Below are 72089 nucleotides of genomic sequence, written 5' to 3'. Positions count from 1 at the left end.
GCACAGATTGATCATTTCCAAGCCAGACTGGCTCATTTAAGGTCCTTCCTGAGATGTATTGTGAAAATCTTTCCCAAGGGTTCTTTCTGAGTCTTCTTTGTCTTAGACTCCCCTCTCTAAAGCAATTGCTGAAATGAGAATGTTCTTCTCTAAGAAAGATTCACTGGTGCTTGGAAAATGATGTGAGCTTTTACAGAGAAGGAAATAAATCACCAAAGAATGAAGTACCAGGATTTATTTATAGCTACATCAAAGACAGGTATTGGGTTTTATTGTGTATTGTGATATGCAACAGTTTGGCTTTTAGGAAAACTAGTTTTTCTGATGTTTCCATTTCAGATGTTGTTTTTCCCAAAAACAAAAACTGGTATTTGAGTGGAATCTATAGTTCAATGGAGAAATCTACCATAAAAATCTTTTTGGACACTTAGCTCTTAGCATAGGTGCTGATCAGGCTTTCAAATAGGTTCCTACAGTTCAGTCAGTCTTGCACAGCCTCTTTTCAGAATAGAAGAGACAATTTCCCACTTACAGACTTTGCATACTCAGGTATGGGGCTTCTCAGGTGCTGCCAGTGGTAAAGAACACTACTTCCAATGCAAGAGATGTAAGAGGCATGGGTTCTATCTCTGGGTTGGAAAGATCCCCTGGAGGAGAGCTTGGCAATCCCATGGACAGAGGAGCCTGATGTGCCATGGTCTATAGGTTCGCAAAGAGTCAGACATGACTGAAGTGAATTAGCACAAATGCATCTCCACCTTTATGCTGTTATACTTTCCTCCGGGTGAACCCAACCAAAAAAGAGAAAGACTATGGTACAATGGCCTACAGGGGCTTCCCTGGGGACTCAGTGGTAAAGAATCTGCCTGCCAGTACAGGAGACATGAATTTGATCCCTAGGTCAGGAAGATCCCCTTAAAAAAGGAAATGACAACCCACTCCAGTGTTCTTGCTTAAGAAATCCCAAAGTCAGAGAAGCCCAGTGGGATACAGTCCATGGAGTCACAAAAGAGTTAGATACGACTTAGCGACTAAAAAACAACAGTACTTCTATAGACAACACATTGCATTCAGGGACAAAGTAAATTTCTGCTTGCAGCTTTTCCCAGCATAAGCTTCACATCACATCATCAAAATCTATCCAGTTTCAATAACTAGAGGTGGTGCACAGCATACAATTGTGGCAGGTATAGAGATACTGGGCTCATATTCTCCTTCATAAAAGCACTTCTCGACCAGCCATGAGGAGTAAGGTTGGTTAGCTGACAGTCTTCAGGTGTTTGATCCTTCACATCTCCACTTTGGGGCTTCTCAGGTGGCGCCAGTGGTAAAGAACCCTACTGCCAATGCAGGAGATGTAAGAGGCATGGGTTCTATCCCTGGGTTGGGAAGAAGAAATTAAACAGGACACTTCTGAATGGCCAATGGTTGAAGAAGAAATCAAAGGAAAAAATTTAAAACTCTTAAACGAAAATGGAACCACAACATATCAAAACTAATAAGATGCAGCAAAAGCAGTCTAATATCAAAGTTTATTATAATAAATGCCTACATTAAGAATATAGATCTCAAATGATAACTTTATACCTCAAAGAAATAGAAAAACCAAAACCAAAGTTAGTAGAACAAAGGAAATAACTAAGATTAAAGAAATACATAAAATGCAGATTAGAAGAATAAAAAGGATCAACAGAAGAAAGAGTTGGGATGTTTTTTGGAAAAGATAAACAAAATTGACAAATCCAAATCCTTTGCTAGAATGAGAATAAAGAGAAGACTCAAATATCAGAAATTAAAGAGACGATATTGCAACTAATACTACAGAAATGCTAAGGACCATAAGAGACCACTCACCATAAACAATTACATTTCAACAGATTGGACAACACAGAAGAAATGGAAAAATCCCTATACATATACAACCTACCAAGAGTGAATCATAAAGAAATAGAATATCTGAACAGACCAACGATGAGTAAACAGATTGAATCAGTAATCAAAAATCAACCCTCCCCGAAAAAAGCCAAAGACCACTGGTGAATTTTACCAAGCACTGAATGAAGAATTAATATTAATTATTTTCAAACTCTACCCCAGAAATTAAAGAAGCAAGAACACTTGCAAATGTATTTTATGAGGTTATAATTACCCTAATACCAAAGTCAGACAAGAACACTATGAGATATATGCCACTATCCCTGATGAATACGGATACAACAATCTTCATCAAAATACTAGCAAACTGAAATCAAAAATACATTAAAGGGTATAACTGAATCACTTTGCTGTACACCTGAAACTATCACAGCACTGTAATCAACTACATTTCAATATAAAATAAAAAGTTAAAAACATAATACAACAAGGGATCATACCTCACTTTTAGGAGAATTTTATCCCAGGGATTCAAAGACGGTTCTGTATCAGCAAAGCAATCAACATGATATTCCATATTAACAAGATAAATGACAGAACTCATATGAACATTTTAACAGATGCAGAAAAAAAGCATTTGACAAAATTCAATGTCCATGCATGTTAAAAAAAAAAACTGTCACCAAAGTGGTTATGAAAGAAACATATATCAACACAATAAAAACCATTTATGACAAGCCCAGGGTTTCCCTGGTGGCTCAGCAGTAAAGAATCTGCCTGCAATACAGGAGACTCAGGAGATGCAGATTCGATCCCTGGGTCAGGAAGATCCTAGATCCCTGAATCCATGGAGAAGGATGTGGCAACCCACTCCAGTATTCTTGCTTGGAGAATCCCATGGACAGATGAGCCTGGCAGGTTACAATTCATAGGGTAGCACAGAGTCAGACACAACTGAAGCGACTTACCACAGCACAGGACAAGCCTATAACTAATATCATACTCGATAGTGAAAAACTGAAAGCACTTCCTCAAAAATTAGGAATAAGACAAGAATGCCCATTATTATTACTTTTATTCAACACAGTCTTAACATTTCTGACCAAAACAAATAGGCAAGAAAAAGAAATACAAGCCATCCAAATGAGAAAGAAAGAGATCAACTGTGTTTATCTGCAAATATTATATATAGAATACCCTTAAGACTCTACTGAGACAGGATATAAAATAAACACTCAAAAATCTATTCCCTTTCCATATACTAATAATGAAGTATCAAAGAAAAATTAAGAAAACAATCCTATTTATAATTTCAAAAAAAAGAATAAAACATCTGGAAGTAAATTTAACCAAGGAGGTAAAAGACCTGTAAACAATGTGGTAAGACATTGATAAACGAAACTGAAGTGATACAAATTAAATGGAAAGATATTCATGCACATGAATGGAAATAATTAATATTGTTTAAATTTAACTCAGATGACCATTATATCTACTACTGTGGGCAGGAATCCCTTAGAAGAAATGGAGTAGCCATCATGGTCAACAAAAGAGTCCGAAATGCAGTACTTGGATGCAATCTTTTTTTTTTTTTCTTTTTTTTTAATTTATTTATTTATTTTTTTTAATATTTTATTTTATTTTAAATGAGGCTTTTAATTAATGTTTGACAGAGCTGATTCAAGTTGAACAGACTAAATTTCTTTAAACAAACTTACTTATACTCCAGAGTCCTTTAAAAACTTAATAGCATTTATACATTGAAGGTATTTGATTTTCTTGTAACTAGCACTTCAAATGCAACAAGCATTTGAAGCAACAAGCATTTGACCCAACAAGTAAAACTTTCTACAGTTCATAACTTTTATAAATAAAATAAATTAAATGTACAGTGAATAAGTTCTCTGAAATATTTCAATATTTCTGCAGGTTTAGTAACATCGTAAAATACATTTCAACTAAAATTCACAAATCTAAAAACCTGTTAGGCACTTTTAGACGTTTTAAGTTGGAAATGAAGACCAATGTTACATCGTAATATGCCAATTACAAATAGTACTTCAAATAGCAAATATTACAGTTTGTCCCAAACTTTAAAAACTATTCATGAACTCAACACTGAACTATTGATGGCTATGAGAATTGTTTCCTAGCCTTTTTGAAAATTTCAACCCATTTACGTTTAAGGTAATTATTGATAGGTACGATCCCGTAGCCATTTTCTTTATTGCTTTGGGTTCAAGTTTATACACTCTTTCTGTGTTTCCTGTCTATAGAAGATCCTTTAGCATTTGTTGGAGAGCTGGTTTGGTGATGCTGAATTCCCTCAGCTTTTGCTTGTCTGTAAAGCTTTTGATTTCTCCTTCATATTTGAATGAGATCCTTGCTGGGTATAGTAATCTGGGCTGTAGGGTATTTTCTTTCATCACTTTAAGTATGTCTTGCCACTCCCTTCTGGCCTGAAGAGTTTCTGTTGAAAGATCAGCTGTTATCCTTATGGGGATCCCCTTGTGTGTTATTTGCTGCTTTTCCCTTGCTGCTTTTAATATTTGTTCTTTGTGTCTGATCTTTGTTAATTTGATTAATATGTGTCTTGGAGTATTTCACCTTGGGTCTATCCTGTTGGGGACTCTCTGGGTTTCTTGGACTTGGGTGATTATTTCTTTCCCTATTTTAGGGAAGTTTTCAACTATTATCTCCTCAAGTATTCTCTCATGGTCTTTCTTTTTGTCTTCTTCTTCTGGGACTCCTATGATTCGAATGTTGGAGCGTTTAACATTGTCCCAGAGGTCTCTAATATTGTCCTCATTTCTTTTAATTCGTTTTTCTTTTTTCCTCTCTGTTTCATTTATTTCTACAATTCTATCTTCTAGCTCGCTTATCCTGTCTTCTGCCTCTGTTATTCTACTGTTTGTTCCCTCCAGAGTGTTTCTGATCTCATCTATTGCATTATTCATTGTATACTGACTCTTTTTTATTTCTTCTAAGTCCTTATTAAATCTTTCTTCCATCTTCTCAATCCTTTTCTCCAGTTTATTTATCTGTAACTCCATTTTGCTTTCAAGATTTTGAATCATTTTCATCATCAAAATTTGAAGTTCTTTATCAGGTAAATTCCCTATATCTTCTTCTTTTGTTTGTGTTGGTGGGCAATTATCTTGTTCCTTTACTTGCTGGGTATTTCTCTGCCTCTTCATCTTGCTTATATTGCTTTGCTTGGGGTGGCCTTTCCCTCTTCTTGCAGTTTGTGGAGTTCTCTTTATTATGTAGTTTCTTCGCTGTGTGTGGGGTTGGACGGGTGACTTGTCCGGGTTCCCTGGTTAGGGAAGCATGTGTCGGTGTTCTGGTGGGTGGAGCTGGATTTCTTCTCTCTCCTTTAGAAGACAATGGGCTGCTTTTCTGGGAGCCTGATGTCCTCTGCCAGTATTCAGAAGTTGTTTTGTGGACTTTACTCCGCGTTCAAATGTTCTTTTGATGAATTTGTGGGGGAGAAAGTGGTCTTGCCATCTTATCCCTCCGCCATCTTGTTCCTTCCTCCCCAGAACACTGGATTCTTATATTCCACTTGGTCATGGAGTATCTCTTCCCAGCTGCTCCAGCAAGGTGCAGCCGCTGTACCTTACCTTGGACGAGGGGTATCTCCTCAAGGCCGCCCCTCCTGCTTTGAATGTGGATCAGCTCCTCTCGGCCCTCCGGTGCCCAAGCAGCCACTGCATCCTGGACATGGTACAGCTCCTCTCAGCCACCGCCCTAAACCTGGGCGCGGGGTAGCTCCTCTCAGCCACGATTCTGCACGTGGTCGGTTGCACCGGAGCCGGGCGTCTCTCGCGTCTGCGCCGCCGGAGCTGAGCGTCTCTCGCCTGGATGCAATCTTAAAAACGACAGAATGATTTCTGTTCGTTTAGAAGGCAAACCATTCAATATTACAGTAATCCAGGCCTATGCCCCAACCAGTAACACTGAAGAAGCCGAAGTTGAAAGGTTCTATGAAGACCTACAAGACCTTTTAGAACTAACACCCAAAAAAGATGTCCTTTTCATTATAGGGGACTGGAATGCAAAAGTAGGAAGTCAAGAAACACCTGGAGTAACAGGCAAATTTGGCCTTGGAGCACGGAATGAAGCAGGGCAAAGGCTAATAGAGTTTTGTCAAGAGAACGCACAGGTCATAGCAAAAACCCTCTTCGAACAACACAAGAGAAGACTCTACACATGGACATCACCAGATGGTCAACACCGAAATCAGATTGATTATATTCTTTGCAGCCAAAGATGGAGAAGCTCTATACAATTAGCAAAAACAAGACCAGGAGCTGACTGTGGCTCAGATCATGAACTCCTTATTGCCAAATTCAGACTGAAATTGAAAAGTAGGGAAAATCACTACACCATTCAGATATGAACTAAATCAAATCCCTTATGATTATACAGTGGAAGTGAGAAATAGATTTAAGGGTCTAGATCTGATAGATAGAGTGCCTGATGAACTCTGGACAGAGGTTCGTGACATTGTACAGGAGACAGGGACCAAGACCATCCCCATGGAAAAGAAATGCAAAAAAGCAAAATGGCTGTTTGAGGAGGCCTTACAAATAGCTGTGAAAACAAGAGAAGCGAAAAGCAAAGGAGAAAAGAAAAGATATAAGCATCTGAATGCAGAGTTCCAAAGAAGAGCAAGGAGAGATAAGAAAGCCTTCCTCAGTGATCAATGCAAAGAAATAGAGGAAAAAAACAGAATAGGAAAAACAAGAGATCACCTCAAGAAAATTAGAGATTCCAAGGGAACATTTCATGCAAAGATGGGCTCGATAAAGGACAGAAATGGTATGGACCTAACAGAAGCAGAAGATATTAAGAAGAGGTGGCAAGAATACACAGAAGAACTGTACAAAAAAGATCTTCATGACCAAGATAGTCACGATAACATGATCACTGACCTAGAGCCAGACATCTTGGAATGTGAAGTCAAGTGGGCCTTAGAAAGCATCACTACGAACAAAGCTAGTGGACGTGATGGAATTCCAGTTGAGCTATTTCAGATCTTGAAAGATGATGCTGTGAAAGTGCTGCACTCTATATGCCAGCAAATTTGGAAAACTCAGCAGTGGCCACAGGACTGGAAAAGGTCAGTCTTCATCCAGTCCCAAAGAAAGGCAATGCCAAAAAATGCTCAAACTACCACACAATTGCACTCATCTCACATGCTAGTAAAGTCATGCTCAAAATTCTCCAAGCCAGGCTTCAGCAATATGTGAACCGTGAACTCCCAGATGTTCAAGCAGGTTTTAGAAAAGGCAGAGGCACCAGAGATCAAATTGCCAACATCTGCTGGATCATGGAGAAAGCAAGAGAGTTCCAGAAAAACATCTATTTCTGCTTCATTGACTATGCCAAAGCCTTTGACTGTGTGGATCACAATAAACTGTGGAAAATTCTGAAAGAGATGGGAATCACAGACCACCTAACCAGCCTCTTGAGAAAACTGTATGCAGGTCAGGAAGCAACAGTCAGAACTGTACATGGAACAACAGACTGGTTCCAAATAGGAAAAGGAGTGCATCAAGGCTGTATATTGTCACCTTGCTTATTTAACTTATATGCAGAGTACATCATGAGGAATGCTGGGCTGGAAGAAGCACAAGCTGGAATCAAGATTTCTGGGAGAAATATCAATAACCTCAGATATGCACATGATACCACCCTTATGGCAGAAAGTGAAGAGGAACTCAAAAGCCTCTTGATGAAAGTGAAAGAGGAGAGTGAAAAGGTTGGCTTGAAGCTCAACATTCAGAAAACAAAGATCGTGGCATCTGGTCCCATCACTTCATGGGAAATAGATGGAAAAACAGTGGAAACAGTGTCAGACTTTATTTTCTGGGGCTCCAAAATCACTGCGGATGCTGATTGCAGCCATGAAATTAAAAGACGCTTACTCCTTGGAAGGAAAGTTATGACCAACCTAGATAGTATATTAAAAAGCAGAGACATTACTTTGCCAACAAAGGTCCGTCTAGTCAAGGCTATGGTTTTTCCCATGGTCATGTATGGATGTGAGAGTTGGACTGTGAAGAAAGCTGACCGCTGAAGAATTGATGCTTTTGACTGTGGTGTTGGAGAGGACTCTTGAGTCCCTTGTACTGCCAGGAGATCCAACCAGTCCATTCTAAAGGAGATCAATCCTGGTTGTTCACTGGAAGGACTGATGCTAAAGCTGAAACTGCAATAATTTGGCCACCTCATGCAACGAGTTGACTCACTGGAAAAGACTCTGATGCTGGGCAAGTTTGGGGGCAGGAGGAGAAGGGGACGACAGAGAATGAGATGGCTGGATGGCATCACCGAGTCAATGGACATGAGTTTGAAGGAACTCCAGGAGTTAGTGATGGACAGGGAGGCCTGGCGTGCTGTGATTCATGGGGTCGCGGAGAGTCGGACACGACTGAGCGACTGAACTGAACTGAGGTGTCCATATTACCCAAAATAATCTATAGATTCAATGCAATCCCTATCAAACTCCCAATGGCATTTTTCACAGAAATAGAGAAAAACATCCCAAAATTTGTATGGATCCGCAAAAGACAACAAATACCAAAATGATCTTGAGAAAGAGGGACAAAACTAGAGTCATCATATTTCCTAATTTCATCCTATATTACAAAAACAGTGATGAAAACAGTATAGTATGGGCATAACAACACATAGATCGAAAGAAAAGAATCAGTTCAGTTCAGTTCAGTCGCTCAGTCGTGTCTGACTCTTTGCGACTCCATGAATCACAGCACGCCAGGCCTCCCTGTCCATCACCAACTCCCGGAGTTCACTCAAACTCATGTCCACAGAGTCGGTGATGCCATCCAGCCATCTCATTCTCTGTCGTCCCCTTCTCCTCCCGCCCCCAACCTTTCCCAGTATCAGAGTCTTTTCCAGTGAGTCAACTCGTCGCATGAGGTGGCCAAAGTATTGCAGTTTCAGCTTTAGCATCAGTCCTTCCAATGAACACCCAGGATCAATCTCCCTTAGAATAGACTGGTTGGATCTCCCTGCAGTCCAAGGGACTCTCAAGAGTCTTCTCCAGCACCACAGTTCAAAAGCATCAATTCTTCGGCGATCAGCTTTCTTCACAGTCCAACTCTCACATCCATACATGACCACGGGAAAAACCATTGCCTTGCTAGACGGACCTTGGTTGGCAAAGTAATGTCTCTGCTTTTTAATATGCTATCTAGGTTGGTCATAACTTTCCTTCCAAGGAGTAAGCGTCTTTTAATTTCATGGCTACAATCAGCATCTGCAGTGATTTTGGAGCCCAAAAAAATAAAGTCTGACACTGTTTCCACTGTTTCCCCATCTATTTCCCATGAAGTGATGGGATCAGATGCCATGATCTTCGTTTTCTGAATGTTGAGCTTCAAGCCAACCTTTTCACTCTCCTCTTTCACTTTCATCAAGAGGCCTTTGAGTTCCTCTTCACTTTCTGCCATAAGGGTGGTATCATGTGCATATCTGAGGTTATTGATATTTCTCCCAGAAATCTTGATTCCAGCTTGTGCTTCTTCCAGCCCAGCGTTATGAACAAAACTAGTGGATGTGATGGAATTCCAGTTGAGCTATTTCAAATCCTGAAAGATGATGCTGTGAAAGTGCTGCACTCTATATGCCAGCAAATTTGGAAAACTCAGCAGTGGCCACAGGACTGGAAAAGGTCAGTCTTCATTTCAATCCCAAAGAAAGGCAATGCCAAAGAATGTTCAAACTACCGCACAATTGCACTCATCTCACAGCTAGTAAAGTCATGCTCAAAATTCTCCAAGCCAGGCTTCAGCAATATGTGAACCGTGAACTTCCAGATGTTCAAGCAGGTTTTAGAAAAGGCAGAGGCACCAGAGATCAAATTGCCAACATCCTCTGGATCAACAAAAAAGCAAGAGAGTTCCAGAAAAACATCTATTTCTGCTTCATTGACTATGCCAAAGCCTTTGACTGTGTGGATCACAATCAACTGTGGAAAATTCTGAAAGAGATGGGAATCCCAGACCACCTGACCTGCCTCTTGAGAAACCTGTATGTAGGTCAGGAAGCAACAGTTAGAACTGGACATGGAACAACAGACGGGTTCCAAATAGGGAAAGGAGTACATCAAGGTTGTATATTGTAACCCTGCTTATTTAACTTATATGCAGAGTACATCATGAGGAACGCTGGGTTGGAAGAAGCACAAGAAAAGAATAGGAAGCCCAGAAATAAACCCACTCCTGTATGTTCCATTAATTTATGACACAGAAGCCAAGAAATAAAATGGAAAGAGAATAGTCTCTTCCATAAATGATGTTGGGAAAACAGGAAAGCCACATGCAAAAGAGTGAAACCAGACCACCGTCTTACATCGTGCACAAAAATTAACTCAAAAAGGATTAAAAACTTGGCTGAAATCTTAACACCTAAAAGAAAAGATGGAGAATAAGCTCCTTGACATCAATATTAGCAATGTTTTTTTTAATTTGTTTTTTGACAACATCAAAAATAGGTAACATAAACAGAAATTAGCAAGTGAGTCTCAGTTCAGTTCAGTTGCTCAGTTTTGTCCGACTCTTTGCAACCCCATGAATCGCAGCACACTAGGCCTCCCTGTCCATCACCAACTCCCAAAGTTCACCCAAACTCATTGCATCAAGTCGGTGATGCCATCCAGCTATCTCATCCTCTGTCGGCCCCTTCTCCTCCTGCCCCCAATCCCTCCCAGCATCAGGGTCTTTTCCAATGAGTTAGCTCTTCGCATGAGGTGGCCAAAGTATTGGAGTTTCAGCTTTAGCATCAGTCCTTCCAATGAACACCCAGGACTGGTCTCCTTTAGAATGGACTGGTTGGATCTCCTTGTAGTCCAAGGGACTCGCAAGAGTTTTCTCCAGCACCACAGTTCAAAAGCATCAATTCTTTGGTGCAAGTGAGACTACAACAAATTAATAGGTTTCTGCACAAAAATAAAATGAAATACAATCTACAGAGGAGAAAGTATATGCAAATCATGTATGTGATAAGGCACTAATGTCTAAAATATATAAAGAACACATACAGCTTGATAGCAAGAAAAGCTAATTTAAAAATGGAAAGAAGATTGAGAGAGTTAATTCCTAGGCAGCTTGATAAGAACTCCAGGGGACCCCAAAGAGAGAGGAGTCTAGAATTCTCAAGGAGGAGGAAAGGATAATTTTTTTTTCCTCTACATTCCTTAGGATTATATAACAATAATGTATCTTGCTTGAGGATAGTTTCTGGAAAAAATCTTCTGGCTAATCCTGTTATCATAAAAAGGAAATTATGGGAGTGGGTCTAGTAAGGTCTTTACAACCTCCAGACATTCTTTTGATTCACTGTAATAAGCAATTAAAAAGTATATAACTCCATTGCTAACACTAGCGAGGGGGACACTCTTTCTGCCCGTTTCTGATGTCTATGTCAGAAGTTTTCCTTATCTCTTTTATGCTTTGATAAAACTTTATTACACAAAAGCTCTGAGCAATCAAGCCTCGTCTCTGGACCTGAATTGAATTCTTTTCCTCCAGAGGCCAAGAATCCCAGCATCTTTCGTGGCTCAGCAACAACCTTTCAAGATCTGAGTAGACATTTTTCCAAAGACATTCTGATGGTCAACAGGGACACGAAAATGTGCTTATCATCACTAATCATCAGGAAATGCAAGTTAAAAACACAATCAGAAATGACTTCACACCTGTTAGAATGGTGGTGGTTTAGTTGCTAAGTCATGTCCAACATACTGATGGCCAACAGGGTCACAAAAATGTGTTTATCATCATCAATCTTCGGGAAATACAAATTAAAACCACAATGAGAAACAACCTCACACCTGTTAGAATGGTGGTGAGTTAGTTGCTAAGTCATGTCTGACTCTTGAGACCCCATGGAGTGTAGCCTAACAGGCTCCTCTGTCAATAGGATTCCCCAAGAAAGAATACTGGAGTGGGCTGCCATCTCCTTCTCCAGGGGATCTTCCTGACCTAGGGGTTGAACACTGGTCTTCTGTAGTGCAGGTGGTCTCATGCACTGCAGGCGGATTCTTTACCAACTGAACAACTTGGGAAGCTTCTCCTGTTGGAAAGGCTATTACTAAAAAGGCAAGAAATAACATGTGTTGGTATGGATTTGGAGAAAAGGGAATTTGCTTGGAATGGAAATTGGTGCAAACCACTATGGAAGATAGTACAGAGTTTCCTTAGAATATTTAAAATAGAATTACTATCAGTTCAGTTCAGTTGCTTAGGCATGTCTGACTCTTTGTGACCCCATGAACTGCAGCACACCAGGCCTCCCTGTCCATCACCAACTCCCAGAGCCTACCCAAACTCATGTGCACTGAGTCAGTGATACTATCCAAACATCTCATCCTCTGTCATCCCCTTTTCCTCCTGCCCTCAATCTTTTCCAGCATCAGGGTCTTTTCAAATGAGTCAGTTGTTCACATCAGGTGGCCAAAGTACTGGAGTTTCAGCTTCAACATCAGTCCTTACAATGAATAACCAGGACTGACCTTCTTTAGGACCACACCATTCAGCAATTCTGCTTCTGGATAATGATCATAAAAACAACAATCACGAAACTATATCTTCATACCTATGTTCATTTCAACATTATTTACAATATCCAAGACATGGAAATAAACTAAATGTCCAGTGACAAATGAATAAAGAAAATGTGCTGTATACACACATACATATCACATATAGTTTATCCAATCATTCATATACATGTGTGCATATATATATATATATATATGTGGTGAAATATTATTCAACCATATAAAAAGAATTCTACTATTTGTGACAACACGGATGGACCCTAAGGACATTATGCTATGTGAAACTATTAGTCAGAGAAAGATAAGGTGGGGAAAGTATTAGTTTCAGCTTCAACATCAGTAGTTCCAATGAACACCCAGGACTGATCTGCTTTAGAATGGACTGGTTGGCTCTCCTTGCTAGTCCAAGGGACCCTCAAGAGTCTTCTCCAACACCACAGTTCAAAAACATCAATTCTTTTACGCTCAGCTTTCTTTATAGTCCAACTCTCACATCCGTATATGACTACTGGAAAAACCATAGCCTTGACTAGACTGACCTTTGTTGGCAAAGTAATGCCTCTAATTTTAATATGCTGTCTAGATTGGTCATAACTTTCCTTCCAAGGACTAAGCATCTTTTAATTTCATGGCTGCATCTGCAGTGATTTTGGAGCCCAAAAAAAGAAAGTCTGCCACTATTTCCACTGTTTCCCCATCTATTTCCCATGAAGTAATGGGACCAGATGCCATGATCTTAGTTTTTTGAATGTTGAGCTTTAAGCCAACTTTTTCACTCTCCTCTTTCACTTTCATCAAGAGGCTCTTTAGTTCTTCTTCACTTTCTGCCATAAGGGTGGTGTCATCTGCATGTCTGAGGTTATTGATATTTCTCCCAGCAATCTTGATTCCAGTTTGTGCTTCTTCCAACCCAGCGTTTCTCATGATGTACTCTGCATATAAGTTAAATAAGCAGGGTGACAATACATGGACATCACCAGATGGCCAATATAAAAATCAGATTGTTTATATTCTTTGCAGCCAAAGATGGAGAAGCTCTAAACATCAGCAAAAACAAGACTGGGAGCTGACGGTGGCTCAGATCATGAACTTCTTATTGCCAAATTCGGATTTCAACTGAAGAAAGTAGGGAGAACCACTAGACCTTTCAAGTATGACCTAAATCAAATCCCTTACGATTACACAGTGAAAGTGACAAATAGATTCAAGGGATTAGATCTGATAGAGTGCCTGAAGAACTGTGGACAGAGATTCGTGGCATTGAACAGGAGACAGTGATCAAGACCATCCCCAAGAAAAAGAAATGCATAAAGGCAATATGGTTCTCTGAGGAGGCCTTACAAATAGCTGAATAAAGAAGAGAACCTAAAGGCAAAGAAAAAAAGGAAAGCTATAACCATCTGAATGAAGAGTTCTAAAGAATAACAAGGAGAGATAAGAAGAAAGCCTTCCTCAGTGATCAATGCAAAGAAATAGAGGAAAACAATAGAGTGGGAAGGACTAGAGATCTCTTCAAGAAAATTAGAGATACCAAGGGAACATTTCATGCAAAGATGGCACAATAAAGGACAGAAATGGTATGGACCTAACAGAAGCAGAAGATATTAAGAAGAGGTGGCAAGAATACACGGAAGAACTATACAAATATGATCTTAATGACCTAGGTAATCCTGATGATGTGATCACTAACCTAGAACCAGATATCCTGGAGTCCAAAGTCAACTGTGCCTTAAGAGGCATCAATACAAACAAAGCAAGTGGAGATGATAAAATCCCAGTTGAGCTATTTCAAATCCTAAAAGATAATGCTGTTAAAGTGCTGTACTCAATATGGCACAAAATTTGGAAAACTCAGCAGTGGCCATAGGACTGGAAAAGATCAGTTTTCATACTAATCCCAAAGAAAGAAATGCCAAAGAGTGTCCAAACTATCACACAATTGCACTCATCTCACACGCTAGTAAAGCAGTGTTCAAAATTCTCCAAGTCAGGCTTCAACAGTACATGAACTGAGAATTTCCAGATGTTCAAGCTGGATTTAGAAAAGGCAGAGGAACCAGAGATCAAATTGCCAACATCCGTTGGATCTTAGAAAAATCATGAGAGTTCCAGAAAAACATCTAATTCTGCACTATTGACTATGTCAAAGCCTTTGACTGTGTGGAATACAACAAACTGTGGAAAATTCTTCAAGAGATGGGAATACCAAATCACCTTACCTGCCTCATCAGAAGTGTGTATGCAGATTTCAAGAAGAAACAGAACTGGACATGGAACAACAGATTGGTTCCAAATTGGAAAACGAATATGTCAAGGCTGTATATTGTCACCCTGCTTATTCAACTTATATGCACAGTACATCATGAAAAATGCCAGGCTGGATGAACCATAAGCTGGAATCAAGATTGCCAGCAGAAATATCAATAACCTCAGATATGAACCTGTATGGCAGAAAGTGAAGAGTAACTGAAGAGCCTCTCAATGAAAGTGAAAGAGGAGAGTGAAAAAGTTGGCTTAAAGCTCAACATTCAAAAAACTAAGATCATGGCATCTGGTCCTATCACTTCATGGCAAATAGAGGGGGAAACAATGCAAAAACAGTGAGAGATTTTATTTTCTTAAACTCCAAAATCACTGCATATGGTGACTGCAGCCATGAAATTAAAAGACGCTTGTTCCTTGGAAGAAAAGCTATGACCAACCTAGATAGCATATTAAAAAGCAGAGACATTACTTTGCCAACAAACGTCCATCTAGTTAAAGCTATGGTTTTTCCAGTAGTCAAGTATGGATGTGAGAGTTGGAGAATAAAGAAAACTGAGGACCAAAGAATTGATGCTTTTGAAGAGTGGTGTTGGAGAAGACTCTTGAGAGTCCCTTGGACTGCAAGGAGATCCAACCAGTCCATCCTAAAGGAAATCAGTCCTGAATATTCATTGGAAGGATTTATGCTGAAGCTGAAACTCCAATACTTTGACCACCTGATGCAAAAAACTGACTCATTGGAAAAGACCCTGATGCTGAGAAAGATGGAAGGCAAGAGGAGAAGGGGATGACAGAGGACGAGATGGTTGGATAGCATCACCAACTCAATGGACATGAGTTTGAGAAGACTCCGGGAGTGATGATGGACAAGGAAGCCTGGCACGTTGCAGTTCATGGGGTTGCTAAGAGTCGGACAAAACTGCACGACTGAACTGACTGAAGAGACTAAATCTTATATATATATATATATATATATATATATATATATATATATATATATATATCAGTTCAGTTCAGTCACTAAGTCGTGTCTGACTCTCTACGACCCCATGAATCACAGCAGGCCAGGCCTCCCTATCTATCACCAACTCCCGGAGTTCACTCAAACTCATGTCCACAGAGTTGGTGATGCCATCCAGCCATCTCATTCTCTGTTGTCCCCTTCTCCCGCCCCCAACCTTTCCCAGCATCAGAGTCTTTTCCAGTGAGTCAACTCGTTGCATGAAGTGACCAAAGTATTGGAGTTTCAGCTTCAGCATCAGTCCTTCCAATGAACACCCAGGATTGATCTCCTTTAGAATGGACTGGTTGGATCTCCTTGCGGTACAAGGGACTCTCAAGAGTCTTCTCCAGCACCACAGTTCAAAAGCATCAATTCTTCGGCCATCAGTTTTCTTCACAGTCCAACTCTCACATCCATACATGACCATGGGAAAAACCATAGCTTTGACTAGACTGACCTTGGTTGGCAAAGTAATGTCTCTGCTTTTTAATATACTATCTAGGTTGGTCATAACTTTCCTTCCAAGGAGTAAGCGTCTTTTAATTTCATGGCTGCAATCAGCATCTGCAGTGATTTTTGAGACCAAAAAAATAAAGTCTGACACTGTTTTCACTGTTTTTCCATCTATTTCCCATGAAATGATGGGACCAGATGCCATGATCTTTGTTTTCTGAATGTTGAGTTTCAAGCCAACCTTTTCACTCTCCTCTTTCACTTTCATCAAGAGGCTTTTGAGTTCCTCTTCACTTTCTGCCATAAGGGTGGTGTCATCTGCATATCTGAGGTTATTGATATTTCTCCCAGCAATCTTGAGTCCAGTTTGTGCTTCTTCCAGCCCAGCACTCCTCATGATGTACTCTGCATAGAAGTTAAATAAGCAAGGTGACAATATACAGCCTTGACGCACTCCTTTTCCTATTTGGAATCAGTCTGTTGTTCCATGTACAGTTCTGACTGTTGCTTCCTGACCTGCATACAGGTTTCTCAAGAGGCAGCTCAGGTGGTCTGGGATTCCCATCTCTTTCAGAATTTTCCACAGTTTATTGTGATCCACACAGTCAAAGGCTTTGGCATAGTCAATGAAGCAGAAATCGATGTTTTTCTGGAACTCTCTTGCTTTCTCTATGATCCAGCGGATGTTGGCAATTTGATCTCTGGTGCCTCTGCCTTTTCTAAAACCTGCTTGAACATCTGGGAGTTCACGGTTCACATATTGCTGAAGCCTGGCTTGGAGAATTTTGAGCATGACTTTATGGATGTGAGAGTTGGACTGTGAAGAAAGCTGATCGCCGAAGAATTGATGCTTTTGAACTGTGGTGTTGGAGAAGACTCTTGAGAGTCCCTTGGACTGCAAGGAGATCCAACCAGTCCATTCTAAGGGAGATCAATCCTGGGTGTTCATTGGAAGGACTGATGCTAAAGCCAAAACTGCAGTACTTTGTCCACCTCATGCGACGAGTTGACTCACTGGAAAAGACTCTGATGCTGGGCAAGGTTGGGGGCAGGAGGAGACGGGGACGACAGAGAATGAGATGGCCGGATGGCATCACCAACTCGATGGACATGAGTTTGAGTGAACTCCAGGAGTTGGTGATGTACAGGGAGGCCTGGTGTGCTGTGGTTCATGGGGTCACAAAGAGTCGGACACGACTGAGCAACTGAACTGAACTGAACTGACTGAACTGAAAAGCTTCTGCATAGCACAGGAAGCAATAAACAGAGTGAAGAGAGATACCCAAAATGGGAGAAAAATTTGCAAACCATGTTTCTCATAAGAAGTTAATATCCAAAGAATATAGGAAATTCAAACAACTCAATAGTAAGAAAACAAATAACCCAGTTTTTTAAATGAGCAGAGGACCTGAATAGACATTTTTCTAAAGACATACAGATGTCCAACAGGTACATGAAAAGATGTTCAAAAGCACAAATCATCAGGCAAATGCAAATCAAAATCATGATGAGCTACCACCTCACACTTAGAACGGTTGTCATCAAAAAGTCAAAAAGCAACAAAGACTGGCAAAGATATGGAGGAAACTCTCACGAACTTTTGATGAGAATATAAACTTGTGCAGCCACAATGGAAAACAGTACGCAGTTTCCTCAAAAAACTAAAATAGAACTACCATATGATCCAGAAGTTCATTTCTGGGTATTTGCCTAAAGAAAAGGAAAACAGGATTTAACAATACAAGTCATAGAGCTTTAAGACTGACTGAATGGCCAAGAAGCAGGTCTATTGGGAAGGCCTGGGACACAGGTGATGAGGACAGTTAGATGCCTGTACCTGAAAATTTTGGCTCACCATACTTCTCGGTGCTCTCAGAACTTGCAGAGGTGTCCCTGCTTATCAAGAGCTAGTAATCCCTTCCTGAGTAAGGACACAACAGAGAGCTGTTACTGAGAGGGCAACAGATGACCTTCTCTGAGTCTTCACTTCCTGTCCTAGCAGTCAGATCAGTAACTCAGAGTAAGTTAACACCGCAGGAGATGGGCAGGACCTGATAAGGAAAGAAAGGACTGATATCTTCAAAGAACTGCAAGAACTAACCAAATTATACTGACAGGGGCCAAGGAAATAAGTCGGCTTGTATTTTAAGAAAGCTTGATCAAAGAGGCTGGAACATAAGCCTGAATAAGAAAGAGTTTATTGACTCAGGGACAACTCAGGATAGGAGATTTACACCTTGACAAGAACCCCAGGGGATTGTATAAATCACTGTTAGAGTGTCACCTTGGAGAATATGATGATTCATACCGACTCAAGTTGCAATGGCTGAGTTTCCAATGCAGATTGTGAAAAAAAGAAGAAAAAGGCACAGTTCTGCTGTACCATGTTGTGCCTATAGTTAACAATACAGTATGCACGTGTAAGAATTTGTTAAGAGGATAGATCTTCTTATCAAGTGTCCTTATCACAATAAAACTAAACATAAAATGAAGAAGTAGAAATCTCAGGTAAGCAGACAACACTGAAATGAACATATTATTTGAGGCCAAAAGCCATAGAAGAAAACTATGTTGCTTGAGAAGACTAAGAGAGCGTATCATTCACCAAGACCATCAGCAGTGGGCTAGCAGGAGACACCTGCATCACACAGAAGTCCAGCCAGGGATGACAGTTTGCGAGACTGTCACAGAGCTTGGCTTAGACTTAACAATGGGACAGAAGGGGCCCCAAAGCAGTGCAGGCTAATTGACAGCTCACTTAACCTCCAGAAGCCAGGGGGTTTCAATTATCACAACAATAAGCAATCTCATAGTGACAGCCAAGGGGGCTTGACCCGACCCGTAGAAAGCTGTGGAAATGGCTAATAAGATAAAGTTGCATAAAGGAAAAATGGATGGGTAGCTAATGAGAGTACTGCTTGAAAAAAATATATATTCAAAGAAAGAAAGAATGAGTGATTAGAAAGCTAAAAATGATCACCCCAATAGAAGTTTAAAGTCCCTTGCCAAATTCCCAGACTTAAGCAAGGATTTCAGACCCATATGCTAACAACTAAAGTAGTGGCCAGATCACCAGGACAATGGACCTGATAACCACTACAGGTATATACTGAAATAACTCCCCTAGTCTCTTCCTAAAGAGACCAATGTCATTAACTCAGGTAATTACACACTGTGGAAAAGAGAATACTCTGACAACTCAGACTCTGTGTCCTGTGGATGTCAAAATGTTTTTGATACCCAAAAACCTAAAGCACCGTCATGGTTCCCAGATAGAATGGGGACATTAAAGGAGAAAGACAATAAGTGGAGTTCTGGCCAAAATTCAGCTTATGATAAATCTACTGGACCCATGGACTTACTTGGTAGGCATTTCCCTAGTTACCTGCGGTATAACTGAAATTGATACACGTGGCAATTGAGGTAACCTTTACATTGGTCTTTGGTCTTTCCCACTATTATAGCTGTTCCCTACAAGCCAAATGGTAGCTTCTGAGCCTCCCAACTTCCTGGCCAATATCAAGAAAAATACCACATTTCATGGCAATAGGAGCATCCCAGGTGGTACACTGGTAAAGAATCTGCCTGCCAGTGCATCAGATGCAAGGGATGTGAGTTCAAACCCTGGGTCGGGAAGACCCCATGGAGTAGGAAATGGTGACCCACTCCAGTATTCTTGTCTGGGAAATTCCATGGACAGAGGAGCCTGATGGGCTACAGTCCCTGGGGTCACAAAGAGTCGGACACAATTGAGCACACACAGCACAGGGAATGATAAAGATTAGTGTCAGAATTTAAAAGGTAAAGCATGCATGGTTGTGGTTCTTGTCATATCTCCATTTTATTTCCTTATATGTCTCCTGAAGACACCAGTGGACACAGATGAATCCTAGATAATGACAGACTTCTGCCAATTCAATTAATATTTCCATGTTGGTCATGCAGTCACTGCTAGAGCAGCTACATGATGTTTAGTTACTTATTTAAAAACATTATTTTCTATCAGTTAAGAAAGAAGGCCAGACAGAGCTTGCATTTACATGGAATAGACACCATATACATTTGCAACAGAGGCCTGGAGGATTCTAGAGCAAAGATAAGCCATATGTAGCAGAGAATTACACATCTTTTGACAAACATCTCTTGACATACTCTCCAGATTTTATATAAATGAGTGCCTGACCGTGGGACACCAAGTGCGCACCAATCCAAAGTATTCATAAAGAACTGGAGCCTCCAAGTCATAAAAGCTAGTATCTTTAGTAGCAATACATAATAATGCAGAAATGGCACATTTTGGACCAAGCACACACAGAACTAGGGTACAGGCAACCACCATGAATAGATAGCCCAGATCTCCATGTCACCCACCACTATTGTACCAGTATTCCTCCAGCAGTTCTCAAACAGATGGCATCAAGTTAAAGAAGGAGGGAATATTCTAAACTTGACTCATGGATGGATTCATTCGTTTGTGAATACAATTCAAAAGAGATAGGTATTCACTCGGGATGACCTAGATAGTGGAAATAGAAAATCCTCCCAAACAGGAATGCTTTGAAGAGTACACATGGCATCTATTACATGTGTAAGAAATGGCCTAACATGATTATATATGTAGGAAAAAGAATAAGATCAAAGAAAAGTAAGACTAGAACAGACAAATGTAGATAGACCTGAAGGAATGGGCACAAAATGTAAAATTTCCATATAACATATTTATGACTCCCAAGAAGAATTCACCTTAGAAGAGACACTAAATAATCAGATAAAATAAAACAGAAAGTTGATATCAGTTAGCTTTTTCAACAGCTACCCAAGGCTAGAATAATGGGAATGTAAATGAAATGACCATGGTGGCAGAGAAAGAAGATATCTTGGACCCATTGCTTATCAAGGGTCATATCATCTCTAAATTCTGATGTTCAAACTGCCAGTAAAATAAAGCTGAGCCCTTAATATGACACCATTCCTTAAGGAGACCAGTTGGACACCTGCTAACGAGTTGACCACAGAGAGCCACTGCCATCCTAGAAAATGTTACTGATTCCTTCTCATAAGAAGAGATATTTATTCCTCATGAATCTGTCCTTCCAGTCCACAGAGCCTCAGCCAGCACCATGGATATACAGTGTACCTGATTCACAGTCATAGAATCTCACACAACAAAGCATCCAGGCAATAGGCACACTTCACAGCAGAAGTACCACAGTGGGCCCATGTTCATAGGATCCATTGATCATATCACTCCTGTATCAACCCAAATCTCCTGGCCTGACAAAATACTGAAATGGTCTGCTGAATGTGAAGCCCCAGGCTCAGAGGCACCCTTCAGAGAGAATGCCATGCCTCTTTTTGGCACTGTATCCCCAATTGAAAGCTTATATAAGTCTTTGGATCTAAAGGGTGAAAGAAGGAATGGCTCTACTTTTAATGATTCCAGTGCCCCACTAGAGGACTTTGTGCTTTTCATCCTCATAATTCCTAATTTGGCGAGACTAGAGTCTTTGTTCATCAAAGACAACGCACTCTTGCCACAGAGTTCAGCAAGAATCCCATCGCACTACAATATATAACTAATACCTGAACACTTTGGACTTTTTATGCTTGTGGATGAGCAGGTAAGAAGGGGTGTCTCCTTCTTGGTAGGATTAGATGATCCTGATCAACAGAATAAAATAATGTTGCTTTTATCTGCAAACTATAAATGCTGGAGAGGGTGTGGAGAAAAGGAAACCCGCCTACACTGTTGGTAGGAATGTAAATTGGTACAGCTACTATTGAGAACAGTATGGAAGTTCCTTGAAAAACTGAAAACAGAACTACCATGTGATCCAGCAATCCCACTCTTGGGCATTTATCCAAAGGAAAACATGGGTTGAAAGTATACATGCACCCCAATGTTCATCGCAGCACGTTAACAGTAACCAAGACATGGAAGCAACCTAAACATCCATTCACAGATGAATGGGTAAAGATGTGGTGTGTGTGTGTGTGTGTACACATATATATAGATAGATACAGGTGAGGTGAGGTGAAGTCGCTTAGTCGTGTCCGACTCTTTGTGACCCCATGGAGACAAGGCTGCTGCTGCTGCTGCTAAGTCAGTTCAGTCGTGTCCGACTCTGTGTGACCCCATAGACGGAAGCCCACCAGGCTCCCCTGTCCCTGGGATTCTCCAGGCAAGAACACTGGAGTGGGTTGCCATTTCCTTCTCCAATGTGTGAAAGTGAAGTCGCTCAGTCATGTCCGACCCTTAGCGACCCCATGGACTGCAGCCTACCAGGCTCCTCCATCCATGGGATTTTCTAGGCAAGAGTACTGGAGTGGCTTGCCTTTGCCTTCTGGACACAAGGCTGCTGCTGCTGCTGCTGCTAAGTCACTTAAGGCTCCTTTGTCCATGGAATTTTCCAGGCAAGAGTACTGGAGTGGGTTGATATAATGCAATATTACTCAGTCATTAAAGAGAATGAAATAATGTCATTTGCAGCAAGATGGATGGATCTGTAGATTATCATACTCAGTAAATCAGACAGAGAAAGACAAATATCATATTGCTTATATGCAGAATCTTAATAAAAACGATACACATGAATGTATTTACAATACAGACTTGCAGACTTAGAGAATGAATTTATGGTTACCAGGAGGGAAGTGTGGGGTGAACAGATAGGGAGCTTGGAATTGACATGTACACATTACTATATTTAAGGCAGATAACCAACAATGGCCTTCCATAAAAATTAATTCATTAATAAATTAAAAGATAAAAAATTTTTAACATTTCTTTTACTCAATAGAGGCAGGGAGGAATATGTATGGAACTCAGGTGATCCATTTAGGTACGTCTTAGTATTCCCATGTCTTAGTCAGTTTGGGTTGCTATAACACGATATCATTAACTGGGTGGCTTAAACAATAGACATTTATTTCTTATAGTTCTGGTGGCTGGGAAGTCTGAATTCATCACTGACTGATTGGTTCCTGGTGGAGATTCCTCTTCCTGGCTTGCAGACAGCTTTCTTCTTGCTGTGTCTTCAGAGACAGAGTAATTTCTCTGATATCTCTTCTCATAAAAGCACTAATCCCATCATATGGCTCCACACCTACGACACTTTTACCTTCCAAAGGGCTCACTTCATCACGTGGAGGTTAGGCTTCACCATGAATTTGGGGGGAACACATTCAGTTCATAACAGTTACCTAAATGTGACAACAAACAGATGAATGCAGTAACCTAACCTTGGAAGAATATTGTCACCAAGGGCATAAGCTCCTCAGGAACGAAAGTTTGCTCATACCAGGAGATAAACTAGACATCCCAAAAGAGGTAATAACTAAAGGTAAAGAGAATTTAGGATGTTTGTTGGAGGAATGAGACAGTAAGGTCCAGTTGCAGCCTTGAGACCAAACATATCAATATTAACTGTATTACATCCCACCAACTTCCTTCTAAGTTTTTCTTCAATGTAAGTGATTCCCTGAAATCCTGAATCAGCTTCTCCCTGCCAAAAAGAGGAGTAACTCTGTGACACAAGAGGTGAAGTGCAGCTGTGCTGTTCAGATCTCTTTCCAGGAAAATAACCAGATGTGGGAAGTGTGGCTAGCTGACAACCCCTTCATATCTGCCTCATTTTTGAGCTGAGGTCACTCTCTTAAAGGAGCTTTCCAGGTGGCACTAGGGGTAAAGAATCTGCCTGCCAGTGCAGGAGATGCAAGAGATATGGGTTTGATCCCTGGGTTGGGAAGATCCCCTGGAGTAGGAAGGGCATCCCACTCCAGTATTCTAGCCTGAAAAATTCCATGGGCAGAGAAGCCTAGGGGGCTATAGTCCATGGGGTCACAAAGAGTCAGGTATGACAGAGAGCAACCACAACATGATCTTAAAGGTAGCCCAGCAAATGACTACAAAGACTTACCATTTATATCCAACAGAAGATCCTCTAATGGGCAACCTTTGCTCAAGAGCTCACAGTTTGGCTGGTAAAACCTTCAATGACCCCCTCTATCCAAACCTGTCACCTTTCTTTTCCTTTTATGAGTATTACTGGCCAATATATTTTTTTTTCCCTCAACTCTGCTTCTGCTGTCTAAAGGACTTAACTTACACATTTGTAGAGTAGCTTAAGTTATAGACAATTCTGTTCCATTATTCAATTCCATTCATCACCCAGCCCCTCTGCCCTAGGTTTTTCATCCCTTGCCCAGCCTACCAATCTTCATCATAGTAACGTTGTGGCCACCAAGGCTGATGTGCCCTTGAGAGGATCAGAGCCAAATGGTCTCCCTGGACTCTTAGTCTTTCTCCTAACCTTCACCAAATGGCTTTAACTCTGAATTCTTAAGAGTTTTCCCTTTGCTACTATAGAATGTACATTGTATTATCTTTTCCACAGCATCATCTTTTCCTTTCTCCTCCATTAGTTACTCAGAATCCTGCACTTATGCTCTTTTGCTAGTTCTTCCTGAATTCCTGTGTGCTACTGAGGCTTGCATAGTAATGAGCCAAACCCTCATCTGCTCTGGTCACCAGAACACTATTGAGTGACTTGGAAATTTCAGTTTCCTCAATTGGTTTCTCATTATCTCTGCTCTGAGCAGCATCATGCCACTTTCTTGTTTTGGTTTTGTTCATTAGGAAATCATCAGGGTCTCTCCTTAATTTGGTAACAGAAGCTTCAGCTAAAACATTATTACATGTAGCTCCATCTATCATGCTCCAAATGAATCAATTTATATATCTTCTACTGCCCAGTTATATATCTCCTTATTTATGACGGATGTTATTTCATAAGGTGAGAGCTCTTCAGCCCTCTGATACGTAAGCGAAAATCTTAGGATGACATTTAGACATTTTTATGAGTGATTAAATGCTTTATATTAATTAAGACAAAACCCTGTTCTGTTTTATGATACTAAGATGCTGAATAAATGCTTATGAACTGATGTGAAAAAGTAAAGGTAGATGTGATTGGCCCTAAATATTCATATTTGAAGTCAGCATCCTCCCTTGGCCAGAGGTAAAGGGTTATTTCCTTGGGCTTAGTAAAACTGGAAATAGTCTGCTTTGGGAATATCTCATGATTTTCCAACACATGGAGCAGTCTCCCTATTGGCTAACCCAGGCTTGCATCTCTGAAGATGTGCTCAGATTTGGAACTGTAGAGGTGCCTTCTTAGCCAAGGTCTGTGACCCACTTCCTGAGATAGATTGGCCACAACTTTCATTCCTCAGTCATCTTATTATAAAAATTATAAAGGACTGAGAGATCACTTTCCATATTGCCACCCCTTCCTTCTATTTGCAGAATAATCAGCTTCCTCTGAAACCATTGGCAAGTCTGCACTGATAGTCTCAGCACAGCTTACCAAGAACTGTATGCAGTTTAGAGCATGTATTCAATTTCATCATTTTCACAGTTCACCAGTATGTCTCCAAACCAGCAGTGTCCTTGGTGTTCACAACCAATCTTTTGTAGCACAATTATGAACTGCCTTTGGCCCCAAACTTAATTTGTTCTAACTCCAGAGACAGTACTTTTCCTATAATCAAGACATATACTGTACTGAGAATCAAATAACTCTAAAATACCCAGGCCTAAATTGGACTAGTTCCCTAGCCCAAATCTACCTCATGTTGGACTCCCAATCTTCCCTCTCTTTATTTGTCTCATCCTTCCAGTGATTTTTTTCCCCAATTCCAATCTGGTTTTAATTTTTTTGTCATTGGAGTATAATTGCTTTACAATGTTATGTTACTTTCTGCTGTATGACAATATGAATTGGCCATATGTATATATATATATACCCTTCCCTCTTGAGCCTCTCCCCCAGCCCCTCCAGCTCACCCCTCTGGCTTATCACAGAGCACTGAGCTGAGCTCCCTGTGCTATATAGCAGCTTCCCACTAGCTATCAATTTGACACATGGTTGTGTATACTGCTGAGAGGGATTGAGGGCAGGAGGAGAAGGGGACAATAGAGGATGAGATGGCTGGATGGCATCACCGACTCGATGCACATGAGTTTGGGTGAACTCCGGGAGTTGGTGATGGACAGGGAGGCCTGGCATGCTGCGATTCATGGGGTTGCAAAGAGTCGGGCACAACTGAGCAACTGAACAGAACTGAACTGTGTATATATGTATATCAATGCTCCTCTTTCAACTCACCCCACCCTTTCCTTTCCCCACCTCTGTATCCATAAGTCTGTTTACATGTGCATCTCTATTCCTCCTCTGCAAATAGGTTCATCAGTACCATTTTCCTAGATTCCCTATGTATGTATTATCATACAATACTTGTTTTTCTCTTTCTGACTTCAGTGATTCTCTAAAAGTCTCAACTGGGAAGAAGGGCATCTCCTAGTGATTCTGCAGAAACAAACTAGGAAAGCAGCCACCAATTCTTGTGGCTCTATTTCCATTAATAACATTGTTGCCTCAATTTTCCAAGCTAGAAACCGTGCAGACAATCACCTTTGAAAACGACAAATAGAGGGAGCACGGGAAGATGGCGGAGGAATGGGACTGGGCGACCACTTTCTCCCCCACAAAATCAGCAAAAGAACATTTGAACGCTGAGTAAATCCCACAAAACAACTTCTGAATACTGGCAGAGGACATCAGGCACTCAGAAAAGCAGCCCATAGTCGTCGAAAGGAGGTAGGAAATAGTATAAAAGATAAAAAGAGAGACAAAAGAGGGAGGGACAGATCTCCGTCCCGGGAAGGGAGGCTTTAAAAAAAAAAGAGAGAAGTTTCCAAACACCTGGAAACACTGGCGAGTGGAACTTCAGAGGGCCGCATAACTGGGAGACAAAAGACATAAATAATTAAAACTCACAGACTAAGTGCCCAGAGGAAACTCTCAGCAAGAAGCGGCACAGACACCCGTGTCCCCCACTAGCAGGCGGGGGCTGGGCAGGGAGGCTCGGGCGGCAGCACTTAGAGGGAGAACCGGGCTTGAACGCCCCAGGGCAAACTCAGGGCGCGAACTTAAGGTACCAAAGCAGAAGCTGCAGCTAAAAGGTGAAAAGGCTAGGAAAAGCCTGCAAAAAGCCCCAACCCAGGACTCCGCCAGCCCCGCCCACAGAACAGGGCGCTGAGCGGAGCAAGCCGGCAGCGGGCAGCCCATCCCCCAGCCCCCGCCAACGCGGGCAGGGAGGGTGGCCAGCGCTGGGCGGGGGCAGCCGCGGCCCCAGAGAGGCTTCCCGTGCCAAGCTGCAGGCAGGCTTCCTTGCTGGCCAGGACTTCTTGGGTTCCGGCCGGTGGATATCCGCCTGAGAAAGTGCCCTGGTTGTACTCCCAGAAAACCGAGCGGCAGGGACCGGGAAGGCGATAAGTCGCAGCGACTGCGCTCGCCAAACGCCTGGTCACCTGAGCTGCTCGGACCGGGGAAGGCACAAAACGCAGGCCCAGCCAAGTCTGCGCCTTTGTGGAGTACCCGAGGACCTGAACCTGAGCCGCTCAGACCTGGGAAGTGCATGCAACCCAGCGCCAGCCGCAGACAGCTCCCAGCAGAGCAGCCTAGAGCCTGAGCAGCATAAACAGGGAAAGCACACACGCCTCGAGTGGGAGCATTCCCAGTGTAGCCGAGACACTGCAAGCACTCCCCACAGACACCAGGGATATTTGTTAGCTGCGTTCCTCCCTCCCCACAGCAGGACTGAACAGGTGAGCCGGGAAAAAAAAAAGTGTCCACCACCGCATCCTGGTGTCAGGACGGGAATTAGACGCTGAGGAGACCAGAAAACAGAAGAGCTTTTTCAACAGAAGGAACTGCCTTGGAAGTAACAGAGGGAGAAGTCTTGAGCCTACTGCAAGAATAAGACTGAAAACCAGAGGCAGAGGCTTAAGGCCAAATCCTGACAACACCAGAGATCTCCTGTTCCAGAGAACATTAATTGATAGGTACTCATCAAATGCCTCCATACATACACTGAAACCAGGCACCACCCAAGGGTCAACAAGTTTCAGTGAAAGACATACTACGTAAACTATCCAGCAACACAGGAGAATAGCACTGACCTTCAATATACAGGCTGCCCAAAGCCACTCCAAACCCACTGACATCTCAAACTCATTACTGGACACTTCATTGCACTCCAGAGAGAAGAAATCCAGCTCCACCCACCAGAACATCGACACAAGCTTCCCTAACCAGGGAACCTTGACAAGTCACCCATCCAACCCCACACACAACGAGGTAACAACATAATAAAGAGAACTCCACAAACTGCCAGAAGACGGAAAGGCCACCCTGAACACAGCAAAATAAGCAAGATGAAGAGGCAGAGAAATACCCAGCAAGTAAAGGAACAGGATAAATGCCCACCAACACAAACAAAAGAGGAAGATATAGGGAACCTACCCGATAAAGAATTTTGAATTTTAATTGTGAAAATGATTCAAAATCTGGAAAGCAAAATGGAGTTACAGATAAATAAACTGGAGAAAAGGATTGAGAAGATGCAAGAAATGTTTAATAAGGAATTAGAGGAAATAAAAAAGAGTCAATATACAATGAATAATGCAATAGATGAGATCAGAAACACTCTGGAGGGAACAAACAGTAGAATAACAGAGGCAGAAGACAGGATAAGTGAGCTAGAAGATAGAATTGTAGAAATAAATGAAACAGAGACGGAAAAAGAAAAAAGAATTAAAAGAAATGAGGACAATATTAGAGACATATGGGACAATATTAAACACCCCAACATTCGAATCATAGGAGTCCCAGAAGAAGAAGACAAAAAGAAAGACCATGAGAGAATACTTGAGGAGATAATATTTGAAAATTTCCCTAAAATGGGGAAGGAAATAATCACCCAAGTCCAAGAAACACAGAGAGTCCCTAATAGGATAAACCCAAGGTGAAATACTCCAAGGCACATATTAATCAAATTAACAAAGATCAAATACAAAGAACAAATGTTAAAAGCAGCAAGGGAAAAACAACAAATAACACACAAGGGGATCCCCATAAAGATAACAGCTGATCTTTCAACAGATCTTCAGGCCAGGAGGGAATGGCAAGACATACTTAAAGTGATGAAAGAAAGTAACCTACAGCCCAGAATACTGTACCCAGCAAGGATCTCATTCAATTATGAAGGAGAAATCAAAAGCTTTACAGACAAGCAAAAGCTGAGAGAATTCAGCATCACCAAACCAGCTCTCCAAAATATACTAAAGGATCTTCTCTAGACAGGAAACACAGAAAGGGTATATAAGCTCGAACCCAAAACAAGAAAATGGCAACGGGATCATACTTATCAATAATCACGTAAATGGGTTGAATGTCCCAACCAAAAGACAAAGGCCGGCTGAATGGATACAAAAACAAGACCCCATATATGTTATCTACAAGAGACCCACCTCAAAACGAGGGACAGATACAGACTGAAAGTGAAGGGCTGGAAAAAGATATTCCACGCAAATAGAGAACAAAAGAAAGCAAGAGTAGCAATACTCATATCAGATGAAATAGATTTCTAAACAAAGGCTGTGAAAAGAGACAAGTAAACTACATAATGATCAAAGGGATCAATCCAAGAAGAAGATATAACAATTATAAATATTTATGCACCCAACATAGAAGCACCACAATATGTAAGACAATTACTAACAAGTATGAAAGGGGAAGTTAACAATAACACAATAATAGTGGGAGACTTTAATACCCCACTTACATCTATGGATAGATCAACTAAACAGAAAATTAACAAGGAAACACAAACTTTAACTGATACAACAGACCACTTAGACCTAATAGATATCTATAGGACATTTCACCCCAAAACAATGAATTTCACCTTTTTCTCAAGTGCACACGGAACCTTTTCCAGGATAGATCACATCCTGGGCCATAAATCTAGCCTTTGTAAATTCAAAAAAATTTAAATCATTCCAAGCATCTTTTCTGACCACAATGCAGTAAGATTAGATCTCAATTACAGGAGAAAAACTGTTATAAATGCCAACATATGGAGGCTGAACAACACGCTGCTGAATAATGAACAAATCATAGAAGAACTCAAAAGAGAAATCAAAATATGCATAGAAATGAATGAAAATGAAAACACAACAACCCAAAACCTCTGGGACACTGTAAAAGCAGTGCTAAGGGGAAAGTTCATAGCAATACAGGCACACCTCAAGAAACAAGAAAAAAGTCAACTAAATAACCTAACTCTACATCTAAAGAAACTAGAAAAGGAAGAAATGAAGAACCCCAGGATTAGTAGAAGGAAAGAAATCGTAAAAATTAGGGCAGAGATAAATGCAAAAGAAACAAAAGAGACCATAGCAAAAATCAACAAAGCCAAAAGCTGGTTCTTTGAGAAGGTAAATAAAATTGACAAACCACTAACCAGACTCATCAAGAAACAAAGGGAGAAGAACCAAATCAATAAAATTAGAAATGAAAATGGAGAGATCACAACCGACAATACAGAAATACAAAGGATTATTAGATAATACTATCAGCAATTATATGGCAATAAAATGAATAACTTGGAAGAAGTGGACAAATTCCTAGAAAAGTACACCTTGCCAAAACTGAACCAGGAAGAAATAGAAAATCTGAATAGACCCATCACAAGCATGGAACTAGAGGAAGCAATCAGAAGTCTTCCAGCAAAAAAAAGCCCAGGTCCAGATGGCTTCACAGCTGAATTCTACCAAAGATTTAGAGAAGAGCTAACACCTATTCTACTCAAACTCTTCCAGAAAATTGCTGAGGAAGGGAAACTTCCAAACTCATTCTATGAGGCCATCACACTAATCCCAAAACCTGGTAAAGATCCCACAAAAAAAAGAAAACTACAGGCCAATATCATTGATGAACATAGATGCAAAAATCCTTAACAAAATTCTCTCAATCAGAATCCAGCAACACATTAAGAAGATCATACATCATGACCAAGTGCGCTTTATCCCAGGAATGCAAGGATTCTTCAATATCTGCAAATCAATCAACGTAATACACCACATTAACAAACTGAAAAATAAAAATCATATGATTATCTCAATAGATGCAGAGAAAGCCTTCGACAAAATACAACATTCATTTATGATAAAAATCCTCCAGAAAGTGGGAATAGAAGGGGCATATCTCAACATAATAAAAGCGATATATGACAAACCCACAGCAAACATTATCTTCAATGGTGAAAAACTGAAAGCATTTCCCCTAAAGTCAGGAACAAGACAAGGGTGCCCACTCTCACCACTACTATTCAACATAGTTCTGGAAGTTTTGGCTACAGCAATCAGAGCAGAAAAAGACATAAAAGGAATACAAATTGGAAAAGAAGAAGTAAAACTTTCACTGTTCGCTGATGACATGATCCTCTACACAGAAAACCCTAAAGACTCTACCAGAAAACTACTAGAGCTAATCAATGAATACAGTAAAGTTGCAGGATATTAAATCAACACACATAAATCCCTTGCATTCCTATACAATAATAATGAGAAAATAGAAAGAGAAATTAAGGAAACTATTCCATTCACTGTTGCAACGAAAAGAATTAAATACTTAGGAATATATCTACCTAAGGAAACAAAAGACTTCTACATAGAAAACTATAAAACACTAGTGAAAGTAATCAAAGAGGACACTAATAGATGGAGAAATATACCGTGTTCGTGGATTGGAAGAACAAATATTGTGAAAATGAGTATACTACCCAAAGTAATTTATACATTCAATGCAATCCCTATCAAGCTACCAACGATATTTTTCACAGAACTAGAACAAATAATCTCACAATTTATATGGAAATACAAAAAACCTCTATTAGCCAAAGCAATCTTGAAGAAGAAGAATGAAACTGGAGGAATTAACCTGCCAGACTTCAGGCTCTACTACAAAGCCACAGTCATCAAGACAGTATGGTACTGGCATAAAGACAGAAATATAGATCAATGGAACAAAATAGAAAGCCCAGAGATAAATCCACACACCTACGGACACCTTATCTTTGACAAAGGAGGCAAGAATATACAATGGAGAAAAGACAGTCTCTTTAACAAGTGGTGCTGGGAAAACTGGTCAGCCATTTGTAAAAGAATGAAACTAGAACACTTCCTAACACCATACACCAAAACAAACTCAAAATGGATTAGAGAGCTAAATGTAAGACCAGAAACTATAAAACTCCTAGAGGAAAACATAGGCAAAACACTCTCTGACATAAATCACAGCAGGATCCTCCAAGACCCACCTCCCAGAATATTGGAAATAAAAGCAAAAATAAACAAATGGGACCTAATTAAAATCCAAAGCTTCTGCACAGCAAAGGAAACTATAAGCAAGGTGAAAAGACAGCCTTCAGAATGGGAGAACATAATAGCAAATGAAGCAACTGATAAAGGATTAATCTCCAAAATATACAAGCAACTCCTGCAGCTCAATTCCAGAAAAATAAGTGACCCAATCAAAAAATGGGCCAAAGAACTAAACAGACATTTCTCCAAAGAAGACATACAGATGGCTAACAAACACATGAAAAAATGCTCAACATCCCTCATCATCAGAGAAATGCAAATCAAAACCACAATGAGATACCATTTCACACCAGTCAGAATGGCTGCTATCCAAAAGTCTACATGCAGTAAATGCTGGAGAGGGTGTGGAGAGAAGGGAACCCTCTTACACTGTTGGTGGGAATGCAAACTAGTACAGCCACTGTGGAGAACAGTGTGGAGATTCCTCAGAAAACTGGAAATAGAACTGCCATATGATCCAGCAATCGCACTCCTGGGCATACACACCGAGGAAACCAGAATTGAAAGAGACACATGTACTCCAATGTTCATTGCAGCATTGTTTATAATAGCCAGGACATGGAAGCAACCTAGATGTCCATCTGCAGATGAATGGATAAGAAAGCTTTGGTACATATACACAATGGTGTATTACTCAGCCATAAAAAAGAATGCATTTGAATCAGTTTTAATGAGGTGGATGAAACTGGAGCCTATTATACAGAGTGAAGTAAGCCAGAAAGAAAAACATCAATACAGTATACTAACGCATATATGTGGAATTTAGAAAGATGGTAACCTTAACTCTGTATATGAGACTGCAAAAGAGACATAGGTATATAGAACAGTCTTTGGGACTCTGTGGGAGAGGGTGAAGGTGGGATTATTGGGGAGGACGGCATTGTAGCATGTATATTATCATATGTGAAATGAATCACCAGTCCAGGTTCGACGCATGATACAGGATGCTTGGGGCTGGTGCACGGGGATGACCTGGAGGGAGGATATGGGGCAGAGGGAGGTGGGAGGGGGGTTCAAGAAAGGGAAAACATGTATACCCGGGGCGGATTAGTGTCAATGTATGGCAAAACCAACCAATATATTAATGTAAGGTAATTTGCCTCCAATAAAATAAATTTAAAAAAAAAGAAAACGGCAAATAGGGGAGACAGAGGAGGACAGTATTGTTTTAGTCTATCGCATCTTTCCAACCTCTGTAATAATTTAGACTACATCAGCATCTTCAGATTGGTCTATTAGCATCTACTCTCTAGTCTTTCCAGCCCAGCCTCCATGTTGCTACCAGTGGAAAGCAAGACTGCTCCCTTCCAGCTGTAGCTGTGTAAAGGGCATTTGAACAGGTCTGAGTATAATACACACAACACATTTAAACATATCTTTAGTCAAGAAGGGTCTCATATTGGCTTTCTTCTGTCTTACCAGTGAAAAGTATACTTTAAAAAATGACATTATAAACTCAAGATGAACAAATATCCTAAAAATTACTTTCTATAAAACTTAGAAAATTGTTTTAAGCAAAATGTCTCATCATTCTCACTAAAATGCATGAAAATGTGGTCCCTAAGGAAGGTAAACAAAATGTCACAAGCTATTCAACAAGTAACATGAGAAAAAACAACTGAAAGAAAAAAATGAAAATGTAGTAGAATAATTTGAAACCATATTGGAAGGAGAACAGAATAGCATTCAAGCTACAGATAACCATTAGTGACACAGAAGACACCCTTGGTAAATTCTCCTTGAATGAAGAGGAAGCAGGTCAAAGTAAACGGTGAAAGTATCAATACCTGTTCTTCTCCATTTCAAGTATGTATATATCTATCTATCTACCTATATATATATATACATACACACACATATACATAGGCTGCACTGCGAAGCATATGGGTTCTTCATTCCCTGACCAGGGACTGAACCTGTGCCCCCTGCAGTGGCAGCATGGAGTCCTAACCACTGGACTACCAGGAAAATCCCTCCCCATTTCTATAATTACAGATCTTCAGCAATAATGAAACAAGAGCAATAGCAAAATAATATAAATGAGTAAAACTTTCTGAGATGAAAATCTCCATCAGTTATATAAAGTGTTCTCCATGTCTTGACTATTGAAAACAGAGCTTCAATAAATACTGGGGTCCATGTATCTTTTTGAATTATGGTTTTTTGTGGATATATGTCCAGGAGTGGGTTTGCTGGATCAAATGGTAGCTCTTTAAGTATTTTAAGGAAACTCCATGCTGTTCTCCAGAGTGGTTGTACCAATTTATATTCCCTCTAACAGTGTAGGATGGTTTCTTTTTCTCCACATCCTCTCTGCTGCTGCTGCTGCTGCTAAGTCGCTTCAGTCGTGTCTGACTCTATGTGACCCCATAGATGCCAGCCCACCAGGCTCCCCCATCCCTGGGATTCTCCAGGCAAGAACACTGGAGTGGGTTGCATTTCCTTCTCCAATTCATGAAAGTGAAAAGTGAAAGTGAAGTCACTCAGTCATGTTCGACTCTTAGCGACCCCATGGACTGCAGCCTACCAGGCTCCTCCATCCATGGGATTTTCCAGGCAAGAGTACTGGAGTGGGGTGCCATTGCCTCCACTAAATCCTCTCTACCCCTTATTTTTTGTAGATTTTTTGATGGTGGCCATTCTAATCAGTAAATCAACTATACTCAATATTTTTGTTGTTAAAAATGTGTTCTCCAAATTCTAAGTAAAATTAAAACACCAATGCTTAGATATCTTTTAGCAAGATTTTAAATCATAACACACAAACACAATTACAATTGTAGGGACACCCCTGGTGGTCCAGTGGTTAAGAATCTGCCTTCCACTGCGGGGGTGGGGGGCCAGGTTCAATCCCTGGTTGGAAACCAAGATCCACCTGCTGTGAGGCAACTAAACCCATGCACCACAACAAAGATCTCATGAGCCACAACTAAGATGGAGCCAAATAAATAAATAAACATTTAACAAATAAAATGAACATACAAAACTATAATTGTAAGAGAATATTATTTAAACACTGAGCACATCTACTTTATACTGGTATCACTCAATTTAAATTGGGGAATTTTTTCTGATAGATAATGATTTTTTAAAATTAATTTATAGTCTTGTCTGGGAAATTCCCTTTACAGGTCTCCATGAGTCTATCTTAAAGTGATACGTATGTGAGATAAACTTCTGACATAAGACAGTTGAACAAAAAATTAATCCTGGAGAAATGCACCTGGAGAGCAGCCCAGATATAATACAGAAAATATGTGAAAGAGAACTGGGAACACAGAAAAGTCCCAACACAAGCCTAACAGAAGTTCCAGGACATAAGAATTGAAGAAAGAGTCAAAAATAACCCTATGCAATTTCGATTTGAATACATGTGTTTTTCTTAATTTCTCGAGAAGTTTGAGCCAAGATCTAATTAAAATTAATAAAAATAAATCTCCATCTAGAAAAATTATAGATTTTGTTATAGTCCTTAATTATCTTAGTCTAGTTGCTATTCTTTTGTGCATATTCTGTCTTACCTATCTCACAGATAAACAATAAATCTCATCAACAAAAGAAAATGACAGGTGAAAGCAGACTAAAATTCTCAAAATTCTGTGGGAAAATATAAAATGTGAAGACGTCTAAACCTACCAGATTACTACTCAAGAGTAAGGGAACTAGGTATTTACAAATACAAAAGGACTAAGCTTTTTATTTCAAGAGGGGTCTGTGAATGATAGATGCTATTAAATAATTGCCACAGCAAGACAGGAAGGGATGGAATGCAAAGCAAATGGTGAACAGAAAACTGAGTAAAATATCAGCAAATATAACTAATAGCCAAAATTTCATTTCAAAGGTAGAACTAAGTATATAAACATCAATAGGAAAAAAAAAAAACAGAAAATGTGACTTTGGGATCTTTCATCTCCTCCCAAGCAGAAGACCCCAGCGCAGTAAGGACACAGTGTATAATTATAGACATTATTATAAAACATAAACTTCAAATGTCTGTTTATAATTTAACTCAGTGAGGGGGAAGAAATATAATTCTGTCAAGCCAAGAGGAGGCAAGGAAGGAAAAAAGGAAAATAGATAAAGACAATACAAACTAAGTTGTTAGAAATGTCTAAATACACAATAAATGATCACAAAAAAGAACACATTAAACCCATCCATTAAGACTATCAGATGTAAAGCAGGCAAGGAAACAAACAAAACAGTTATGTTTCAAATAAGATATGTGTCAAATGAATCAAATAAAATATCTGATCTTTTAAAGTCTTTTTATTTCCCACCTAAAATACATCTCCTCCAAAGGAAGTGAGTTGAAGGATATTACCTTTTTAAATTGCATTTCAAAGAATATCTCAGTATCTACACCTAAAGCATGGAAAGCATAAGACGAAGAAACCATGAGTGTGGAATCTTTAAGATTATGCCTTTAGATAAGAGAAATTTCGTTAAAAGATAAGCAAAAGAGGAAAACGTTATCAAAAATGCTAGAAAAGATTTTTCCATCAACTGAAGGTTTTGATAGGAAGATTATCCACATTGAAACAACATTGTATAAGGTTAGATATAAAATTCCACAAGCTACTAGAAAACAAGAGAAATAGGCCATCTACAGGGACAACTTCAGATAGAATTTAAGAGTTTGTCAACATAACTCCAAGAAGTACTAGGACACTACAATTTCAGTTTTGCAGCACTGAGCTCCGGAATATTTTTTAATTAGTTACTACTGTCCCAGAGAATCTGAGAATGATAAATGAACATTAAGTGAATTGTTGTATCTTCAGTCACATTATAAATACTCAGCATAACATGGATATACAGGGGCTTCCCAGGGAGCTCAGCAGTCAAGACTCTGCCTGCCAATGCAGGAGACACCAGAGACTCAGGTTTGATCTGTGTCAGGAAGATCCCCTGGAGGAGAAAACAGCAGCCCATTCCAATATTCTTGCCTGAAAAACACCCATGGACAGAGGAGCCTGGAGCCTACACTCCATGGGTCACAAAGAGTCAAACACAACTGAGCACACCACGTGGATATATGCAGAGACCACCTCACCCAGAGTCGGAGCCTTCCAACTCTCCAACTTCATTCAAAGTAAAACACTGCTAAAAGTAACTAACCATACTTCAATTTTGTGTTTGGAAGTCTGAACCTGGAGGGGGATAATTGTGCCTTCAAAATTTCTAATATGGCCTGCCCCCCTCAAAGATGCTACCGTCTAAAATTTAAGCCCCTAATAGCATGGGGATCAGGAAGTGTTTCTTTCTGGAAGGAAATTACTGATATTATACCTTCTGGGTATTATCTACATTGAAATAGAGAAGGAAAGGAAGTCAATACAAGGATGAATTATTGAGTGGACTTACTGATGTAAGTGGGTGGTTACTGATGTAGGTGGTCAACATTAAATATCTGAAGAGTACGTGGAATACATCTCAGAACAGCTTTCCCAGGGATGGAAGGCATTTATTGACTTTCAACTTTGCTTGGCTGAGATTTTGCTCCTTAAGGCATTCAGTTCAGTTCAGTTCAGTTCAATCGCTCAGTCGTGTCTGACTCTTTGGCATTAACTCATCCCAACTTCTTAGTTGAAGGTGAGAATGTCTAGTGGACTCTAAGGTCTCACACTGAATATCAGAAGATCCCTGGTGGTCCTATGGTTAGGACTTCACACTTCCACTGTAGAAGGTACCAGTTTGATCCCTGGTTGGGGAACGAAGATACTACATGCTGCACAGCACAGCCAAAAAAAAATTTTTTTTAATTTTTAATTAAATAAAAAAAGATATCCAGGTAGGAAGTAAGAGACTCAGGGCAAACATGGGGAGAGGTGATGCTGCTGCAAAGCAAATCAGAGTAGGCATGAAATTCTTTTCCATGGACATAGCGAGGATCAAGTAGGGGAGACATGATATGAGACTTCACACAAGAGGAGTCTGATACACACACCTGAAAAGTTCCTTAGCTCTGTGTCAACAATCAGTTCAGTTACTCAGTCATGTCCGACTCTCTGCAACACCATGGACTGCAGCATGCCAGGCTTCCCTGTCCATCACCAACTCCCAGAACCTACTCAAACTCATGTATACTGCATCAAAAGTGATGCCATCCAAAAGTCTCATCCTCTGTCATACCATTCTCCTGCCTTCAATCTTTCCCAGCATCAGTGTCTTTTCAAATGAGTCAGTTATTTGCATTAGATGGCCAAAGTATTCAAGTTTCAGCTTCCGCATCAGTCCTTCCAATGAATATTCAGGACTGATTTCCTTTAGGATGGACTGGTTGGAACTCCTTGCAGTCCAAGGGACTCTCAAGAGTTTTCTCCAACACCACAGTTCAAAAGCATCAATTCTTCAGTGCCTAGCTTTCTTTCGAGTCTAACTCTCACATCTATACATGACTACTGGAAAAAGCATAGCTTTGACTAGAGGAACCTTTGTTGGTAAAGTAATGTCTCTGAGTTTCAATATGCTGTCTAGGTTGGTCATAACTTTCCTTCAAAGGAGTAAGCATCTTTTAATTTCATGGCTGCAACCACCATCTGCAGTGATTTTGGAACCCCAAAAAATAAAATCTTCCACTTTTTCCATTGTTTTCCCATCTATTTGCCATGAAGTGATGGACCAGATGCCATGATCTTAGTTTTCTGAATGTTGAGTTTTAAGCCAAACTTTTGCACTCTCCTCTTTCACTTTCATCAAGAGGCTCTTTAGTTCTTCACTTTATGCCCATAAGGGTGGTGTCATTTCTGCGTATAAGAAGTTATTGATATTTCTCCCAGCAATCTTGATTCCAGCTTGTGCTTCATCCAGCCCAGCGTTTCTCATGATGTACTGTGCATATAAGTTAAATAAGCAGGGTGACAATATATAGCCTTGACATACTCCTTTCCTGACTTGGAACCAGTCTGTTGTTCCATGTCCAGTTCTAACTGTTGCTTGTTGGCCTGCATACAGATTTCTCAGGAGGCAGGTCAGGTGGTCTGGTATTCCCGTATCTTGAAGAATTTTCCACAGTTTGTTGTGATCTACACAGTCAAAGGCTTTGGTGTAGTAAATAAAGCAAAAGTAAATGTTTCTCTGGAACTCTCTTGCTTTTTTGATGATCCAGCAGATATTAGCAGTTTGATCTCTGGTTCCTCTGCCTTTTCTAAATCCAGCTCGAACATCTTGAAATTAACAGTTCGCATACTGTTGAACCCTGACTTGGAGAATTTTGAGCATTGTTTTGCTAGCATGTGAGATGAGTGCAATTGGGCAGTAGTTTGAACATTCCTTGGCATTGCTTTTCTTTGGGATTAGAATGAAAACTGACCTATTGTAGTCCTGTGGCCACTGCTGAGTTTTCCAGATTAGCTGACATATTGATTGCAGCACTTTCACAGCATCATCTTTTAGTATTTGAAATAGCTCAACTGGAATTCCATCACCTCCACTAGCTTTGTTCATAGTGATGCTTCCTAAGGCCCACTTGACTTAGGTCACCATGCTTTGCTGGAAAGCCACATAAACACTTTAGAGGTTTAATGACAATTTCATAAGACTGTGCTGTGATACCATCCAATAAAACCAATATTCAGATTCTTCCTCATCTTTCCTTGGTTGTTTATGGAAACATCATCACACTAGCCAAATCACTCTTCCCAGTAGACAGTCATTTGTTTATATTCACTGTAATGCTAGATGGTATTTACATATTAAACATCATTTTGAGTTGTAGTAATTATACCTAGCTTATCACTACTTCATTTCCTTCCATTTCTTTATGAACTAATTTGACATTATAGTGGAATTGCAAATGTTATATCTAAGAGTAAGGAGAAATTACTCTTTAGTTTTACAGATCTCTCATATTCTCCACAATTGTGTTTTTTTATTTTTATTGAAATACAGTTGATTTACAATTCTGCATTATGTTCAGGCATACAAAGTGATTCAGTTATATATATATATGTAGTTTTTTATATAAATATATGATTTTTATATATATACACAAACACACATATGTACAATTTCATGGACAACATCCTTGTCAGGGCAAAGGGGCTTTCATAACTCAACAAAGATATAAGCCATGCTATGGGTCACCTAAGACAGACGGGTCATAGTGAAGAGTTCTGACAAAGGAGGGAATGGCAAACCACTCCAGTACTCTTGCTGCAAAAATCCCATGAATAGTATGAAAAGGCAAAAAGATATGACAACAGAAGATAAGCCACTCAGGTTGGTAAATGTCCAATATGCTACTGGTAAAGGCAGAGAGCAATTACTAATAGCTTCCGAAAGAATGAAGTGGTTGGGCCAAAAGAGAAGTCACACTCAGTTGTGGATGTGTCTGGTCGTGAGAGTAAAGTCTGATGCTGTAAAAAACAATATAGCATAGGAACTTGAATGTTAGGTCCATGAATCAAGGTAAATTGGAACTGGTTAAGCAGGAGATAACAAGAGTGAGCATTGACATTTTAGGAATCAGTGAACTAAAATGGAAAGGAATGGGAGAATTTAATTCAGATGACCATTATATCTACTACTGTGAGAAAACATCCCTTAGAAGAAATGGAGTAGCCCTCATAGTCAACAAAAGAGTCCGAAATGCAGTACTTGGGTGCAATCTCAAAAATGACAGAATGATCTCAGTTTATTTCCAAGACAAAACATTCAGCATCACAGTAATCTAAGTCCATGCCTCAACCACTAATGCCAAAGAAGCTGAAGTTGACTGGTTCTATGAAGACCTACAAGACCTTATAGAACCAACACCAAAAAAGATGTCCTTTTCATAATAAGGGACTAGAATGCAAAAGTAGGAAGCCAAGAGATACCTGGAGTAATAGGCAAGTTTGGCCTTGGAGTACAAAATGAACCAGGACAAAGGCTAACAGAGTTTTGCCAAGAGAACGCACTGGTCATAGCAAACACCCTCTTTCAACAACACTAGAGACGACTGTACACATGGACATCACCAGATGGTGAAATCAGACTGATTATATTGTTTGCAGCCGAAGATGGAGAAACTCTATACAGTCAGCAAAAACAAGACCTGAAGCTGACGGTGGCTCAGATCATGAACTCCTTATTACAAAATTCAGGCTTAAGTTGAAGAGTGTAGAGAAAACCACTAGGCCATTCAGGTATGACCTAAATTCCTTATGATTATATAGTGGAGGTGATGAATAGATTCAAAGGATTAGATCTGGTAGACAGAATGCCTGAAGAACTATGGACAGAAGTTCATAACATTGTACAAAACCATCCCAAAGAAAAAAGAAATTCAAGAAGGCAGAGTGGTTGTCTGAGAAGGCTTTAAAAATAGCTGAGGAAAGAAGGAGAAGTGAAAGGAAAAGAAGATAGGGAAAGATATACGCAACTGAATGCAGAATTCAAGAGAATAGCAAGGAAAGATAAGAAAGCCTCCTTCAATGAACAATGCAAGGAAATAGAGGAAAACAATAGAATGAGAAAGGCTAGAGATCTCTTAAAGAAAATTGGAGATACCAAGGGGACATTTCATGCAAGAATGGGCAAAATAAAGATTATAAATGGTAAGGACAGAAGAGATTAAGAAGAGGTGGCAAGAATACACAGAACTGTACAAAAAAAAGGTTGTAATGCTCCCAGATAACCATAACAGTGTGGTCACTCACCTAGAGCCGGACATCCTGGAGTGTAAAAGTCAAGTGGGCCTTAGGAAGCATTACTATGAACAAAGCTAGTGGAGGTTGACAGAATTCCACCTGAGCTACTTAAAATCCTAAGAGATGATGCTGGTAAAGTGTTGCACTTAATATGTCAGCAAATTTGAAAAACTCAGCAGTGGTCACAGGACTGGAAAAGGTCAGTTTTCACATCAAACCCAAATAAGAGCAATGCCAAAGAATGTTTAAACTACCATACAATTGCACTCTTCTCACTGGCTAGCAAGGTTGTGCTCAAAATCCTTTAAGCTAGGTTTCAGCAGTATGTGAACCAAGAATGTCCAGATAGATGCACAAGCTGGGTTTCAAAGAGACAGAGGAACCAGAGATCAAATTGCCAACATTTGTGGGATCATCGAGAAAGCAAAGGAGATCCATAAAAACATCTACTTCTGCTTCATTGACTACTCTAAAGCCTCTGACTATGTGGATCACAACAAAGTAGGGGAAATTCTTAAAGAGATGGAAATACCAGACCATCTTTGGCCACCTGATACAAAGCACTGACTCACTGGAAAAAACCCTGATAATGGGAAAGATGAAGGCAAAAGGAGAAGAGTGCAGCAGAGGATGAGATGGCAGATAGCGTCACTGACTCAATGGACATGAATTTGAGCAAACTCCAGGAGACAGTGCAGGACAGAGGACCCTGGCATGCTACAGTCCATGAGGTCATAAAGAGTCAGACACAACTTAGCAACTGAACAACAGAATTTTTTCCATTATAGGTTATTACAGGATACTAAGTATAATTTCCTGTGCTATGCAGTAGGTCCTTGTTGGTGATCTATTTTATATATAGTAGGTATAAGATGATGCTGTGAAAGTGCTGCACTCAATATGCCAACAAATTTGGAAAACTCAGCAGTGGCCACAGGACTGGAAAAGGTCAGTCTTCATTCCAATCCCAAAGAAAGGCAATGCCAAAGAATGCTCAAACTACCGCACAATGCAGTCATCTCACACGCTAGTAAGGTCATGCTCAAAATTCTCCAAGCCAGGCTTCAGCAGTATGTAAACCGTGAACTCCCAGATGTTCAAGCAGGTTTTAGAAAAGGCAGAGGCACCAGAGATCAAATTGCCAACATCTGCTGGATCATGGAGAAAGCAAGAGAGTTTCAGAAAAACATCTATTTCTGCTTCATTGACTATGCCAGAGCCTTTGACTGTGTGGATCACAATAAACTGTGGAACATTCTGAAAGAGATGGGAATCCCAGACCACCTGACCTGCCTCCTGAGAAACCTGTATGCAGGTCAGGAAGCAACAGTCAGAACTGTACATGGAACAACAGATCGGTTCCAAATAGGAAAAGAAGTGTGTCAAGGCTGTATATTGTCACCTTGCTTATTTAACTTATATGCAGAGTACATCATGAGGAACACTGGGCTGGAAGAAGCACAAGCTGGAATCAAGATTGCTGGGAGAAATATCAATAACCTCAGATATGCAGATGACACCACCCTTATGGCAGAAAGTGAAGAGGAACTCAAAAGCCTCTTGATGAAAGTGAAAGAGGAGAGTGAAAAGGTTGGCTTGAAGCTCAACATTCAGAAAACAAAGATCATGGCATCTGGTCCCATCACTTCATGGCAAATAGATGGGGTAACAGTGGAAACAGTGTCAGACGTTATTTTTTTGGGCTCCAAAATCACTGCGGATGCTGATTGCAGCCATGAAATTAAAAGACGTTTGCTCCTTGGAAGGAAAGTTATGACCAACCTTGATAGTATATTTAAAAGCAGAGACATTACTTTGCCAACCAAGGTCTGTCTAGTCAAGGCTATGGTTTTTCCCGTGGTCATGTATGGATGTGAGAGTTGGACTGTGAAGAAAGCTGATTGCCAAAGAATTGATGCTTTTGAACTGTGGTGTTGGAGAAGACTCTTGAGAGTACCTTATACTGCAAGGAGATCCAACCAGTCCATTCTAAAGGAGATCAATCCTGGGTGTTCATTGGAGGGACTGATGCTAAAGCTGAAACTGCAATACTTTGGCCACCTCATGCGACGAGTTGACTCACTGGAAAAGACTCTGATGCTGGGAAAGGTTGGGGGCGGGAGGAGAAGGAGACGACAGAGAATGAGATGGCTGGATGGCATCACCGACTCTGTGGACATGAGTTTGAGTGAACTCCGGAAGTTGGTGATGGACAGGGAGGCCTGGCATGCTGTGATTCATGGGGTCGCGGAGAGTTGGACACGACTGAGCGACTAAACTTAACTGAGGTATATGTCCCTGGCGGAGGGCATAGCAACCCACTCCAAATTCTTGTCTGGAGAATCCCATGGGCACAATCCGGGGGGGGGGGGGCTACAGTCCATGGGGTCACAGAGTTGGACATGACGGAGTGACTAAAGCATGGCACAGCATAGTGTATGCATGTGTGTGTGTATTAGTCGCTCACTCGTGTCTGACTCTTTGTGACCCCATGGACTGTAGGCCCCCAGATTCCTCTGTCCATGGGATTCTCCAGATAAGAATACTAGAGTGGATTGCCATTTCCTTCTCCAGGGGATCTTCCTGACCCAGGATAAAACTCTGGTCTCCTGCACTGCAGGTAGATTCTTTACCATCTGAGCCACCAGAGAAGCCCACAGTAGTATATATATTTTAATCCCAAACTCCTAATTTATCCCTCCCTTTTGATAACAATAAGATTTTTTCCTATTTCTGTTTTGTCAATAAATTCATTTGTATCATTTTTTAGATTCTACATGTAAGTTATACTGTAGGATACTTGTCTTACTCCATCTGACTTAATTCACTTAGTATGATAATCTCTAGCTCAATCCATGTTGCTACAAATGGCATGATTTCATTCTTTTTAATGGCTTAGTAATATTCCATTTTATATACATACCATGTTTTTTTTTATCCATCCCTCTGTCAACAGCCATTTATGTTGCTTCCCTGTCTTGGCTATTGTAAATAGTGCTGCAATGAACACTGGGGTGCATGAGTCTTTTCAAATTATATATGCCTGTATATATGCCCAAGAGTGGGATAGATGGATCAAGCTTTTGCACAGCAAAGGAAATTATGAGCAAAATGAAAAGACATCCCACAGAATGAAAGAAAATATTTGCAAACAATGTAAACTGATTAACTTCCAAAATATACAAACTCATACAGCTCAATTTCAAAAAACCCAATCAAATGATGAACAGAACACTTAAATAGACATTTCTTCGAGGAAGATATACAGATGGCCAACAGGCACATGAAAAGATGTTCCACATCCCTAACTAGAGAAATTCAAATTAAAACTACAATGAGGTATCACCTTGAATCAGTCAGATTGGTCACCATCAAAAAGTCTACAAATTATAAATGCTAGAGAGGGTGTGGAGAAAAAGGAACTCTTGTAATTGTGTTTTTAAATGCAATCAATTTTAGCACATGTACAATTTATTATTTAAGATTACCTACACCCATGAGGGATTGGGGGCAGGAGGAGAAGGGGACGACAGAGAATGAGATGGCTGGATGGAATCACCAACTCGATGGACGTGAGTTTGAGTGAACTCCAGGAGTTAGTGAGTTGGACACGACTGAGTGACTGAACTGAACTGAACACCCATCAACAAGATGGATTTTGTATAATTCGTGTATTATAATTAATAATCTCAAATATAAAATTTATAAAATATGTATCAGAAGTAATTAAAAAGAAAAACCATCCTTGTGGACTACTTGACAGACCACCAGGGATCATAAACAATCTACATCCACACCAACAAACACTGGTACAGATGTTAGAAATATGGATCTGAATCCTGGCTATTTGACTCACTAGCAGGGTGATCTTCAACAAGTTGTCACATGTGAACCTTAGGCACAATTACGATTTCCACTTTATGGTTGAGGAGCTCATTTCATTCATTTCATTGGCTACTACACGATTGTTGTTTTTAATTATCTTGTGTTTATCCTTAGAGGAATACTCAGTACGTAGTGTATGGGGGTATATGTGCACATGTATGCCATGACACTATGTTATAACCTAGCCCATCCTGGCTTGTAAACCACAGCAAACAACTGGAAAATCTCAACAGTTTTACAAGACAAAGTTTATGTCTTGCTAATATCAACAGGTAGGATCTGCTGAACACTGTCGCTGAAATCCAGGTTGAAAAGATATATTCTCAATATGTCACAACTCTGAAGGCAAGCAGGTAGAAATACAGAAAATTATGTCTTGGCCTATAAAACTTGTGCCTGACCCTTCTCACTTCCACCCAACTTTCATTGGTTATAGTAAATCTTCTGTCCATGCCTAATTTCAAAGATGACAGAGAAGTACATTCCTACCAAGCCCCAGAAAGAAAGCCACAGTATTTATAAACCTCAGGGCAAATTAGTCAGCTGAGAAATATTTATTCAAAGAGGCTTGTTCCAATATGTTCAAACTGACATTTTTATATTTTTATAAATATCCAAATGTTTCTATAAAGATTGCACAAATAGCATAAAAATTATAATAGTTAACATAAATTAAAATCACATAAAAATTAGTTACACTGCCATTAAATGTGGAGAAGGAAATGGTAACCTACTCCAGTATTCTTTCCTGGGAAATCCCATGGACAGAGGAGCCTGAAGGGCTACAGTTTGTGGGGTGGCAAGAGTCAGACACAACTGACCAACTAAACTACCATTAAATGAGGCTGTCTTTGCCTCAAGACTTGATCTGGGTCGCCATGAGAGAAGAACCTGAGTGCAGGACATTAATACAACTCAGGGAGCAGAATTTTAGGACAGAGAATGAAACAAGGCAGTGGGGAAAGACAATGTGAGGATATGTTAATTACCACAACAGACAATTGATTGTCTGCAAACCCATGAGACTTTCAGAACTGTCAACTCAGAGAACAAAATGGGTGACATTTATCCATCACATCCCTTCCTCCATTGCTCAAGACAGAACCACAGACATTAACTCTCTTCCACTTCCAGGTTGTGTATACAAGTGTGCACATCTGGGAGAGTCAACAGGTGCCTGTGGGCATTCCCCCATAATGGCATCAGAAGTCCCAGGATAAGAAACGAGGTGAATTTGTACCTGCACAAAGCTGGCCTCTATGAAACTAGTCATTTCAGTAGTGGCAGGAATAAAAGAAGGCAAGAGGTCATTAAATTATTCATAAGAGGTAGGAGCACATGAATACACACTTGCACACATAGACACACACACACACAACTAGTGGCATGAGAATAATCTTACCTGCATGCTTGTATTTTTACTTTTGTCTGGTTCATGTATTAAATAATTCCAGTTGTTCAGTTGCTACCCTTTTTTTGCTATTGTTGATATTCTTAAAAGCATATTATATATAAAATATTAAAAATATGAAAAAATACTATGAAAGAATATCTGGAACATTTGAATGTAAATTTACAGATTAGCGAATCTTCCAACTTCCCATATTTTAACTCAAAGAGCTTGTGATGTATCGTAGGGTCTGCTGTAGCCTAGCCAAAGGTTTCTCAGAGCTGCAATTCAGTCTGAGGTTCTTCTTCCTGAAGTCTCTTTCTTTTCCTCTCTCCTTTCATAGATGTCAGACTTGGATCATAGTCTGAAGGCTCCCCTGTCCCACTTTTGCTTTCTCTCCTCTTTATTCTTCTCAAGTGTTTTCCCTAATAAATTTCTTCTACATCAGTTCAGTTCAGTCGCTCACATACAAGGACCCAAACTAACATAAGACTCAACATCTAGATGCATTCTCTTGGATTTCGTTCCTTCTAATATAGGAGTGCAATTTCTTTCCTTCTGATATATGAGTGATTTGATATAGTATGTACTGTCCCAATTGTAATTTAATGCACTGAAATAATAGTTCTTATTTCAACATTCTGATTTAATAATCACAGTTTCAAAAATTGTAGTGATGTTATAGTGATCACTCATAATATGCGTTCTAACTTGAGTTATTTGTATGGTAAAGATGAGAATCCTAACACCCGGTGACTTGTCATTTACAACAGAGAATGTACATTCTTTACATTAACGATTCATTTTGAGAAACACTGCTGTAAAACTGAATGTTCATTTGATCTGGGAGTGTTCTAAAAAATATTTAAGATTATCCTCTGTGTATCAAACTAACAGTGCTTATATTTAAAAAGCAGAATTATGGGTAAGGGTAGACATTTTTCATGATTGAAAGCCTTGAGAGAATACACAAAGAGTTTTCTTATATCTACAAGGACCCTAGAAATGGAATTTCCTATAGAATAATGAATATTTTATTAGGAGCAGTCCTTCCAAACTCATCAGAATTACACCTATAAAGACACTGCTAAATAATCCCATGTTCTTTAGCATTGATTTTTTTGTCTATGAATAAATTATGGCTTAATCTAATAATTAATAGAATACCATTGTTCAGTATTATCTTGTCCTAAGTTACCCCATTAGTGATTGGGGGTGGGAGGAGACAGGGACGGCAGAGAATGAGATGGCTGGATGGCATCACCGACCCGATGGACATGAGTTTGAGTGAACTCCGGGAGTTGGTGATGGACAGGGAGGCCTGGCGTGCTGTGATTCATGGGGTCGCAAAGAGTCCGACACGACTGAGCGACTGTACTGAACTGAACTGAAGTTACCCCATAGGTCTATATTTTTGGACCTATGAGCCCTCTCATTGCTTCCCTCTACCAAAAAAACAGTGGGCAGACATTTCTTCTCCAATGAAGACATATAGGTAGCCAAGAGGGACATGAAAAGATGTTCAACATCACTAATTATAAGTGAAATGCAAATCAAAACTACAAAGAGATATCAACTCATGCCAGTCAAAATGACTATCATCAAAAAAATCCACAAACAGTAAATGCTGGAGAAAACTCTTATAACATACCAATAAAAAGATAAATAAGCCAATTTAGAAATTAACAAAGGATCTGAGAAGAAATTTCTCCTAAGAAGATACACAATTGACTAATATGCACAGGAAAAAGATATTCAACGTCGTAAGTTATTACAGTAATGTAAGTTAAAACCACCATGATGTACATGCACTAGAATGGCCAAAATCAGAAAGACACTACCAAGTGTTAACAAGGATGCAGAGAACTGAACTCTCATTCATAGCTAGTGGTAATTAAAAATTGTGCAACAGTTTGGAAAACAGTTGGCAGTTTGTTTTTTCTTTAATAAGTAGAGTTATCATATAGCTAGTAATTTTACTCCTAGGTACACAGTCAAGAGAAATGAAGACATAGGTCCACATAAAAACTTGTGCACAAATGCTCATAGCAACATTCATAATAACCCTTTCACTTTTCACTTTCCACTTTCATACATTGGAGAAGGAAATGGCAACCCACTCCAGTGTTCTTGCCTGGAGAATCCCAGGGACGGGGGAGCCTGGTGGGCTTCCATCTAGGGGGTCACACAGAGTTGGACACGACTGAAGTGACTAAGCAGCAGCAGCAGCAACTCAAATATTCATTGCCTGAAGAACAGATTTTAAAATCTGGTATAGGGTGTATCTCCGGGATGATGAAAATGTTCTAAACTTACATTGTGGTGATATTTGCATAACTATGAATATACTTAAAACCACAGAATGTTACACTTTTATTTGATTAATTTTATAGCTTGTAAAGTACATCTCAATAAAAATTTTGTTTAAGGAGAACACATGCAGTTTTCAATTGCCACAAGCTACATGAAGCAAAAGGTTTATTATTAATCATTTTTGCCATAAAATGGTTTCTGAGGAGTGTCTCCTGAGAGGGTAATCAGAGTACACTCAGCTTAAAATATCTGTCTTCACTAATTACATACTGGGCTTCCCTGGTGGCTCAGATGGTAAAGAATCTGCTTGCAATGCGGGAGACCTGGGTTTGATCCCTGGGTCGGGAAGATCCCCTGGAGGAGGGCATGACAACACAATCCAGTATTCTTGCCTGTAGAATCTCATCGACAGGGGAGCCTTGTGAGCTGCAGTCCATGGGGTTGCAAAGACTTGGACACAACTGAGCGACTAAGCATGCACGCAATTACATATTAATATAAAAGACACATGCTCCTTGGAAGAAAAGCTATGATAAACCTAGACAGTGTATTAAAAAACAGAAACATCAGTATAGTAATCATGTACAGATGTGAGAGTCGGACCATAAAGAAGACTGAGCACCAAAGAATTGATGCTTTTGAGTTGTGGTGCCTGAGAAGACTCTTGAGAGTCCTGTTGACAGAAAGCAGATCAAACCAATCAATCTTAAAGGAAATCAAACTTGAATATTCATTGAAGGACTGATGCTAAAGCTGAAGCTGTAATAATTTGGCCACCTGATGCAAAGAACCAACTCATTGGAAAAGACCCTGATGCTGGGAAAGAATGAAGGCAGGAGGAAAAGTGGGTGACAGAGGATAAGGTGGTTGGGTGGCATCACCAATTCAACTACATGAGTTTGAGCAAACTCTGGGAGATTGTGAAGGACAGAGAAGCCTGGTGTGCTATAGTACATGGGGTTGCAAAGAATTGGACACGACTCAGCAACTGAATAGCAACAACAAATTACATATTTTATCATTACTGTTTCTTAGGTCAAAGATACCCTTTAACAATGCCCCAACTTTTTGATCCCATAAAAGTTGCAATTGCAAACAATACCTACCAACACCCCAACTGATTCCCATGTATCTCTAATACTGTGAGTTGATATGCAAGATTTTTTTTTTAAAGAAAACATATTCAGTTCAGTTCAGTCACTCAGTCGTGTCCGACTCTTTGCGACCCCATGAATCACAGCACGCCAGGCCTCCCTGTCCATCACCAACTCCCGGAGTTCACTCAAACTCATGTCCATTGAGTCGGTGATGCCATCCAGCCATCTCATTCTCTGTCGTCCCCTTCTCCTCCTGCCCCCAATCCCTCCCAGCATGAGTCTTTTCCAATATTATTTCCCCACAAAAAGAGATTAGATGCAATTATACTCAAACACCTACCAGTATCCTGGCCCTTAGGATATTGCACTTCTGGTGGAGGCAATTTGTCCTGGAAAAACACCTACATAAACGTGTGGGTATATGTACTTTCCCACAGATACAGTACTAGAGTCACAAAAGTTACTCTTCTAGCTCTTCTGTAGTGTTTTGTAGTGAAAAGAGCATGAGTTCTGGAGTCACACTTGATGAAGTTACATATCTTCTCAGAGTCCCTGTTCATCATGTGTACTATTTAATACAGGGGAATTGCCATGTATTTAATTATGAAGATACACGTGAGATAAGAATCACAGAACTATTCAGTATTTAATGTCCTTCAAGTTCCCCCTCCCATTTCAAAAAGACATTAAACTTCTGAGTAGGGATAAAGTGGTTCCCTTCCCTTGCCTGTTCCCTTCCACTCAACACACAACCCAGATGCACATGGTACTCAGTAAATATTACTGACTGAATTCATTAGCATTCAGTGGAAAGCCAGACCCTAAGGAACCATATCAAATAAATATTTACAGTACTATCACCTCCTATTGTAATCATCTCTAGATGAACTTCCCAGTCCCAAGTCTTATCTCCAAGAAGATGCCTCTCTGAACACACAGGGATTTGAGTAGAACCACCGCTTAAGTGTTTGCCTCTTTAATTCTAACATGAGTAGGGCAACCCTGTGTACTTTTAAACCTTCCATTTATCCTGCCCCTGAAGCAAATGATTTGAGTGTGCAACCAACTCCTAGTCCCTTTATTGAGTTTCTCTGTGGCTTATTTTAATTATAGTACCACAGAACTGAATTTGCCAGGCACAGTGCAATCTTTGACATCTGTTTAGATTATGATTAAAGTATTTTCTTCATGAACAGGTTTTGATTGTTGGAGTCTGAAAATATCTTTTGCATCACTAATTCAGATTAGCATTCTGATGCTGGCCACATAAAATCTAAAGTTCTGAATTTGTGAGCTCTGAGCTACTGATGATTCCTTGCTGTGTATAAAACCCTAAGACTTCAACATTATTTGTTTATAGGTGTATGAAGACAAAATTAAGTCAGGATTCTTGGCAAGAGTCTGTTACTTTAACATGAGAATAAGCCCCCTAGCCTGGCAGAGAACCATGCAATATTAAGAACTCAGCCAACTGGGAGGAGTTATGAACTTAAGTGCTCTTTAATAGACCACATTTACCAAACACATACATCTCAACTTAATATTTTATTTATGAATTAATTTTAATTAGCATAACAATAAAAGAGTGCTTGAAAGTCTTTTGGAATAAATTTGACTTTGGAATGTTATTACTGTCCTCTCTTTAGGCACATCAAAATCTATTTTTCAAGAATGAAAGTACTTAGTATTAAATTTTACACTTGGACTTTTTCATCTTGTTTTTGTATCAGGTACAATACTTGAAAGATAATCTTTTAAAATTAAGTGGAAATGTTATCTTACTAACTTGTTTCTCATTTTGTATCAGCTTGTTCACTATGATAATTTTACCATGAAGGATCTGGGCCATGTACACATTAGGACTTTTCTTTGCCAAGACTGGAAATTCTCATTCAATTACAAAAGATGGTTTCAATGCAATAAATTATTGAGCATGGTGTCATTAGGTTGCTGCTGTTGCTGCTGCTAAGTTACTTCAGTCGTGTCCAACTCTGTGCGACCCCGTCCCTGGGATTCTCCAGGCAAGAACACTGGAGTGGGTTGCCATTTCCTTCTCCAAAGCATGCAAGTGAAAAGTGAAAGTGAAGTCACTCAGTCGTGTCTGCCTGTTATGTAAAACCAACTCCAAAATATATTAACATAATATTTTATATTCCTCACATTTATGGGCTGGATGGGGATTTTTTTCTGGCTTCTGAAGGTGTGCACAGGATCACAGACAGATCTGATAATCCTGGCTTGGCTTTCCCACTTGTTTTGGGGTCGACAGGTGTCAGCTTGTCTAGGATAATCTCAGTTCTTCTCTACATGGTCTCTCTCCCTTTCTCCCTCCCTCTTCCACCCCTTCAGCTATGCTGTGAAAACAAACTCAAGCTAATCTGATAGAGAATGAGAGCAGAGGCATATACTGGGTTAGCCAAAAGGTTTGTTCAGGTTTTTCCATAAGAGGTAATGAAGAAATGCAAATGAACTTTTGGCCCATTCAATAAGACTTCTTGAAGCCTAGATTCTGAATGAACATAATATCACTTTTGTTTTGGCTAAAGACTGCAGCAGACCACCAGTCAGCCCAGGTTCAAGGGGTAGGGAAACTGCAATTACTCCCCTCAATAAGTATAATAATAGTATAAAGGGTAAGACACAGGAAAGAGGAGAATCTATTTCAAGCAGCATTCAGTCATGGAAGTATCAAGATAAGTAAAACATTATACTTTGAAATTCTTGAGTTCACAGATTATTAGGAAATCAGCAACACAACTACACTGATATGTGTCACACAACAATAAGCATTAAGAAGGAAGTATGATGAGGGAAGAGAACAATCATTAGAGACTTCTCGGCTCAGTTCCGATGGCTCTTCTGTGAAGGATTAGTAAGATTTTAGCAGTCTGAGTGGAACAACAGCACATGGTAAGAAGTACACGACATATTCAGGAAATCCCAGGAACCCAAGTACACGGAGAGTGGGAAACAAGAACAGAGCACCTTATCTCCTAGCTGATTTTCCAGCCTTTTCTTTTACAGAGAACAGCAGCTTTTGGATCTCCATCAACTGAAAAGGAGGAGATGGAATTAACATAACTAACTTTTAGAAAAAATTTAAGAGCATATCAAAGGGAGACATTCAGGAGCAGGGAATTATTTTGTTAGCCACTAAATTGTTTAAAATATCAAATCTCCCTTCAACTCTTATGAAAACCAGCTCTAAAATCAAATCTTTTAATGAAAATTTAAGCTTGTCTATTCCACTGAGTAAGAGCTCCTGTTGGAGACATCTTTGATGGACTACACTCCAGCTATTCTCTAATAGAAAACAGACCCCACAAGACAAGACTGTGGATAAAGTTTAAAAATGCCAGAACTTTGCCACAAAAATATGGACATATGTACCCAATCTGAGCCAAATTTTCCCTGAAGAAAAATCTTTAAAGGAAAAAGTTTTACTTCCCAATGAAAAATCAAAGGACATACAGAAAAAAAAAAAAAAACATGCTTTTGGTCAGATGTTGTCTATATGCACTGTCTGGAATTGTGGCAGGCATCCTGTAGCCATAAAGTGAAGTGAAAGTTGCTCAATCATGTCTGACTCTGTGACCTCATGACCTCATAGACTGCCAGACTCCTCTGTCCATGGAATTTTCCAGGCAAGAAAACTGGAGTGGGTAGCCATTCCCTTCCCCAGGGGATCTTCCTGATCAAACCTGGCTCTCCCACACTACAGGCAAATTCTTTACCATCTGAGCCAATAGAGAAGCCCATAGCCATGAAGGGAACAGCCTAAAGACCAAGTAATAATGCTAACAACTGATACGGGAAATAATAAAATATTCCCATTGACTAAGCCAGGGATGAATAAATGAAAAGCTGGGTAACTGATTTTAGACAGCAGTTCATAAACTTAGTTTGTGGACGAAGTCCATCACTAAGAAGCCCATGCCCTGAGTTTTCCACATGGGTGAATTCCTTACTCAATCTCCTCTGTCCATACAGTCCATGAAGCTAGAAAAGCATTTTTTAAATGACACAAAGGCCCACAGGTTTGGTCAAAGTGCCCAGTGACTATTCATCCACTTTAACATTGCCAATCAAGATGTATTTATGCAATAATTTTATAGATATGCATCATACTAATATTTTTGCCTCTAATCTGCTTAAAGTATGCATCATAAAGAATGTGTGGATGGAAAGCCAGATTCCAGATCAATTCCTTAATCTGTCATATTTGAGTATTCATTTGCTGAACAAGTATTTATTGAGCTCCCACTACATATCAGGCATTAGATACTAAGAATATGGTTGTAAACAATATAGACGTGTCCCCCACTCTCCTGGAATTTGCAGTCCAGTGATGATAATGGAACTTAAATGAACAACTTTAAGTTGTAATGGATAAAAGGAAAACTCTAAGACATTCTGGAAAAGAGATTATGGGGTCAAAATGTCATCCCTGGGGAAATGGTATTTAAGTTTGTGACTGAGGACTAGCTATTCAATTGAAGATATCTGTCTCATGTATAAAGTGGAGATCCTTACAGTGGGCACAGGATTAAGCAGTTTAGCGAAAAGCTTTAAGAAGAGACTTACAGCTTTTAAATTTATTTAGCATCTATTCAAACGTAGCTTCCCTTCTCTTTCAATTCTTCTTACCTAGCCCCAATACCTCTCCTGCATTTCTCACATCATGATATATGGTAGGTGTTCAATACACGTTCATTTAGCGGTACCACCTTGCCTTGGTTTCAGATCTAGTCAATTTAGCTATGGGTTTTATTTCCATTTGGACCGTAGGGGCCAAGTTAAAGGTACAAATAAGAATGAATGCCTATTTTCCTGTGAGTTCTAAAATTTCAATCTTCATTATGAAGAAATGCTCAGCTGTGAAAAACTAAAGAGATTTTAGTTTAAAAAAAGAAAAGATTTTAGCCCAAATTCCATTAACATAGGGTGTAGGTGGGAAAACTTAATTTTGAAATGCATTAAGAAGCTGACATTTGCATGTGCCTAGGACAGAGGTTACTTTATTTCTTGGCTCAATTAAGTTCTCTTTGAACTCTTCTTAGAACTGTCAGATGCATCCTATATTTAGCCCAAACCAGGTAAGCTTGGCAGCTTGAGGTCTCAGTTTGATCAGTCAGCAAAGAACTTGCTAGAAGTCATGAAGGCCTTTGAGTGACATGTTAAATACTTAGGGCTTTACCTTTAGCCGCCTCAATTTGTAAGTAAGACAATGACATCACCATATGTGTCTTTTATTCAGATAATTCTTCCTGCACTTAAACCCTTACCTTGGGGTCTGCTTCTGAGACAACCCAGCCTAGGGCGTGATCCTTCTCACAGCCAGTTTCTAGGGGAGGCAAGACCAGGAAACATTAATAAAGGAGGGAAGAAGTAAGACACAGCTGGTGTGTCACTGAAGTTTACATTATCGAGACGATTACAAGTCTGGGCAACTAAAGTTCAAATCCACAGAAGCCCTCTGGATGACCATATAGAATATGCCTAAGAGTTTCCCATCAGAATATCTATCCATCAACTCCTACTTGCCAATGGTTAGGGCTTCTTCAGACAGCACTTCCTGTCTGCCCAAGGCACAAACTCAGTCGTCTCCAAAGGCCAGAGAAAGCCCTCAGGCAAAGAGGAGCAGGCGACTGCTGTGATCAAGCCCTTGGCAGGGCTGGGAACAGTGCCTGTCAAGAGGTGTAGCAGCACTGACAGCACCACTACAGTTCTGTAAGCTCTGAGGCCTGTCCTAGGCAGGCAAGGAGTGAGTGAATAAAGGCTTGAGCCTCAGCAGTGGTAGGAGGGATGAAGAGAAAAGACGGCATTTGGAAATGAATTCGGGCGAGTTAACAGGACTGGCAACCAAAGAAATAAGAGTGATGAAGGATGAAGAGTCCACAAGACTTAGAGAATGAACTTATGGTTTTGCCAGGGAGGTAGGGGGAAGGAAAATCAGGAGTTTGGGACTCTGCTCAATGTTACATGGCAGCCTGGATGGGAGGGGAGTCTGGGGGAGAATGGATACTTGTTTTAATATATGTATGGCTGAGTGCCTTCACTGTTCACCTGAAACAATCACAACATTGTTAGTCAGCTATACCCCAATACAAAATAAAAGTTCAAAATTCATTTTAAAAAAATGAAGAATCCAGAAAAATTCCCATAGCTCTAACTTGGCTATCGGAGTGGATGATGGTGCCTTCAACTGGTTTCAGTTCAGTTCAGTTCAGTCGCTCAGTCGTGTCCGACTCTCCGCGACCCCATGAATCACAGCACGCCAGGCCTCCCTGTCCATCACCAACTCCCAGAGTTCACTCAGACTCATGTCCACAGAGTTGGTGATGCCATCCAGCCATCTCATTCTCGGTCGTCCCCTTCTCCTCCTGCCCCCAACCTTTCAACTGGTTTAGGAATTAGAAAAAAGCCCTCATCTTCTACCCAAATCAATGCTAAGCAAGCCATCTGTATTTGAGATACCTGTCAATATTGCAAGTTGGGTTTCCTGGGAAGTGGACTCTGAGGTGGGAATTGGCATACAAGAGATTTCTCCGAGTGCCCTTGGGACTGGAAGGAAAAGGAAGGAAATGGTATTGGAAAGAGGGAGAAGTTGGGCAGCAATGTAGTCTCAACAGAAGCCCCAGGAAGCACTATGGGGAATTTTGAAGATGAAATAAACCTGAGTTGTCCCCAGCTGAGTGGGAAGGTCAGGCATCACTCCTCTATTGATCAGTCATTGGAAGGAAATCGCCTCAGCGAAGGGACGAAAGACTGAGTGAGCTGCTTCTCTTTAGCCAGCCCTCCCTGAAGAAGGCAGACAACTGTAAACACGCCACAGCTGGAGTAAGAGGTATTTTAAACAGGTATCTGGATAATGTATCACAGTGTCCACAACAGGGAGTGTTACAATCACAACTGTCCAACTGGTAACTGATGCAAGGGTCTAGTGCACAGAAGCAAAATCTGAGACGGCAACATATTTGGAGAGTTATCTTTTCCAAAGATGGTTAAGTAGATTTGGCAGATAGTACAGAATACAGATTTCTTTCTGAACACTTCAAATGTAATTATGGTAAATAAAGGTAACTCACTGCTCAGGAAAGATGCAAATAAAGTCATTATAACACTATACATCAGGTTATAGATTATCGGTTGACAATAAAATGTAGGAAAATATCATTTAATTGCTTTGTTCCAAAGGTGGATAAGTAAAACAGTAGAAATGTTATGAAGAACATAAACATACCGAGTAGGGATAAATGTTTCTCTTGGTGTGTATAAGAATCACAGCAAAAAAAATTACCCAATTTTTCTGTAAATTTCATTTGATACTAGATAACATCTGTAAATATATGATTAAAGAAAATATGTTTTTAATACTCATAACAAGTATAACAATTTGAAACAAAAATGTGAAATGTTTGTCTATTAAAGGCTATATTCTACATGATGAAAAAGTAAAGTAAAAAAAAAAAACACAAACTCAGATAAATGTGAACAGTGTTTCTCAAAGACACCCTAGCCTGAGGTATTAAAAAAAAAAAAAAAAGAACTGAGATCATTCCAAGTAGTCATTTTCCCTGGTTCTTCTTCTTCTACCTACCAGGGTCATCCACACTTCTCTATAAGAATCTCCGCAGAGGAAATATAGAGTATTAATCAACAGTGCTGACTTAGGCATCGGATTCCCTCCTCTTCACTTGTTAGGTGTCATCAAGATACATAGAAGCCTGTCAACTTGGTGTCTGTTTTCTCATCTGCAAAATGAAGTTAATGAAAAAATCTACCTCCCAATGGTACTGCAGTGTTTACTGGCACATAGCAAGCTTTCAAAAACTATTACTGAAGGAGGGTGATGGTGGAGTGGAAGAATGAATTAGCAGAGACCAGAGTGTTTACAGGGCAGTTATAATACTCTGTCAGAGAAGGCGATGGCACCCCACTCCAATACTCTTGCCTGGAAAACCCCATGGACAGAGGAGCCTGGTAGGCTACAGTCCATGGGGTCACGAAGAGTCGAACACGACTGAGCAATTTCACTTTCACTTTTCACTTTCATGCATTGGAGAAGGAAACGGCAACCCACTCCAGTATTCTTGCCTGGAGAATCCCATGGACAGAGGAGCCTGGTGGGCCACCGTCTGTGGGGTCACACAGAGTCGGATATGACTGACGTGACTTAGCAGCAGCAGCAGCAGCATAATACTCTGTGAGATACTATAATGATGAATACATGTCACTAAAGAGTTGTCCAAACTCACAGAATGTAAAAGACAAAGAGTGAACCTTAAAGTAAACTCTGGACTTCGGGTGATCATATATTTGTCAGTGTAGGTTCATCAGTTTTAACATATGTATCATTATGCTAGGGGATGTGGATAATGGTGGAGGCTATGCATGTGTGGAAGCAGAGGGTATACAGGTAACCTCTGTACTTTCCTCTCAATTTTGCTGTGAATTTAAATCAGCTATTAAAAGTATAAAGTCTTTTTAAAGATGTTATTATAAATCCTTACTGGTATTTATCTGGAAAGGGTTACACAAAGCCACATGAATGCCTCACCTCTGCCCTCAGGGCTTTTCAGACCTCCCACCTAGAAGACTGCTAAAGTCCTCAAAACACCAACCCTACCTCTGTCATTAATGCCTGGGCTGGTGACACCTTAACTTTGTTGTACCAAGTAGTATGGATTCCACATCACAGACTGGCAATGACCAGAGCAATGACAACCTAATAAAGCATCGATTTGCTCCTTCCCTCCAACATAGGTATCATATATCTGTACAAACTCTTGACTAGTAGGCTCTTTTTTAGAATTTCCATTCCCCTAGGATCATGGGGTTTCATATGGTCTTCCACACCCAACACCAAACACCTCACAACTACAAAGCAGCAGTGTACATGTGAGATGTGTCTCAATAGATCAGAAAGTTTAACAGTATACAAAAGTACAGATATTTAGTTCTAGAAAGAAATCATAAGTGACTGATGACTTTGATGCTTTCATTAAGGGAATGCTGCTTGATATCAGGATCTGCTAGTTCTTAAACTAAATTCCATGCCATTAAGCCCATATCTACATTGAGAGGAGCAGATGACAGAAATGGTCCTGACATTCCTAAGCAGCACATCCTCCTTGCCTCCTACATTTGGGCAACCCAGAAATCCCATTGCCTGGAGCAGTCCTTTTCAACTTGATGAGCAATGTTCCATCCTCTTATATTCACAAGGAAACTCCATTTCCCCCAATTTTGTTTCACTCTTTCAAATCTGAGTCACGAACACCCTCCACCTGCCCCATGACTAAAGCATAGTTATTTAACCCTTTTTCCAGTGAATCTTCCTCGGGGGTCTTCCTCATTTTCTCTGAAAAATATAACCGTGAGAGGTCTATACTTGCACAGCTCTCCAAATATTCCAGAGGTGCCTGAATTATAAGGTAAGTTGAGTGTAGGTACATGATGCTTTTCTGCTTCATAAGAAAATCAAATAACTGTTATAAGGAGGAAACATGAGATCATATTAGGTTGGTACAAAAGTAACTGCAGTTTCAGACCATGAATTTTAAATTAATATAAGTAGACTCAAACACATCTTTATTAATCAAAATAGGAACCATTACAATCAACACATTTTTGCCTGTAGTGTAAAAATCCATGCTTCAGGATTCGATGAACTCTTGGAAACTAGTTTCTGCCTCAGGCTAGTTGTGGAATAATTTTCCCTGCAAAAAGTTGTCAAGATGCTTGAAGAACAAGTGGTAGTTGGTTGGCGAGAGGTCAAGGTAAATATGGTATATGAGGCAAAATCCATTCAACTTTTGAAGCCCAATCCATTCAATTTTTGGTTGTACATTGTGCGGTCCAGCATTGTTGTGGAGAAGATTTAAGCCCTTTCTGTTGACCATTGTTGGCTGCAGGCACTGCAATTTTCAGTGTATCTCATCGATTTGTTGTACATACTTCTCAGATGTAATGGTTTCTCCAGGATTCAGAAAGCCGTAGTGGATCAGACAGGCAACAGACCAAACAGTGACCATGACCATTTTTTGGTGCAAGCTTGGCTTTGGGAAGTGCTTTGGAGCTTCTTCTCAGTCCAACCACTAAGCCAGTCATCACCATTTGTTATATAAAATCCACTCTTCATCACACGTTGCAATCCAAGAAAGAAATGGTTTGCTGTTGTGTAGAATGAGACGATGACACTTCAACATGATGATTTTTTTTTATTTTCAGTCAGTTCATGAGACACCACTTATCGAGCTTTTTCTCCTTTCCAATTTACTTCAAATGCCCAGTGACCATAAAATAGTGGATGTTGAGTTCTTAAGCAATTTCTCACGTAGTTGTAGGAGGATCAGCTTTGATGACTGCTCTCAATTGATCGTTGTCAACTTCCAAGAGCTGACTACTACATTCCTCATCTCCAAGGCTCTTGTCTCCTTTGCAAAACTTCCTGAACCACCACTGCACTGTATGTCCATTAGCAGTTCCTGAGCCAAAACCATTGTTGATGCTGTTGGTTGTCTCTGCTGCTTTATGACACATTTTTAAATCAAATTTAAAAAACTGTTCAAATTTGCTTTTTGTCTAACATCATTTCTATACTCAAATAAATATAAACAGTAATATCCTTAGCAAGTAATGGCTTTAGCAAAAAAACAAAGTGAGAAATGTGCAATAAAATTATGTACTACATAATCACATTTATTTATGAATGTATTCCAATATCAAAAGGCAAAGTTCAATAATGCAAAACCACAATTACTTTTGTACCAACCTAATAAAATGAATGGGTGCTTAGGCAGAAATGAACTTGGCAAGACTTAAATGATATTGTGAGGAGCACTGCAGACCTTCTCTAAGGAAAACCACAACAGGCGAAAATTATATGTATCTTTAAAAAGAATCATTTAAAATTTCTGGAAATTACAAGAGAATAAGTAATACAGAAAATGTAGACATATCTATTCAAGAAAAATCTATTAATTCTCTTCAAAAAGGTGAGAGTCTCCAGCATTTGAGCCATGAAATGTTCCCTTACCCCTCCCCTACCCCCCAGTTATGTTTTATGGAAGTTCTACTGTGAGTATATGCATCCAGGACAAAGCAGATCCCTCTCTCTCAGCTCCCAGTACAGGGCTATGTTTTCTCTCTGAGAAAGACAGATTGACAACATTTCTCAATTCACATAAACCTGAGCTACAGAGGTTCTTTCCAGGAAAAATACAGATAAGGGGGCTACAACTTCTTTCCTCTACCCAGCCCTCATAGGGTAGAAGATCTACTCAAGGTATGGAAGGAAGAGAATGCTGAGCTTTGATTCAGGTTACCAGATCACTCATAGCTCAAGAGAGTCTCAGAAAAATATCTATTTCTGCTTTCTTGACTATGCCAACACCTTTGACTATGTGGATCACAATAAATTGTGGAAAATTCTGAAAGAGATGGGACTATCAGACCACCTGACGTGCCTCTTGAGAAACCTATATGCAGGTCAGGAAGCAACAGTTAGAACTGGACATGGAACAACAGACTGGTTCCAAATAGGAGGAGTACGTCAAAGCTGTATATTGTCACTAGCTTATTTAACTTACATGCAGAGTACATCATGAGAAACACTGGGCTGGAGGCAGCACAAACTGGAATCAAGAATGCAAGGAGAAATATCAATAACCTCAGATATGCAATGACACCACCCTTATGGCAGAAAGAACTAAAGGGATTCTTGATGAAAGTGAAAGAGGAGAGTGAAAAAGTTGGCTTAAGGCTCAACATTCAGAAAACTAAGATCATGGCATCTGGTCCCATCACTTCATGGCAAATAGATGGGGAAACAGTGGAAACAGTGTCAGACTTTATGTTTTTGGGCTCCAAAATCACTGCAGGTGGTGATTGCAGCCATGAAGTTAAAAGACGCTTACTCCTTAGAAGGAAAGTTATGACAACCTAGACAGCATATTAAAAAGCAGAGGCATTACTTTGTCAACAAAGATCCATCTAGTCAAGGCTATGGTTTTTCCAGGAGTCATGTATGGATGTGAGAGTTGGACTATAAAGAAATCTGAGTGCCGAAGAATCGATGCTTTTGAACTGTGGTGTTGGAGAAGACTCTTGAGAGTCTCTTGGACTGCAAGGAGATCCAACCAGTCCATCCTAAAGGAGATCAGTTCTGGGTGTTCATTGGAAGGACTGATGTTGAAGCTGAAACTCCAATACTTTGGCCACCTCATGCAAAGAGCTGACTCATTGGAAAAGACTCTGATGCTGGGAAAGATTGGGGGCAGAAGGAGAAGGGGACAACAGAGGATGAGATGACTGGATGGCATCACCGACTCGATGGACATGGGTTTGGGTGGACTCCGGGAGTTGGTGATGGACAGGAAGGCCTGCTGTGCTGCAGTTCGTGGGGTCACAAAGAGTCTGAGCGACACAACTGAGTGACTGAACTGAACTCATAGAGCAGACATTCCGTGCAGGAGGAAGCAAGTCAAGAAGACCACCCATTCTTGGCTTGAACTTGTCCTCACAGAGGAGAGTTAACTCTGAAGGGAGCAATATGCATCCCCTGCCCCAAGGAGTTGAGGCACAGAATTTCTGCCATGGGAAGACGCAGGCAATAAAACAAAGAAACCAAAAGCTTTCCCTAAGAGAACTGAACTTATTTGGAACAAATCTCAAGAGAAGTCCAAGCCAAGAGTGATGAAGCAATGAAGAATTTGGTAGTGAGCAACTCACCAACTGTTGGTACTTCCATGAGAGCAACAAGAAAAATGGCAGACCAACTACTCTTAACGGAGAAAATCTGGGAAAGCGACAGCTAAGACAAGCCCTCCTGGGGTTGGCCTAAACCTGAAAGATTGTCCCTGCCAATGGAATGAACTCAATGGGATCAGACTGTGAAACAATTTATGCTCTAGGATGGAAAACAATAAAGAAACTTGCTAATACTGGAAGGCTGGCATTCAGATATGATACCAACAAATAAACAAAGTAAAACCAAAGAAGAAGGAGATCAAAGAAGGAGACATTTAAAGAGACTACCAAAACCACTGTCATCTCTGGAATGGGAGGTGAGGGAGTCAGAGTGACTGTGCACAACCCTGGGGACTGCATACTGAGGGGAAAATAAACTTCAGTGAAATTGTTCTGCCAAGTCATTAAACAAATTAAACAAGTGAAAAAGCAAACAACATTAAGCCCCACAAGTGTGACAGTGGGAAAATAAATACCCAGATTCGCTATATTATCTAGTGTCCAACTTTCAACTAGAAATTATGAGACATACAAAGTAACAACTAAGTAAGACACACATAAAAATGGAGCAACAGAAAAAGCCTTTGAAGGCCCCAGATCTCAAAACTAGCAGCAAAAATTTGAAAGCAGGTATGATAAATATACTCAAAAGGGAGTTACCTGGCAGTCCAGTGGTTAGGACCTGGCATTCTCACTGCTATAAATCTGAGTTCAACCCCTGGTCAGGGAATAAGATCCCACAAGCTGGATAACATGGCGAGTAAATAAATAAGCTTAAAAAACTAAAGGAAGCAATGTCTAAAGATGGAAACATGATAATATTTCATAATCAGTTCAGTTCAGTCATTTATTCGTGTCCGACTCTTTGTGACCCCATGAATCACTGCACGCCAGGCCTCCGTGTCCATCACCAACTCCCAGAGTTCAAACAAACTCATGTCCATCGAGTCAGTGATGCCATCCAGTCATCTCATTCTCTGTCGTCCCCTTCTCCTCCCGCCCCTAATACTTCCCAGCATCAGAGTCTTTTCCAGCGAGTCAACTTATCACAAGAGGTGGCCAAAGTATTGGAGTTTCAGCTTTAGCATCAGTCCTTCCAATGAACACCCAGGATTGATCTCCTTTAGAATGGACTGGTTGGATCTCCTTGCATTCCAAGGGACTCTCAAGAGTCTTCTCCAGCACCACAGTTCAAAAGCATCAATTCTTCGGCCATCAGCTTTCTTCACAGTCCAACTCTCACATCCATACATGACCACAGGAAAAACCATAGCCTTGACTAGACAGACCCTGGTTGGCAAAGTAATGTCTCTGTTTTTTAATATACTATCTAGGTTGGTCATAACTTTCCTTCCAAGGAGTAAGCGTCTTTTAATTTCATAGCTGCAATCAGCATCCACAGTGATTTTAGAGTCCAAAAAAATAAAGTCTGACACTGTTTCCCCTGTTTCCCCGTCTATTTCCCATGAAGTGATGGGACCAGATGCCATGATCTTTGTTTTCTGAATGTTGAGCTTCAAGCCAACCTTTTCACTCTCCTCTTTCACTTTCATCAAAAGGCTTTTGAGTTCCTCTTCACTTTCTGCCATAAGGGTGGTGTCATCTGTATATCTGAGGTTATTGATATTTCTCCCGGCAATCTTGATTCCAACTTGTGCTTTTTCCAGCCCAGCATTCCTCATGATGTACTCTGCATAGAAGTTAAATAAGCAGGGTGACAATATACAACCTTGATGCACTCCTTTTCCTATTTGGAACCAGTCTATTGTTCCAGGTCCAGTTCCAACTGTTGCTTCCTGACCTGCATACAGGTTTCTCAAGAGACAGGTCAGGTGGTCTGGTATTCCCATCTCTTTCAGAATTTTCCACAGTTTATTGTGATCCACACAGTCAAAGGCTTGGGCATAGTCAATGAAGCAGAAATAGATGTTTTTCTGGAACTCTCTTGCTTTTTGATCCAGCGGATTTTGGCAATTTGATCTCTGGTGCCTCTGCCTTTTCTAAAACCTGTTTGAACATCTGGGAATTCACGGTTCACGTATTGCTGAAGCCTGGCTTGGAGAATTTTGAGCATGACTTTACTAGTGAGATGAGTGCAATTGTGTGGTAGTTGGAGCATTCTTTGGCATTCCCTTTCTTTGGGATTGGAATGAAGACTGACCTCTTCCAGTCCTGTGGCCACTGCTGAGTTTTCCAAATTTTCTGGCATATTGAGTGCATCACTTTCACAGCATCATCTTTCAGGATTTGAAATAGCTCAACTGGAATTCCATCACCTCCACTAGCTTTGTTTGTAGTGATGCTTTCTAAGGCCCACTTGACTTCACATTCCAAGATGTCTGGCTCTAGGTCAGTGATCACGCCATCATGATTATCTTGGTCATGAAGATCTATCTTGTACAGTTCTTCTGTGTATTCTTGCCACCTCTTCTTAATATCTTCTGCTTCTGTTAGGTCCATACCATTTCTGTCCTTTATCAATCCCATCTTTGCATGAAATGTGCCCTTGGAAACTCATTTTCTTGAAGAGATCTCTTGTTTTTCCTATTCTGTTGTTTTCCTCTATTTATTTGCATTGATTGTTGAGAAAGGCTTTCTTATCTTTCCTTGCTATTCTTTGGAACTCTGCATTCAGATGCTTATATCTTTCCTTTTCTCCTTTGCTTTTCGCTTCTCTTCTTTTCACAGCTATTTGTAAGGCCTCCTCAGACAGCCATTTTGCTTTTTTGCCTTTCTTTTCCATGGGGATGGTCTTGGTCCCTGTCTCCTGGACAACGTCACAAAACTCCATCCAAAGTTCATCAGGCACTCTATCTATCAGATCTAGTCCCTTAAATCTATTTCTCACTTCCACTGTATAATCATAAAGGATTTGATTTAGGTCATACCTGAATGGTCTATTGGTTTTCCCTACTTTCTTCAATTTAAATCTGAATTTGGCAGTAAGGAGTTCATGATCTGAGCCACAGTCAGGTCCTGGTCTTGTTTTTGCTAACTGTATATAGCTTCTCCTTCTTTGGCTGCTAAGAATATAATCAATCTGATTTCGGTGTTGATCTGGTGATGTCCATGTGTACAGTCTTCTCTTGTGTTGTTGGAAGAGGGTGTTTGCTGTGACCAGTGCACTCTCTTGACAAAAATCTATTAGCCTTTGCCCTGCTTCATTCCGTGCTCTAAGGCCAAATTTGCCTGTTTTCCGGGTGTTTCCTGACTTCCTACTTTTGCCTTCCAGTCCCCTATAATGAAAAGGTAATCTTTTTTGGGTGTTAGTTCTAAAAGGTCTTGTCGGTCTTCATAGAACCGTTCAATTTCAGCTTCTTCAGAGTTCCTGCTTGGGGCATAGGCTTGGATTACTGTAATATTGAATGGTTTGCCTTGGAAATGGACAGAAATCTTTCTTTCATTTTTAAGATTGCATCCAAGTACTGCATTTCGGACTCTTTTGTAAACCATGATGGCTACTCCATTTCTTCTAAGGGATTCCTGCCCACAGTAGTAGATATAATGGTCCTTACCCTTGTCCAAGGTAAGGTGCAGCAGCTGCACTTTGCTGGAGCAGCTGTGAAGAGATATCCCATGATCAAGGTGAGAGAAACCCAAATAAGATGGTATGTATTGCGAGGGGGCATCAGAGGGCAGACACACTGAAATCATAATCACAGGAAACTAGTCGATCTGATCACATGGACCACAGCCAAATGTGGTCCACTGGAGAAGGGAATGGCAAACCACTTCAGTATACTTGCCTTGAGAACCCCAGGAACAGTATCAAAAGGCACAATGAAAAGATACTGAATGAGGAATTCCCCAGGTCAGTAGGTGCCCAGTATTCTACTGGAGATCAGTGGAGAAATAACTCCAGAAGGAATGACGGGATGGAGCAAAAGCAAAACCAATACCCAGTTGTGGATGTGACTGGTGATAGAAGCTAAGTCCGATGCTGTAAAGAGCAATATTGCATAGGAACCTGGATTGTTAGGTCCATGAATCAAGGCAAATTGGAAGTGGTCAAACAGGAAACGGCAAGAGTGAACGCAGCTATTCTAGGAATCAGTGAACTAAAATGGACTGGAATGGGTGAATAGTCAATGAATTGGGCATAGTCAATGAAGCAGAAATAGATGTTTTTCTGGAACTCTCTTGCTTTCTCCATGATCCAGCGGATGTTGGCAATTTGATCTCTGGTGCCTCTGCCTTTTCTAAAACCTGCTTGAACATCTGGGAATTCACGGTTCACGTATTGCTGAAGCCTGGCTTGGAGAATTTTGAGCATGACTTTACTAGTGAGATGAGTGCAATTGTGTGGTAGTTGGATGACCATTATATTTCATCATAGGTAATGTCAATTAAGAGGTCTTATATTTAAAAGAATCAAATGGAAATTCTTTTGAAACATACAAAAACTGGAATTAAAATTTTGCTACCAGGATCATCTGTAGATTTCAGCTGGCAGAATAATCAGTAAATTTTACAATAGAGCAATTAAGATTATATAACATGAAGAACAAAAAGAAAAAATGAAATGAACAGAGCCCCCAGAGAAATGTAGGACATCATTAAGTGTAATGATGAACTAAATTTAACATACGAGCAATGTGAATGTCAGAGGGGGAAAAGAAAAATGAACAGAAAAAAAAAAACTAAAAAATAATAGCTATAAATTTTCCAAACTTGATTTAAGACATTCAGTTCAGTTCAGTCGTGTCCAACTCATTGCGACCCCATGAATCACAGCATGCCAGGCCTCCCTGTCCATCACCAACTCCCAGAGTTCACTCACCCCACATCCATCGAGTCGGTGATGCCATCCAGTCATCTCGTTCTCTGTCGTCCCCTTCTCCTCCTGCCCTCAATCCCTCCCAGCATCAGAGTCTTTTCCAGTGAGTCAACTCTTCATATGAGATGGCCAAAGTATTGGAGTTTCAGCTTTTGCATCAGTCTTTCCAATGAACACACAGGACTGATCTCCTTTAGAATGGACTGGTTGGACCATTACACATGCCCAAAGTTCAATGAAATCCAAGTAAGAGAAATGCAAAGAGATCCATAGACAGACACATCAGAACAAAAATGTTGAAAGGCAAAGGAAATATTTTAAGAGAAACAAGAGAAAAAAGACTGGTGACATACAAGAAAACCACAATAAGATTAAGACATTATTCACCAGAGGATTTTTGCAGGAATTAATGCCAATGGCCAGTGATTTGTATGTAAGTGAACAATGAAACATTTCTAGTCAATAGCATTCAGGTAACAAAAACTTATTACTCTATGGTCAATAATGTGTTAAGAGCTGACTTAGAAAAAATGGAGACCAGAGGCAGTAGGATGAGACAGTCAAAGTGCTGTAAGAAAAATGTCACCAAGAATTCTATACTCGGGAAAACCATACTTCAGACATGCAAGTGCCCTTCTCACCACTCTTGTTTTGTATTTTACCAGAAGTCCCAGCTAATGCAATAAGAATGAAATAAAAGGTTTACAGGCGGAAGAAAGAAATAAAACATCTTTGTTTGCAGATGCATGAATGTCTGTGTAGAAAGTCCTAAAGAATTTACAAAAAACAAAACCTTTCTGGAACTAAAAAGTGAATATAAAAAACTAAAAGGATATAAAGTGCTACAAAAAAAGTTCAATTGCTTTCCTATATACCAGCAATGAATTAGTGAAATTTGAAATTAAAAGAACATAACCATTCACAGAAATCTGCATGCAGGTCAAGAAGCAACAGCTAAAACCAGAAGTGGAAGAACAGACTGGTTCCAAATTAAGAAAGGAGTATGTCAAGGCTGTATATTGTCACTTTGCTTTTTTAACTTATATGCAGAGTACATCATGCAGAATGCTGGGCTGGATGAAGTGCAAGCTGGAATTAAGACTGCTGGGAGAAACATCAATAACCTCAGATATGCAGATGACACCCCCAGAAAATGGAACATATTTTTAAATAAGAAATGTACCAAAAAGATTGTCACGACCAAGATAATCACAATGGTGTGATCACTCATCTAGAGCCAGACATCTTGGAACGTGAAGTCAAGTGGGCCATGGAAAGCATCACTACGAACAAAGCTAGTGGACGTGATGGAATTCCAGTTGAGCTATTTCAAATCCTGAAAGATGATGCTGTGAAAGTGCTGCACTCTATATGCCAGCAAATTTGGAAAACTCAGCAGTGGCCACAGGACTGGAAAAGGTCAGTCTTCATTCCAATCCCAAAGAAAGGCAATGCCAAAGAATGCTCAAACTACCGCACAATTGCACTCATTTCGCACACTAGTAAAGTCATGCTCAAAATTCTCCAAGCCAGGCTTCAGCAATACGTGAACCGTAAATTCCCAGATGTTCAAGCAGGTTTTAGAAAAGGCAGAGGCACCAGAGATCAAATTGCCAACATCCGCTGGATCATGGAGAAAGCAAGAGAGTTCCAGAAAAACATCTATTTCTGCTTCATTGACTATGCCCAAGCCTTTGACTGTGCAGATCACAATAAACTGTGGAAAATTCTGAAAGAGATGGGAATACCAGACCACCTGACTTGTCTCTTGAGAAACCTGTATGCAGGTCAGGAAGCAACAGTTAGAACTGGACATGGAACAACAGACTGGTTCCAAATAGGAAAAGGAGTATGTCAAGGTTGTATATTGTCACCCTGCTTATTTAACTTCTATGCAGAGTACATCATGAGGAACGTTGGGCTGGAAAAAGCACAAGTTGGAATCAAGATTGCCGGGAGATATATCAATAACCTCAGATATGCAAATGACACCACCCTTATGGCAGAAAGTGAAGAGGAACTCAAAAGCCTCTTGATGAAAGTGAAAGAGGAAAGTGAAAAGGTTGGCTTGAAGCTCAACATTCAGAAAACTAAGATCATGGCATCTGGTCCCATCACTTCATGGGAAATAGATGGGGAAACAGTGGAAACAGTGTCAGACTTTATTTTTTTGGGCTCCAAAAATCACTGCAGATGCTGATTGCAGCCATGAAATTAAAAGACACTTACTCCTTGGAAGGAAAGTTATGACCAACCTAGATAGCATAATAAAAAGCAGAGACATTACTTTGCCAACCAAGGTCCATCTAGTCAAGGCTATGGTTTTTCCAGTGGTCATTTATGGATGTGAGAGTTGGACTGTGAAGAAAGCTGATCGCTGAAGAACTGGTGCTTTTGAACTGTGGTGTCGGAGAAGACTCTTGAGAGTCCCTTGGACTGCAAGGAGATCCAACAAGTCCATTCTAAAGGAGATCAGTCCTGGGTGTTCATTGGAAGGACTGATGCTAAAGCTGAAACTCCAATACTTTGGCCACCTCATGCGATGAGCTGACTCACTGGAAAAGACTCTGATGCTGGGAAGGATTGGGGGCAGGAGGAGAAGGGGACGACAGAGAACGAGATGACTGGATGGCATCACTGACTCGATGGTCATGAGTTTGATTGAACTCCGGGAGTTGTTGATGGACAGGGAGGCCTGGCGTGCATTGATTCATGGGGTCACAAAGAGTTGGACACGACTGAGCGAATGAACTGAACTGAACTGAACAAAATATATACAAAATCTTTAAATGGAAAACTATAAAGCTCTGATAGAAGTCAAATGTCTAAATTGCAAAACATTCTATTGCTCATAGATAGTAAGACTCAATATCCCTAAGATATTAGTTCTTCCCAACTTGATCTACAGTTTCAGTGCAAACTCAATCAGTATCCCACCAAGTTATTTTGTGGATATGAACAAATCACCTCTAAAGTTTACATGGAAATTCAACTTAAATATAGCTAACATGAAAATAAAAAAAAAAATCAAAGTACTAATATTACCAGCTTCAAAACTTATGATAAAGACTGTGATATCAATGGGAGAATAGACAAACAGATCAATGAAAAATAAGAGATCCTAGAGATGGGTCTATACTAATAATAATAGACTAATCTCTGACAGAGAAGCAAAGGCAATCTGAAGGAGAAAGGAGCACTGAAACAACAAGACTTACATATGAAAAAAAAATTACCTAGACAATGACCTTACATATTTAACAAATATTAACTCAATATGGATGGTAAGTTTAAATGTAAAATAAGCTTTAAAACTTCTAGAAGATAAAAAACAGAAAATCTAGGTGACCATGGGTTGGCAGTTTTTGTTTTTTCATTGTTGGGGGTGTTTTTATTTGTTTTGGGGGGTTTTCACAGATTTATATCATCTTAATTTTTTAATTTTTATTGGAATATAGTTGATTTATAATTTTGTGTTAGTTTCAGGTGTATAGCAAAGTGAATATGTTATATGTGTAGATATCCACACTTTTTAGGTTCTTTTCCCATATAGGCCATTACAGAGTATTGAGTAGATTTCCCTGTGCTATACTCTAGGTCCTTATTGGCTTTTTATTTTATATATAGTAGTTTGTATGTCAGTTCCAACCTTTCAATTTACCATTCTCCAAACCTTACCCTGGTAACCATAAGTTTGCTTTCTACACCTGTAACTCTATTTCAGTTTTGTAAATAAGTCCATTTGTACCTTATTTTTT

Source organism: Moschus berezovskii, chromosome 9, assembly GCF_049115385.1.
Source record: "Moschus berezovskii isolate FMDL1 chromosome 9, NW_MosBer_1.0, whole genome shotgun sequence".
In the NCBI taxonomy this organism is placed as follows: domain Eukaryota; kingdom Metazoa; phylum Chordata; class Mammalia; order Artiodactyla; family Moschidae; genus Moschus; species Moschus berezovskii.
This window is presented reverse-complemented; position numbering follows the sequence as displayed.